The 72,089-nt window shown below is 38.1% G+C and overlaps 2 protein-coding genes across 2 annotated transcripts; both read right to left on the minus strand.

Moving 5' to 3' along the window:
- Positions 1-33,021: 33,021 nt before the first annotated feature.
- Positions 33,022-36,421, minus strand: LOC140835901 (uncharacterized). The gene is made up of 6 exons (XM_073201311.1): positions 36,201-36,421; positions 35,052-35,182; positions 34,604-34,741; positions 34,391-34,445; positions 33,987-34,210; positions 33,022-33,473 (listed from the first exon to the last, which is right to left on the minus strand). Exons 1-6 carry the CDS (start codon positions 36,419-36,421, stop codon positions 33,022-33,024), a joined length of 1,221 nt encoding a protein of 406 aa, XP_073057412.1.
- A 6,405-nt stretch (positions 36,422-42,826) lies between these two features.
- Positions 42,827-43,528, minus strand: LOC140835902 (uncharacterized). The gene is made up of 3 exons (XM_073201313.1): positions 43,460-43,528; positions 43,247-43,372; positions 42,827-43,102 (listed from the first exon to the last, which is right to left on the minus strand). The coding sequence occupies exons 1-3, from the start codon at positions 43,526-43,528 to the stop codon at positions 42,827-42,829; spliced, it is 471 nt and encodes a 156-aa protein (XP_073057414.1).
- Between the last annotated feature and the right edge of the window lie 28,561 nt (positions 43,529-72,089).

Genomic DNA, 72,089 nt, shown 5'->3' on the forward strand with positions numbered 1-72,089 from the left:
TAACTTAAAATTTATGCCTAAAATATGATCAAAAATGAAACACCACAAGCATGTGATCAAATTGTGGTCTGTCTGTACGTGGGTGTTGGTAACACCGTTAGGCAACACTCACTGTTTTGACTCAAAATTTCTTGAGAATGTTTACATCAGATATGGTAGCTCCCACTCTAGAAGAACGGTCTTCGTTGGACTCCTCTAGGTAGCTTTTTCCGTCTGTAGTTTGACTTAGAAGTGGTAGCTCCCACTCTAGAAGAACAGTCTTCATTGGACTCCTCTAGGTAGCTTTTTCCATTTTCTTCTAAACATTTAGTTTCATTTTTCTTCCCTTTTCTGTTTTTCACCTTCTTGCTCACCAAGTTTCCAAGTCATTTTCACATCAGTCATGACTATGTGATATGCGGGTAGCATAGTGACTTCGATTGAGCATACACCACACCTTAAAGGATTTTGTTAGAAAGTTTGATTCTCAACTGAGAGCACACCATTCAGTAACCGACACTTTGTACAGACTTCACACAAAACAGAATGAATGAAATATGCCTAGCATCCTAAAAATAAAATGCACATGCATGCTGGGTGTTGTCCATAGGTGTTGTAACACCCAGGACAACATCTGTGAGTGATCATTGTGTACACAAGCTGAGAGACTTCCTTAGATTGGAGAATCTCTCAAAATCCAATGGTTTTGTAAAGATATCAGCCAGTTGGTTCTCAGTTCCAACAAATTCCATTCGAATCATACCCTTCTCAACCAAATCTCGAATAAAATGATGTCTAATATCAATGTATTTCGTTCGAGAGTGTTGTACTGGATTTTTTGAAATGTTAATTGCACTAGAATTGTCACAGTATACAATTAAGGTGTCACTGCTGAATCCATAATCGTTAATCATTTGATTCATCCACAAAAGTTGTGAACAACAACTAGCAGCCGCAACATATTCAGATTCAGCAGTGGACAAAGACACACAATTTTGCTTTCTGCTATACCATGACACCAAATTGTTACCAAGATAAAAACACCCACCCGTGGTACTTTTCCTATCATCTAAGTTTCCAGCCCAGTCAGCATCACTAAATCCCACTAAATTGGTGTTTGTTTCTTTGGTGTACCATAGACCTAAGTCAACTGTTCCAGATATATATCTCAAAATTCTTTTGACAGCCTTTAGATGAGTGACTTTAGGATCAGCCTGGTATCTAGCACACAAACATACACTAAACATGATGTCGGGACGACTCGCACTTAAGTAAAGAAGACTGCCTATGATGCTGCGATACTGGGTGTTGTCAACACCTGCGGCAACATCATCTTTTGATAATTTTTCAGACGATCCCATTGGAGTTTTCATGTGTTTAGTGTTCTCAGCAACAAATTTCTTTACCACATTCTTGGCATACTTGGATTGACATAGAAAGATACCATCATGCATTTGTTTAATTTGTAGGCCAAGAAAGAAACTCAATTCCCCTACCATGCTCATTTCAAATGTGTTAACATACAATTAACAAACTCAGTAACATGCTTTTGAGAGGAAGCACCAAAAATTATGTCATCCACATAAATTTGACACACAAGTATATCTTGCTTTGACTTTTTAATAAAAAGGGTTTTATCAACCTCACCTCGTTTGAAGCCCAAGTCAAGCAAATATTCCGTAAGCTTACCATACCATGCCCGTGGAGCCTGTTTAAGCCCATACAGTGCCTTCTTCAACTTGTAGACATGGTTCGGGTGATGTGGATCTTCAAATCCTTTAGGTTGGTTTACATACGCTTCTTCTTTCAAAATGCCATTAAAAAATGCACTTTTCACATCCATTTGATATAATTTTATGTCCATGTGACACGCAATAGCAAGCAACAGCCGGACTGATTCAATTCGAGCAACAGGGGCAAATGTCTCATCAAAATCAATTCCTTCAATTTGAGTATACCCTTGAGCAACTAGCCTAGCTTTATTTCTTACAACAATTCCAGATTCATCAGTTTTGTTTTTAAAAATCCATTTTGTTCCAATAACATTCACATTTTCGGGTCTGGGGACCAAATCCCACACATCATTCCTAACAAATTGTTCAAGTTCCTCATGCATCGCATCAACCCAAAATTCATCTTTTAAGGCTTCACTTATATTTTTGGGTTCAACGAGTGAAACAAAACAAGAGTGGCTTACTTGAGAGTACACGGAAGTCATGCATACTAGTCCCATCAATTTCTGATAGTCTACCTTCTCCTTTCTTCTAGTTTGCATTCCTTCAAATGTTTCTCCAATGATCTGAGATGATGGATGATTTTTCTGAATCTTGGTGGGAATGTCAATCCCATCATCGGTTATAACATCATCATTTTCAGTATTCTCTTCTGGTTCATCATTTGATTCTGCCAATGCAGGTGTTGTCTCAGGTGTTACAACACCGGGTCCAACATCTGTGTTAGGCAGTGTCTCACTTGTATTCAGGAGCCCATCAACTTGATCCTCGATTGTTTTTCCTGTTAGATCTGCAAGATCGTCAAACACAACGTTAATAGATTCCATAGTCGTTCTTGTTCTCAGATTATACATGCGATATGCACGACTATTGGATGAATAACCAAGAAATAAACATTTGTCACTTTTAGAGTCAAATTTTGCAAGATGTTCTCGATCATTCAAAACATAACATACACACCCAAAGACATGAAAATACTTGAGGTTTGGCCTATTTCCCATGATGATTTCATAGGATGTCATAGTAGAACCACTCCTTAAGTACACACGATTTGAAATATGACATGCTGTGTTCAAGGCCTCGGCCCAAAATCTCTTTGAAATATTCTTAGAACTTAACATGACCCTAGCCATCTCTTGCAGTGTTCTATTCTTTCTTTCGGCTATTCCGTTCTGTTGAGGAGTCTTAGGGGCCGAAAATTCATGAGTTATCCCTCTCTTTTCACAAAATGATACAAAGTGTGAGTTTTCAAATTCTTTACCATGATCGGTCCTTATCTTACCAACCCTCAGATTATGTAGATTAGTAATCTTAGCATGTAATTTCTTGAAAGCATCAAATGTATCGGATTTTTCTCTAAGAAATCTTACCCAAGTAAAGCGAGAGAAATCATCCACACAAACACATGAATACTTCTTACCTCCAAGACTTTCCACTTCCATTGGACCCATAAGATCCATGTGCAAGAGCTCAACACACCGTGCTGTCCCAAAGTGTTGCAACACTTGGTGGGGAACACGTGTTTGCTTACCTTTTTGACATGCACCACAAACATACGGAATTCCAGAGGATAAATTAGGCATACCTCTCACAGCATCGTACTTACCAAGATTCTTTAATGTCTTGAAGTTTGCATGTCCTAATTTTTTATGCCACATGTTTAATTCGCTCACCTTTGAATGATTGCTCACTATGTCTTCTCCAAGTTGATAGCAATTATCAGCAGACCTAGTACCTGTCAAAATGCGAGTATTAGTCTTATCAAACACTTCACAATTGTCTTTATCAAACTTAACATGCAAACCGTCGTCACAAAGTTGGCTTATGCTTATTAAGTTTGAGTTAAGCCCTTCGACATAGAGCACATTGTGTAGATTAGGCAATCCATCAACATTCAAGGTTCCTTTCCCAGCAATTCTTCCTTTAGCACCACCACCATATGTCACATGACCACTCCTTAGTTCAACAAAGTCAATCAAGTGGTCTTTAGAACCTGTCATGTGGCGCGACCAGCCACTGTCAAAGTACCATATTCTTGCAATGTTAGTCTTTAATGAAGTATAAATAACAGAGCATTGAATATGTGCTTTTGGTACCCAAACCTTTTTTACCATCGGTTTTCTGTTGGCAGTGTTGCGCCGGGTGTTGTACAACACCTGTGACGACACCTGTTCAGATTCTCATCTCTTGTAATCCTCTCTCAGTTTAAAACAGTAGGGTTTGATGTGTCCAGGTCTGAAACAGTAGTGGCAGATAAAGTGGCGTTTTCTGGATTTAGACTTCTTGATAGACATTCGCACTTTTGATGGTGCACTCTTTTCAGTATGTGTGGTATTGGGGGTTTCAACACTTCCTTTCACAAAAACAGTTGGTTTTTCCTTTGCATTGGAAGATTCTCCAGTTTCGAACAGACTATTCGAATAACCAAGTCCAGCCTTATCATTTTGTCCAATCATCAAAAGTGAGTCAAGCTTGGATGAACTTGAATTCATCTTGGCAAGTACCTGAGTTGCTTCTCTCAGTTCTTCCTTGACTTTGCATAATTCCTGATCTTTCTTGCTCAGGATTACTTCAAGTCGTGATATTTGAGACTTCAGCTCAACGTTCTCTTTGGAGAGAATTGCATTTCCTTTTGTTCTTTTGATCCAGTCTTCATACAGTTCTTCGTACATTGACTGCACACTTTCTAGGGTGACTTCATCATTATCAACCTCTTGTGTTTCGGACTGACTTGACTCCCCAAGGACTGTCGAATTAAGGCATACAGGATTCGAAACGGTGTTGCGACCAGGTATTGCAACACCTGTGGCAACACCCAACGGATTGATTTGCATTGAGCGTTTCTCCTTGATCACAGTAGATAATGATGTGTGATTTTCAGATTCATTTGATCCTTGATCATCTTCAGATTCTTCATCACTCAGGGTGACAGTCATGCCTTTGTTTTTCCTAAGACGATTGGCACACTCATTGGCATAGTGTCCATATCCCGAACACTCTCTACATTGCACTGAGTCCAGGTTTCTGACATTAGATTGAACTTGCACTTCGGTTTTTGGTCGAACCTGTCCTTTCATAGGAGTAAACTTTTGAGCTTTTGTAAAAATGGTGTTATTGGGCAGCTCAGATTTTTGCCCAATTCTCTTCTTTTCTCTCATGGTCTTCAAGTAATCACCAAATTTCTTAGTAAACAGAGAGATCGATTCTTCACCTAAATCAGACTTATCCACTTCTTTGGATAGTTGAAGAATTTCATCATATGATTCGGTTGAGGCTTCAAGGGCTATTGTCTTCCCTTTATCCTTTTTCTGCAGATCAAGATTCATTTCAAAAGTTCTTAGAGAACTCATGAGTTCATCCAGGTTGATGTTTGAAGTGACTTTAGATTCCTCAATGGCGCAAACTTTGACATTGAATCTCTCAGGAAGAGATCTCAGAACCTTGTTTACCAATCTTTCGTTTGGTATGGGATCTCCTAGGCCATGTGATTCATTTGAGAGTTGTCTCAACCGGCAGTCATACTCAAGAATGGACTCCTTGTCCTCCATTCTCAAACTTTCGAACTTTGATGTCACCATTCTTAGCCTAGTTTTTCGCACACTTGCAGATCCTTCACAGTGTTTCTGGAGTATCTCCCAAGCATCTTTGGCGCATACACTGGTGGTGATTAAATTAAACATCCTTGTGTCAACAGATGAAAATATAGCATTGAGAGCCTTGGAATTGTAGTTTGAAGATTGTACTTCATCGACAGTCCATGCACTTTCAGGTTTGAGCCGTGTGTCTCCATCAGCATCCTCGAGTTTCGGTGGACTCCAACCATCAAGTACACGTTGCCAAGCTCTTTCATCAATGGATTTAATAAAAACCCTCATCTTAACTTTCCACAGTGCATAGTTTGATCCATCCAACACGGGAGGCCTAAAAACAGTATTTGTTGATCCTTCCATAATTCCTTTTCACTCTGAAAACAAAACAAAACAGGATCTCACTTAGTAACGTCAAGTGGAAGCTCTGATACCAATTGAAAGTTGAGTTTCCACAGTGTGAACGTGACGAGGGTGAATGTTGTGTGTATCAGAATGTAGGTGTTGTTCGTAGGTGTTGTAACACCGACGACAACATGCAGCGGAAATTATACTTTTAACACACTAACATGTAACTGGAACAATAGTAATACGAGAGACGAGTCAGTTAATTATGCACAAGTATAAAATACTTGTGCGGTGCCTTAGGGCAAAATAATTCACTAGAAAAACTTGTAAGTTTACAAAAACCAATACTAGTGAAAGAATAAAACAACTCCCTTAACAAGGTGAGTAACAAATTGCATCCTAAACCTCTAACAAACCGTATAATCAAAACAATATGAGATGCATCAACTGAGAAGTGAAAGATCTTCAAAACTCAACACTCTAATCAAAACAGTGATTAGGTGTTGTCTTCAGATGTTGTCAGCACTTCACAGCAACAAGCTTTCAACGACACGAGATTTGCTATTCTCGGAAACCGTCTCTGCGTATCAATTCGTCTCTGACTCCCAAAAATCACCAGCCCCGAGTTCAATATCGTCTCCTCTTATTTATACCCACTTCATCCTTTTTCCTATTAAACATGGAAAACCAATTTCATTAGGAAACAAACTCTATTGAAAATAAGCATAATATATCTTATAGATAATATCTTGAGTCTTTTGAATCCACACGAAATCATACTCCAGAAAGGCAAAAATACTACGGATATTATCAAAAGGAAAGTAATTGATAAGGAAAATATATCAAGGAATAAATCAAGGAATAAAATTCCTTTCAAGGGCAACTTTCATTTCCAAACACCTTATCACACAGTAGCTCCCAACTCTGATCATCATCTAAACATTTCATTTCAAAAGGCTCAAAAGAGCTTAAATGCCTAGCTACATTTACTAGCCTTGTGGTTATCAAAACTCGACTTCCATTACAATTATCCGGAAATAACATACGTATCTGATCCCAAGCCTCAATGCTCCACAAATCATCCATGACGATCAAATACCTCCTACCACATAAGCTTTTGTATAATTGTTCATTCAACTCATGAGCATCAGTTTCAACACATTCTTTTTTGCTTAAATTGATTTCTGACAGCAATGTTGAAATAATTCTATGCGCATTATAACTTTGAGATATTGTAACCCAAGCACGGACATGGAAGTAATACGCGACGTATGAATCCTCGTAAATTTTTTTAGCTAGAGCAGTCTTACCGATTCCTCCCATGCCTACAATTGCTAAGATTTGGCGATTGGATTGTTGTCTTGTAAGCATGTCCATTATTTGAATCAACTTCTCGTCACAAGCCACCAGAGTAGTTTGCTCATTCAGAGCTAACTTTGATGAAACAGCAGGCGAAAAGTCTACCAACGTCTGATCTCCCTCGAAGCTCCCAATATTCTCCTTAATCCTCATCACTTTGGTCTCGATGAAATCCTCCATTTCTTGTGTAAGTTTCTGGATGTATCCAGAGAAGCTGGTGGAGCTCTTCGCCTCGCTACCTGTGGATCGTGCTAGAACTTGATCCACTACATGGGACTCAAGGATATCCTCTGCTGCATAAGCGATGTCCGCAATCTGACTCTCCAATCCAGACATTTCCTCATGGCCCCTGTGTGAATATTCTTCGAGAAATTCTTGAAGGAAACGAGCCTTTTTTAGTAAAGTTTCAATCTGTTTTCTGTGCAAGCGAAGCCAATTCTGGGAAGGGTGCAGGATCAGCTCTGAAGTATGTATGAGTGATAGTAGAGCTGCATACTCCGCCATTACTGAAGAAACCTCCGATTTTTCAGCGAAGACTTTGATCAGCGGAGACGAGGAAAGCAACAAGAATTCGATGAAATTAACGTCGTTGCAAAAGTTTGCTGGCGGCTGGCAGCTCCTCGCCCACTGCTTTTTAATTATTATGCGGGTATCACAGTTCCTTTGCAAGTTGGAATCAATCAATTATCATATGTTACATTATTATATTATATATAATAAAAGCATGTGATACATATTTATATATATATCATTACAAACATGTGCTCGCAAAAAAATGTTAATTTGGATAAATAAGTGGTAGTTTCAAAAATCACATTAACAAAAGTTAAAAACTTTTAAAATATTTTTATTAAAAAAAAATAAACGGATTTTGATGTTTGAATAAATGTTAAAAAATAATTTTTTTTTTTTGTTAAATAATAATAGAAGAATAAACTTAGAAGCCAAAAATTCTAGCTTTTAAAAAAAGTTAATTAATCTTTTAATATACATCTTTTTAAAAAAAAATTGATAAAAAAATGTCTTTTAGTTTACTTCTGTTACCAAATACTCTTAATAATTTTTAATTACTTTTGTACCTTTTAAAATTACGTAATCTTGAGTTTTGTGCACCAGTGGTATTCAAAATATCCAGTGGTATTATTTGATTAATTATTTAATGTTTTATGAAATAGTAAAATAAAATTAAATATATTTATCTTGAAATTATGTGTAGATGAATAAATTTCTATTCAATTATTGAATTTTTGTGGACCCACTCGCGGGTGTTTACAAAAAGAGTGGGTCTCATGTGAGACCGTCTCACGGATCTTAATCTGTGATACGGGTCAACCCTATCCATATTCACAATAAAAAGTAATACTCTTAGTATAAAAAATAATATTTTTTCATGGGTGACCCAAATAAGAGATCCGTCTCACAAAGACAACCCGTGAGACCGTCTCACACAAGTTTTTGCCTAAAACGTAATACTTTGTATAAAAATAATAATTTTTTATAGATAATCTAAATAAGATATCCGTCTTACAAATACGACCTATGAGATCGTCTCACACAAATTTTTGTCTTACAAAAATTAGTTTTGACCCTTAAATTTAGATATTCAATCAAATTTTAGAACAGTACCCTCTCACAAATAAAGAATTGAATATTTGAAGTATATATTCCAGAGATTAAATAGTTATCTCCAATGCAAATACAAAACAAAAAAAAATTTAGTTATAATTATTTTTCAATTTAACTATCCGATTGCCATTTCATGAACTTTTGCAAACCATCTGAATCGATGGATTTGATAAAATGATTTAATTATTGTAAAATATTAATGAAAAATAATTTAAATAACAAAAGTTAAATTTCATCTCTTATTTATTTATTTATAACAATTTCAAATGATTTGAAATTTATTCTAATTTATAAATATAAATAAATAATAGACAAAATGCATCGATTTCGAATTGTCCAATCCAAAATCTCTCTCTTGTCTTGGCCAAAATTAGGGTTTTCTATGGGGGCTAATAATTGGACTTTTCTGTTTTTTTCCAAAAATTATTGGGCGTTCTGTTTTCTCAGTCGTCGCGTCGCTTTAATTGCTACGTTGTCCAAATTGGTCTAACCAATGCATATGGGAGTTGGACATAATCAGGCCTTCAGATATGTCAGAAATAATTTAACATTGTATTGAAGTTTTTTAATAAATCAATTTTGATCCCAAACAAAAAATAAATGAAGAGTTTGAAATGGGTTAATTTATTTAATAATATTTACATGAAATTACTTAGACGGTTACGACACCATTACATAAAATTACTTCACAAATTCGATGATTGTTCTCATTGTATAAATATAAGTTTTTCTAACGTATTCGTGTCCTTACTCACACGTAACTAGAAAATTTTAATTTTAGATTTTTCAAGTAACGAGCTTACGAAAAAAAGATGCATTTTGTTGATAAAAATAGTATGTATAAAATCTTTTATGTATCTTATTCTTCTATGAATCGTTTCATTCATGCACTCCGTTGTCCAGTCATTGGTATGGTTTCCACCTTTCAAATATTAACCTCCAATATTGCAGACCATGTACGACCCTAGAATTTGGCTTCGGGTGTCGCGACAAAATAAAAAAAATAAGTAATTTATAGAGAAGTTTGGTTATGACGTAGTTTTTCTAAGTGTTTCCTTCTTTTATGTTATAAAAGATTCACTATATGTTTTTTTTTTAATCTTATGTGATCACGGTAAACTACCAACACCTGGGACTCTTTTATTTACAACTGATGTTTGCATTATATTACAATTTTGTTTTACATCGTAACACTTATGTTTGACTCACTTATATATAGAGAGAGAAAATTAATAGAGATAACTCACATTATTCGATAAATATCTGGGTCAAAATTTTGTTTATTGTGTCTTATGAACTTACCCTCTGTTTTTACAATATTTGATTTGCAGGGTGTCAAATGAAAAATGCACCAATTTGTGTAAAAACAATTAAAATCTAACTTCTAAGAATCACGACGATTATGGACACTAAATTTCATCATTTGTTATAGTTTCTAAACAAATACAACGCTAACGAAAGAAAAGACAATAGAACTTGATGAAATAAACTCTCAATATGATTGTGTATCAACAAATCAGTAGGAAATTGCAAAAACATGAAAAATATAACAAAATATTGCTAGAATATGTACGGAGATGCTAAAATATGACTGGAAAGCATGAAAAAACTTGACTAAATCTATGAGCATTCTGCAAGTAATTGTCTGGAGTTTTTGCAATGTGTGTTGTGTGTGTCCTATCTATAGCTGGTGCCCCTTTTCTTCCTAGCAACTGCGCGATCCTTCTCCACTCCCCCACGATCTATGTTCTTCCGCTTTTCATCCCACGATCTCTCTCTTTTCTCCCACAATCTTCTCCTCTTTCAAGGCCTCGTGATCAGCTTAAATCGATAAGAATTGAACTTCTATATTTGATAGGCCTGTATAATTTAATTTGGTCAGTATAATTTAATTTTAGCCCAAAAAATTGCCTCCCGCAAGTATTAGCCCATTGGCCAAAATGCTGGTATATAAAGCCCATTTTGATTTTGTTAGATGGCCCATTTTGATTTTGTGATTTGGGCCATACTTGTATGGACCGAAGAGCCCATATACCCCCCAAATAATTTGAATCTACCACTCATTTAGTTTTCTTGAACTCCCTCACAGGCTGCCGTTGTGATTCTATTTCCTCCTTATTCTTTTTTTTTCTTTTTAAGAAAATCCCATATATATATATATATATATATATATATATATATATATATATATATATATATATATATATATATATATATATTATTTTTTTAAAAAAGCTAGAAAATTACAATTACATTTAACATAAAAATATTTATTTTCCAAAAGTTGCGCAGTTTAAAAATAACCAACGTCATCCAAAATCAACGTAAACATGTAAAAATCGTAATATCATCAATGTATAAACACTACAAGAATTTTCAGAATCAACAACACACATACGACAACGGTTTTAACTAAAACTGTTATTAAAAAACTTTTTAACAACGGTTTTAGCTAAAACCGTTGTCGTAGATAATTTTTTAACCAAACGACAACGGTTTTTATACAACCGTTGTCTTTTTGGGATCAAAGACAACGGTTTTTAGGTTCAATGACAACGGTTCTGTAAAACCGTTGTCTTTGAATGTTTATGACAACGGTTTCATGAACCGTTGTCTATTAGCGTGTTTTTTGGACAATCAACAACGGTTTTAGAAAAATCGTTGTCTTTTGGAGGTCAAAGACAACGGTTTTTAGGGTCAATGACAACGGTTACAGAACCGTTGTCTTTGAACGTTTATGACAACGGTTTCATAAACCGTTGTCTATTAGCATGTTTTTTGGACAATCGACAACGGTTTTAACCGTTGTCTTTTGGGGGTCAAAGACAACAGCTTTTAGGGTCAATAACAACGGTTACAGAACCGTTGTCTTTGAACGTTTATGACAACGGTTTATGAAACCGTTGTCTATTAGCGTGTTTTTTGGACAATCGACAACGGTTTTAGAAAAACCGTTGTCGATTGGCGTAGGTTAAAAATAGAACATTCTGGTATTTAGCGACGATTTACTACAAACCGTCGCTAATATTAGCGACGGTAATAGATAAACGTCGCTACATTTATATTTGCGACGGTTACATTACAACCGTCGCTAAAGTAAGCAACAGAATCAAGTGCACCCGTCGCTAATTTGAAATTAGCGACGGTTTACATTTAACCGTCGCAATTATTAGCGACGCAAAATAAATAACTGTCGCGAATATTAGCGACCGTTTAAGAAATACCGTCGCCAATTTCAAAAATTTAATCCCGCCCAATTTCCCCTCCATTTTCTTACACCTTCTCTATAAATACATGCAAATTCGCTTCATTTTCATCCCTTACACGATTTTACAACTTCACAAGGCTTAAAATTTTTATCTCTTACACGATTTTACCACTTCAAAACAATTAAAATTTTTATCTCTTACACGATTTTATCACTTCACGACACTTAAATTTTTTTATCTCTTACACGATTGTACCAATTAACAAAACAGATTTATTAAATTATTAATTTTTTTATTTTAACGATAATATTTCAAACGTCCTGATCTTTTTATTTCTTTAAAAGTACTAGAATTTTTTTTTAAAAACCTCACTTAGCATCGGCTGAACCATAAAATATTTTTGATATTATTTTAAAAATAAACATCGAACTGTCATTTAAAAATCCAAAGTAAAATATTTTCAAGCATAAAATCGTCAAACATTTTATCAACCTAAAAACATTATTTGAAAAATATAGCCCATACTATATTCTCTCAAGATCTCTCAAAAACATAAATAAAATGTCGTAAAGATCTTTAACTTAAAATCATAAACTTAAATACGGAAATAGAAGCGTTGGTCCTCGGGTTGTGTGCACCGACAGTCCAGCAAGTCATTCGTCAAGGCATCCAACATCATAATTATTAATATCACCTGCATCAACACACCTAGTGAGTCTAAAGACTCAACACGTCCTATCTTTGATAACAAGTAATACGTAATACAGTTAACATATAACAGTGAAAAATACTTGTACTTAAAATATCATTTTTATGAAGATGCATAAACCTAAACTTAAACATTTTCATAAACATTTTCATGATGCATAAAAACATTTTCATAAAAACATAAACATATTAATATTCATATTCGTATTCATATTCATATCGAATTCATGTTCATGTTCGTGTTTGTTGAATTCAGATCATGATTGTGACTCGTATTCTTAATCTTAATGGGCGATGGATCCATCTACATGTAACCACAGTACTGGGCGGCGGGGACACCAGCAACACTCTCACCGGTCAACTGGGCCTTGGCCTACGTATTAACATATTCGTATTCGTATCACGTATTCGTATTCGTATCCGTATCAAAGGAAATACGATCGTCGGGCTCCCACTGGGACCATAACCCTCACGATATCTCCAACATATCAGTAGTCACAATCCCTTCACATCCTTCAACATGTTATCATCACTTAATAAAAATCATGTATATACGTATCGTTTTATTTTTGAAACCAAGCATGCAACATATCTTTTAAATGTCAAAGATTAATCCATAAAAATCCATGAACATTTAAATAAATGGTTGAACATATAAAAATCATAAAAAAGCATAAACGTTTTCAAATAAACATTTTAACATATAAAAATCCGTAAACATTTAAAATAAACGTGTTAACATCTTAAAAATTCATAAACATTTAAAATTGACTTATTAACATATAAAAATTCATAAACATCCATAATCATTGAAAATAATCATATTAGCATATAAAACAGCATTCAGGACACTGCCATGACGTTTACTAATTTTTAGGTGTAAAAAGACCGTTTTACCCCTAGACGTAAAATTTCACGTTTTTGACATTTTCTTATTTTCATTGACTCTAACATGTCCCAAATAATTATTTAAGCCTACATGAATTTTCTCATATTTTTATTTAGCCTAAATCGAGGACTTTTAAATTAATCTTTAAATGTGACGTATTAATGCGTTTTATTCTCGAATTAAACCAAACCTTAATATAAAATTCCCAAATTGAAAACTTAGACTTCTAATAATTATTTAAGCTTAAATATAATTTTTCATAATTTTATAAAGCTTAAAACTAGGTGTTTCAATTAATTCGTTAATTAGCGTTTCGTGCAGCGATTAAATCTCGAATACATCCAAAACTCGTTATTTTGAATCTAAATTTTAAACATATCATTTTTAAGATTTATTCTACCCTTCCGAGTCATGAGCCACCCCCGTGGACCCTTGGATTAATTTTTAGTTCCTTAATTTCGAAATTGACACCCTAACGTACACACCGAGTCATCTCCTAATTTACCCGAGCCACTTCCAAGCCACCTTGAACCAAAACCTAGCAAACCCATATAGGGACCCTACTGTCCAAGCCCAATTCCAAAAACCACCCATGGCCCGCTCAAAAACATGCTGGACCGAAGACCCATTTGCATGTGCTGTGTGTGCGTGAGTTTCCTTGATGTATTAGGTTCCCTTGCCAACTAGGACACCTCCCAGCCTTAGCCACTTGACCCCTCACGACACTAACCCTCCCTGGACCATGCCCAGACCCTGCCCATACCAACCCAAGCCCCTGAACTCGCGCACAAAGCACAGCACCAGATGCTTACATGCTTGGCCGAGAAACCTTCTATGGCAGGACTATACGTTTTCCTGTCCAGCCGCTTAGCCAACGAGATGGCCCTTGAAACAGCCCCTTGTGACCCTTCTTAGGACCCTAAGGACCTAACCTAGCCCAGCCGCAAAGCCCCTGGCCGAGCCACAGACCCTGCACTAGCTGCTGAACCTATGCTGTTCTCTCCTTGCTAGGACTCCTTCCCGGCCTCTCGTCTCGAGTCGTAGCATGGCTAGGACTCTTCCCTTGACCCCTCACGACCTTAGCCAAGCCATGGTCCCAACCGAACCCAAACCAAGCCAACAATCCCATAGAACCGAGCCCCTTGATCTCTCAACATCAAATTTCTGTTCTAGCTTGTTTAATTCACGTGTGCAGCATTATGGTGATGTTCTAGGGCACTAAACTCATATAAAACAATGCTTGATCATAACCTATATCATGGCAGCCCCTTAACACATACAAAACATGATTTTTGAAATAAAAAACACAAGTTTAAAACACATATGCATGAAGTTACGAAAATTCAACGTGTGTGCCTTGTTTTTCCTCAAAAATTATGCATAAACAATTACTATGATGTGATGATGAGTAAAAGGAGAATATGGCGTGCCTTTGCGTAATTTACGCACGAAAATCCGTTGATGACGAAGAACGGAGGGACACCTTGGCTTGAACTTTTGCTTGAACCTTCGAAATTTCTTCTTCAAATTAGTGATGGTGTGTGCCGTGTGCTATATGGTGAGATTGGGAGAGAATTTCAGATTTTTCAAAATAGTGGGTGGCGTGAATTGTGATGCTAGGGTAGGTTAATTAACATATTATATCCTAATTAGTTTACTAACTAGGCTTTAGGCCTATTAAGCCATTAAATTAGGCCCATTAGTATAATTATGACATAAATAAAATTTAACCAAAGTTTTTGTTTAAATAAATTTGTGAATTTATTAGCCGGGTTGCCAAAACGTTTATATTTTTGTTGAAAATCCAAAACCGATAAAAATTTACGTCCCGACGTATTAAATTCACCTCACAACCCCTCATTCTCAAAAATACTAAAAAGCATCAATCATATTTTAAAAAAACAATTATTTATTAAAAACATTTTCTATTTTTCAGCCCTCGGTCTCCGTTCCTCGATCGCAACTCGAATAACCTTTTAAAAATACATTTTAATGCAACAATGTAGAAATATATTTTAAACATGCAATTATGTACAACATAATTAATTAATTCAATTAAAATATTTAATCAAAATACAAGAGAATTTAATAATTGCATGCATGTGGTTTACGTGGACCTTAAAATTTTCGGGGCGTTACAATCTTCCCCCCTTAAATTGAATTTCGTCATCGAAATTCGCTTATCCTTAATAACCCAAAAGTTTAGACTTAGTTCTAGTATCCCAATTAATTTTTCTTCTAAATCCTTATTTTATAAATCGCAACTTAAAAAGACCCATGTCGACTTAATGCTATACTATTAATCTCGAATTTCAGCTTTTCTTAAAATTTCCAATATAAAAATATGGATGACCATACTTATCTTATATTATTTTTCTTATTTTATACCCAAAATGTTCATCAACTTATCATATTTCAATCTTAAAATCCCAAATTAATCCGCTGACGCTTAGATTTTCAAGCCTAGTATTGATTCATCCTTAAAAATCCTTGATTAAAATTCTTTATAACATCATAACCCAAGATATCTCAATGTTCCAAATATTCTTAAAAGTCTAAATCCTCAAAATTCTTTTCATTTAAACCTTTTAATTATCGCTTATTGCTAAACTAGTCCCCAAATTCCTTAATAATGGCAAAATTATTTCTTAATTTCCTCAAAAATTATCCTAATTGGTCCTTAATTTCGAAAATCTTACGATTAACCCATAAGTTATTGGCATTCTTAATTTTCTTCTACAGGTTTCCCATAGCATAATTTCCAAAAAAAAATTAAAACTTATTTACCCAAAATCAATTTCTATAACCAATCTTACCTTTCATCAATACTTAAAATCCCAATTTATACATTTTCTTACTCCCAAGTAATTGCAAATCCTCGAATCATTATTTCTTATGAATAATTCCCAAAAATTAATTCAACTAATAACCATGAATCATAAATATTTTCTTAGAAAATCTACGTGTCCCGAAAGCATTCATAAAATTCACTATTAACTTATGGCCCAAACAGTAGAACGTCAATATATACTAAAACCCAAAAATCAACATAGTCCAATTCCACCACGAAACCAACATGCGTTGAAATCAAATAATTTCTTATTTCATATCGTATCACGTATAAAAATTCTAATGCATATAAAACATATATCCTCATAATGCTATTAGACATGTAACGTAAACATATAATTCATGTAATTATGCAGGTAACATTATAAAATCATATAAAGCATGTAAACTTACAAGTTTGAGGCTTGACGACTGAGCTTCCCGGCACTGATGGTGGCACAACCCTTTACAGAACCTGGCTTTGATACCAACTCAAACGTCCTGATCTTTTTATTTCTTTAAAAGTACTAGAATTTTTTTTTTTAAAACCTCACTTAGCATCGGCTGAACCATAAAATATTTTTGATATTATTTTAAAAATAAACATCGAACTGTCATTTAAAAATCCAAAGTAAAATATTTTCAAGCATAAAATCGTCAAACATTTTATCAACCTAAAAACATTATTTGAAAAATATAGCCCATACTATATTCTCTCAAGATCTCTCAAAAACATAAATAAAATGTCGTAAAGATCTTTAACTTAAAATCATAAACTTAAATGCGGAAATAGAAGCGCTGGTCCTCGGGTTGTGTGCACCTACAGTCCAGCAAGTCATTCGTCAAAGCATCCAACATCATAATTATTAATATCACCTGCATCAACACACCTAGTGAGTCTAAAGACTCAACACGTCCTATCTTTGATAACAAGTAATACGTAATACAGTTAACATATAACAGTGAAAAATACTTGTACTTAAAATATCATTTTTATGAAGATGCATAAACCTAAACTTAAACATTTTCATAAACATTTTCATGATGCATAAAAACATTTTCATAAAAACATAAACATATTCATATTCGTATTCATATTCATATTCGAATTCATGTTCATGTTCGTGTTTGTTGAATTCAGATCGTGATTGTGACTCGTATTCTTAATCTTAATGGGCGATGGATCCATCTACATGTAACCACAGTACTGGGCGGCGGGGACACCAGCAACACTCTCACCGGTCAACTGGGCCTTGGCCTACGTATTAACATATTCGTATTCGTATCACGTATTCGTATTCGTATCCGTATCAAAGGAAATACGATCGTCGGGCTCCCACTGGGACCATAACCCTCACGATATCTCCAACATATCAGTAGTCACAAACCCTTCACATCCTTCAACATGTTATCATCACTTAATAAAAATCATGTATATACGTATCGTTTTATTTTTGAAACCAAGCATGCAACATATCTTTTAAATGTCAAAGATTAATCCATAAAAATCCATGAACATTTAAATAAACGGTTGAACATATAAAAATCATAAAAAAGCATAAACGTTTTCAAATAAACATTTTAACATATAAAAATCCGTAAACATTTAAAATAAACGTGTTAACATCTTAAAAATTCATAAACATTTAAAATTGACTTATTAACATATAAAAATTCATAAACATCCATAATCATTGAAAATAATCATATTAGCATATAAAACAGCATTCAGGACACTGCCATGACGTTTACTAATTTATAGGTGTAAAAAGACCGTTTTACCCCTAGACGTAAAATTTCACGTTTTTGACATTTTCTTATTTTCATTGACTCTAACATGTCCCAAATAATTATTTAAGCCTACATGAATTTTCTCATATTTTTATTTAGCCTAAATCGAGGACTTTTAAATTAATCTTTAAATGTGACGTATTAATGCGTTTTATTCTCGAATTAAACCAAACCTTAATATAAAATTCCCAAATTGAAAACTTAGACTTCTAATAATTATTTAAGCTTAAATATAATTTTTCATAATTTTATAAAGCTTAAAACTAGGTGTTTCAATTAATTCGTTAATTAGCGTTTCGTGCAGCGATTAAATCTCGAATACATCCAAAACTCGTTATTTTGAATCTAAATTTTAAACATATCATTTTTAAGATTTATTCTACCCTTCCGAGTCATGAGCCACCCCCGTGGACCCTTGGATTAATTTTTAGTTCCTTAATTTCGAAATTGACACCCTAACGTACACACCGAGTCATCTCCTAATTTACCCGAGCCACTTCCAAGCCACCTTGAACCAAAACCTAGCAAACCCATATAGGGACCCTACTGTCCAAGCCCAATTCCAAAAACCACCCATGGCCCGCTCAAAAACATGCTGGACCGAAGACCCATTTGCATGTGCTGTGTGTGCGTGAGTTTCCTTGATGTATTAGGTTCCCTTGCCAACTAGGACACCTCCCAGCCTTAGCCACTTGACCCCTCACGACACTAACCCTCCCTGGACCATGCCCAGACCCTGCCCATACCAACCCAAGCCCCTGAACTCGCGCACAAAGCACAGCACCAGATGCTTACATGCTTGGCCGAGAAACCTTCTATGGCAGGACTCTACGTTTTCCTGTCCAGCCGCTTAGCCAACGAGATGGCCCTTGAAACAGCCCCTTGTGACCCTTCTTAGGACCCTAAGGACCTAACCTAGCCCAGCCGCAAAGCCCCTGGCCGAGCCACAGACCCTGCACTAGCTGCTGAACCTATGCTGTTCTCTCCTTGCTAGGACTCCTTCCCGGCCTCTCGTCTCGAGTCGTAGCATGGCTAGGACTCTTCCCTTGACCCCTCACGACCTTAGCCAAGCCATGGTCCCAACCGAACCCAAACCAAGCCAACAATCCCATAGAACCGAGCCCCTTGATCTCTCAACATCAAATTTCTGTTCCAGCTTGTTTAATTCACGTGTGCAGCATTATGGTGATGTTCTAGGGCACTAAACTCATATAAAACAATGCTTGATCATAACCTATATCATGGCAGCCCCTTAACACATACAAAACATGATTTTTGAAATAAAAAACACAAGTTTAAAACACATATGCATGAAGTTACGAAAATTCAACGTGTGTGCCTTGTTTTTCCTCAAAAATTATGCATAAACAATTACTATGATGTGATGATGAGTAAAAGGAGAATATGGCGTGCCTTTGCGTAATTTACGCACGAAAATCCGTTGATGACGAAGAACGGAGGGACACCTTGGCTTGAACTTTTGCTTGAACCTTCGAAATTTCTTCTTCAAATTAGTGATGGTGTGTGCCGTGTGCTATATGGTGAGATTGGGAGAGAATTTCAGATTTTTCAAAATAGTGGGTGGCGTGAATTGTGATGCTAGGGTAGGTTAATTAACATATTATATCCTAATTAGTTTACTAACTAGGCTTTAGGCCTATTAAGCCATTAAATTAGGCCCATTAGTATAATTATGACATAAATAAAATTTAACCAAAGTTTTTGTTTAAATAAATTTGTGAATTTATTAGCCGGGTTGCCAAAACGTTTATATTTTTGTTGAAAATCCAAAACCGATAAAAATTTACGTCCCGACGTATTAAATTCACCTCACAACCCCTCATTCTCAAAAATACTAAAAAGCATCAATCATATTTTAAAAAAACAATTATTTATTAAAAACATTTTCTATTTTTCAGCCCTCGGTCTCCGTTCCTCGATCGCAACTCGAATAACCTTTTAAAAATACATTTTAATGCAACAATGTAGAAAAATATATTTTAAACATGCAATTATGTACAACATAATTAATTAATTCAATTAAAATATTTAATCAAAATACAAGAGAATTTAATAATTGCATGCATGTGGTTTACGTGGACCTTAAAATTTTCGGGGCGTTACAATCTTCCCCCCTTAAATTGAATTTCGTCATCGAAATTCGCTTATCCTTAATAACCCAAAAGTTTAGACTTAGTTCTAGTATCCCAATTAATTTTTCTTCTAAATCCTTATTTTATAAATCGCAACTTAAAAAGACCCATGTCGACTTAATGCTATACTATTAATCTCGAATTTCAGCTTTTCTTAAAATTTCCAATATAAAAATATGGATGACCATACTTATCTTATATTATTTTTCTTATTTTATACCCAAAATGTTCATCAACTTATCATATTTCAATCTTAAAATCCCAAATTAATCCGCTGACGCTTAGATTTTCAAGCCTAGTATTGATTCATCCTTAAAAATCCTTGATTAAAATTCTTTATAACATCATAACCCAAGATATCTCAATGTTCCAAATATTCTTAAAAGTCTAAATCCTCAAAATTCTTTTCATTTAAACCATTTAATTATCGCTTATTGCTAAACTAGTCCCCAAATTCCTTAATAATGGCAAAATTATTTCTTAATTTCCTCAAAAATTATCCTAATTGGTCCTTAATTTCGAAAATCTTACGATTAACCCATAAGTTCTTGGCATTCTTAATTTTCTTCTACAGGTTTCCCATAGCATAATTTCCAAAAAAAAATTAAAACTTATTTACCCAAAATCAATTTCTATAACCAATCTTACCTTTCATCAATACTTAAAATCCCAATTTATACATTTTCTTACTCCCAAGTAATTGCAAATCCTCGAATCATTATTTCTTATGAATAATTCCCAAAAATTAATTCAACTAATAACCATGAATCATAAATATTTTCTTAGAAAATCTACGTGTCCCGAAAGCATTCATAAAATTCACTATTAACTTATGGCCCAAACAGTAGAACGTCAATATATACTAAAACCCAAAAATCAACATAGTCCAATTCCACCACGAAACCAACATGCGTTGAAATCAAATAATTTCTTATTTCATATCGTATCACGTATAAAAATTCTAATGCATATAAAACATATATCCTCATAATGCTATTAGACATGTAACGTAAACATATAATTCATGTAATTATGCAGGTAACATTATAAAATCATATAAAGCATGTAAACTTACAAGTTTGAGGCTTGACGACTGAGCTTCCCGGCACTGATGGTGGCACAACCCTTTACAGAACCTGGCTTTGATACCAACTCAAACGTCCTGATCTTTTTATTTCTTTAAAAGTACTAGAATTTTTTTTTTTAAAACCTCACTTAGCATCGGCTGAACCATAAAATATTTTTGATATTATTTTAAAAATAAACATCGAACTGTCATTTAAAAATCCAAAGTAAAATATTTTCAAGCATAAAATCGTCAAACATTTTATCAACCTAAAAACATTATTTGAAAAATATAGCCCATACTATATTCTCTCAAGATCTCTCAAAAACATAAATAAAATGTCGTAAAGATCTTTAACTTAAAATCATAAACTTAAATGCGGAAATAGAAGCGCTGGTCCTCGGGTTGTGTGCACCTACAGTCCAGCAAGTCATTCGTCAAAGCATCCAACATCATAATTATTAATATCACCTGCATCAACACACCTAGTGAGTCTAAAGACTCAACACGTCCTATCTTTGATAACAAGTAATACGTAATACAGTTAACATATAACAGTGAAAAATACTTGTACTTAAAATATCATTTTTATGAAGATGCATAAACCTAAACTTAAACATTTTCATAAACATTTTCATGATGCATAAAAACATTTTCATAAAAACATAAACATATTCATATTCGTATTCATATTCATATTCGAATTCATGTTCATGTTCGTGTTTATTGAATTCAGATCGTGATTGTGACTCGTATTCTTAATCTTAATGGGCGATGGATCCATCTACATGTAACCACAGTACTGGGCGGCGGGGACACCAGCAACACTCTCACCGGTCAACTGGGCCTTGGCCTACGTATTAACATATTCGTATTCGTATCACGTATTCGTATTCGTATCCGTATCAAAGGAAATACGATCGTCGGGCTCCCACTGGGACCATAACCCTCACGATATCTCCAACATATCAGTAGTCACAAACCCTTCACATCCTTCAACATGTTATCATCACTTAATAAAAATCATGTATATACGTATCGTTTTATTTTTGAAACCAATCATGCAACATATCTTTTAAATGTCAAAGATTAATCCATAAAAATCCATGAACATTTAAATAAACGGTTGAACATATAAAAATCATAAAAAAGCATAAACGTTTTCAAATAAACATTTTAACATATAAAAATCCGTAAACATTTAAAATAAACGTGTTAACATCTTAAAAATTCATAAACATTTAAAATTGACTTATTAACATATAAAAATTCATAAACATCCATAATCATTGAAAATAATCATATTAGCATATAAAACAGCATTCAGGACACTGCCATGACGTTTACTAATTTTTAGGTGTAAAAAGACCGTTTTACCCCTAGACGTAAAATTTCACGTTTTTGACATTTTCTTATTTTCATTGACTCTAACATGTCCCAAATAATTATTTAAGCCTACATGAATTTTCTCATATTTTTATTTAGCCTAAATCGAGGACTTTTAAATTAATCTTTAAATGTGACGTATTAATGCGTTTTATTCTCGAATTAAACCAAACCTTAATATAAAATTCCCAAATTGAAAACTTAGACTTCTAATAATTATTTAAGCTTAAATATAATTTTTCATAATTTTATAAAGCTTAAAACTAGGTGTTTCAATTAATTCGTTAATTAGCGTTTCGTGCAGCGATTAAATCTCGAATACATCCAAAACTCGTTATTTTGAATCTAAATTTTAAACATATCATTTTTAAGATTTATTCTACCCTTCCGAGTCATGAGCCACCCCCGTGGACCCTTGGATTAATTTTTAGTTCCTTAATTTCGAAATTGACACCCTAACGTACACACCGAGTCATCTCCTAATTTACCCGAGCCACTTCCAAGCCACCTTGAACCAAAACCTAGCAAACCCATATAGGGACCCTACTGTCCAAGCCCAATTCCAAAAACCACCCATGGCCCGCTCAAAAACATGCTGGACCGAAGACCCATTTGCATGTGCTGTGTGTGCGTGAGTTTCCTTGATGTATTAGGTTCCCTTGCCAACTAGGACACCTCCCAGCCTTAGCCACTTGACCCCTCACGACACTAACCCTCCCTGGACCATGCCCAGACCCTGCCCATACCAACCCAAGCCCCTGAACTCGCGCACAAAGCACAGCACCAGATGCTTACATGCTTGGCCGAGAAACCTTCTATGGCAGGACTCTACGTTTTCCTGTCCAGCCGCTTAGCCAACGAGATGGCCCTTGAAACAGCCCCTTGTGACCCTTCTTAGGACCCTAAGGACCTAACCTAGCCCAGCCGCAAAGCCCCTGGCCGAGCCACAGACCCTGCACTAGCTGCTGAACCTATGCTGTTCTCTCCTTGCTAGGACTCCTTCCCGGCCTCTCGTCTCGAGTCGTAGCATGGCTAGGACTCTTCCCTTGACCCCTCACGACCTTAGCCAAGCCATGGTCCCAACCGAACCCAAACCAAGCCAACAATCCCATAGAACCGAGCCCCTTGATCTCTCAACATCAAATTTCTGTTCCAGCTTGTTTAATTCACGTGTGCAGCATTATGGTGATGTTCTAGGGCACTAAACTCATATAAAACAATGCTTGATCATAACCTATATCATGGCAGCCCCTTAACACATACAAAACATGATTTTTGAAATAAAAAACACAAGTTTAAAACACATATGCATGAAGTTACGAAAATTCAACGTGTGTGCCTTGTTTTTCCTCAAAAATTATGCATAAACAATTACTATGATGTGATGATGAGTAAAAGGAGAATATGGCGTGCCTTTGCGTAATTTACGCACGAAAATCCGTTGATGACGAAGAACGGAGGGACACCTTGGCTTGAACTTTTGCTTGAACCTTCGAAATTTCTTCTTCAAATTAGTGATGGTGTGTGCCGTGTGCTATATGGTGAGATTGGGAGAGAATTTCAGATTTTTCAAAATAGTGGGTGGCGTGAATTGTGATGCTAGGGTAGGTTAATTAACATATTATATCCTAATTAGTTTACTAACTAGGCTTTAGGCCTATTAAGCCATTAAATTAGGCCCATTAGTATAATTATGACATAAATAAAATTTAACCAAAGTTTTTGTTTAAATAAATTTGTGAATTTATTAGCCGGGTTGCCAAAACGTTTATATTTTTGTTGAAAATCCAAAACCGATAAAAATTTACGTCCCGACGTATTAAATTCACCTCACAACCCCTCATTCTCAAAAATACTAAAAAGCATCAATCATATTTTAAAAAAACAATTATTTATTAAAAACATTTTCTATTTTTCAGCCCTCGGTCTCCGTTCCTCGATCGCAACTCGAATAACCTTTTAAAAATACATTTTAATGCAACAATGTAGAAAATATATTTTAAACATGCAATTATGTACAACATAATTAATTAATTCAATTAAAATATTTAATCAAAATACAAGAGAATTTAATAATTGCATGCATGTGGTTTACGTGGACCTTAAAATTTTCGGGGCGTTACAATCTTCTCCCCTTAAATTGAATTTCGTCATCGAAATTCGCTTATCCTTAATAACCCAAAAGTTTAGACTTAGTTCTAGTATCCCAATTAATTTTTCTTCTAAATCCTTATTTTATAAATCGCAACTTAAAAAGACCCATGTCGACTTAATGCTATACTATTAATCTCGAATTTCAGCTTTTCTTAAAATTTCCAATATAAAAATATGGATGACCATACTTATCTTATATTATTTTTCTTATTTTATACCCAAAATGTTCATCAACTTATCATATTTCAATCTTAAAATCCCAAATTAATCCGCTGACGCTTAGATTTTCAAGCCTAGTATTGATTCATCCTTAAAAATCCTTGATTAAAATTCTTTATAACATCATAACCCAAGATATCTCAATGTTCCAAATATTCTTAAAAGTCTAAATCCTCAAAATTCTTTTCATTTAAACCATTTAATTATCGCTTATTGCTAAACTAGTCCCCAAATTCCTTAATAATGGCAAAATTATTTCTTAATTTCCTCAAAAATTATCCTAATTGGTCCTTAATTTCGAAAATCTTACGATTAACCCATAAGTTATTGGCATTCTTAATTTTCTTCTACAGGTTTCCCATAGCATAATTTCCAAAAAAAAATTAAAACTTATTTACCCAAAATCAATTTCTATAACCAATCTTACCTTTCATCAATACTTAAAATCCCAATTTATACATTTTCTTACTCCCAAGTAATTGCAAATCCTCGAATCATTATTTCTTATGAATAATTCCCAAAAATTAATTCAACTAATAACCATGAATCATAAATATTTTCTTAGAAAATCTACGTGTCCCGAAAGCATTCATAAAATTCACTATTAACTTATGGCCCAAACAGTAGAACGTCAATATATACTAAAACCCAAAAATCAACATAGTCCAATTCCACCACGAAACCAACATGCGTTGAAATCAAATAATTTCTTATTTCATATCGTATCACGTATAAAAATTCTAATGCATATAAAACATATATCCTCATAATGCTATTAGACATGTAACGTAAACATATAATTCATGTAATTATGCAGGTAACATTATAAAATCATATAAAGCATGTAAACTTACAAGTTTGAGGCTTGACGACTGAGCTTCCCGGCACTGATGGTGGCACAACCCTTTACAGAACCTGGCTTTGATACCAACTCAAACGTCCTGATCTTTTTATTTCTTTAAAAGTACTAGAATTTTTTTTTTAAAACCTCACTTAGCATCGGCTGAACCATAAAATATTTTTGATATTATTTTAAAAATAAACATCGAACTGTCATTTAAAAATCCAAAGTAAAATATTTTCAAGCATAAAATCGTCAAACATTTTATCAACCTAAAAACATTATTTGAAAAATATAGCCCATACTATATTCTCTCAAGATCTCTCAAAAACATAAATAAAATGTCGTAAAGATCTTTAACTTAAAATCATAAACTTAAATGCGGAAATAGAAGCGCTGGTCCTCGGGTTGTGTGCACCTACAGTCCAGCAAGTCATTCGTCAAAGCATCCAACATCATAATTATTAATATCACCTGCATCAACACACCTAGTGAGTCTAAAGACTCAACACGTCCTATCTTTGATAACAAGTAATACGTAATACAGTTAACATATAACAGTGAAAAATACTTGTACTTAAAATATCATTTTTATGAAGATGCATAAACCTAAACTTAAACATTTTCATAAACATTTTCATGATGCATAAAAACATTTTCATAAAAACATAAACATATTCATATTCGTATTCATATTCATATTCGAATTCATGTTCATGTTCGTGTTTGTTGAATTCAGATCGTGATTGTGACTCGTATTCTTAATCTTAATGGGCGATGGATCCATCTACATGTAACCACAGTACTGGGCGGCGGGGACACCAGCAACACTCTCACCGGTCAACTGGGCCTTGGCCTACGTATTAACATATTCGTATTCGTATCACGTATTCGTATTCGTATCCGTATCAAAGGAAATACGATCGTCGGGCTCTCACTGGGACCATAACCCTCACGATATCTCCAACATATCAGTAGTCACAAACCCTTCACATCCTTCAACATGTTATCATCACTTAATAAAAATCATGTATATACGTATCGTTTTATTTTTGAAACCAAGCATGCAACATATCTTTTAAATGTCAAAGATTAATCCATAAAAATCCATGAACATTTAAATAAACGGTTGAACATATAAAAATCATAAAAAAGCATAAACGTTTTCAAATAAACATTTTAACATATAAAAATCCGTAAACATTTAAAATAAACGTGTTAACATCTTAAAAATTCATAAACATTTAAAATTGACTTATTAACATATAAAAATTCATAAACATCCATAATCATTGAAAATAATCATATTAGCATATAAAACAGCATTCAGGACACTGCCATGACGTTTACTAATTTTTAGGTGTAAAAAGACCGTTTTACCCCTAGACGTAAAATTTCACGTTTTTGACATTTTCTTATTTTCATTGACTCTAACATGTCCCAAATAATTATTTAAGCCTACATGAATTTTCTCATATTTTTATTTAGCCTAAATCGAGGACTTTTAAATTAATCTTTAAATGTGACGTATTAATGCGTTTTATTCTCGAATTAAACCAAACCTTAATATAAAATTCCCAAATTGAAAACTTAGACTTCTAATAATTATTTAAGCTTAAATATAATTTTTCATAATTTTATAAAGCTTAAAACTAGGTGTTTCAATTAACTCGTTAATTAGCGTTTCGTGCAGCGATTAAATCTCGAATACATCCAAAACTCGTTATTTTGAATCTAAATTTTAAACATATCATTTTTAAGATTTATTCTACCCTTCCGAGTCATGAGCCACCCCCGTGGACCCTTGGATTAATTTTTAGTTCCTTAATTTCGAAATTGACACCCTAACGTACACACCGAGTCATCTCCTAATTTACCCGAGCCACGTCCAAGCCACCTTGAACCAAAACCTAGCAAACCCATATAGGGACCCTACTGTCCAAGTCCAACCCCAAAAACCACCCATGGCCCGCTCAAAAACATGCTGGACCGAAGACCCATTTGCATGTGCTGTGTGTGCGTGAGTTTCCTTGATGTATTAGGTTCCCTTGCCAACTAGGACACCTCCCAGCCTTACCCACTTGACCCCTCACGACACTAACCCTCCCTGGACCATGCCCAGACCCTGCCCATACCAACCCAAGCCCCTGAACTCGCGCACAAAGCACAGCACCAGATGCTTACATGCTTGGCCGAGAAACCTTCTATGGCAGGACTCTACGTTTTCCTGTCCAGCCGCTTAGCCAACGAGATGGCCCTTGAAACAGCCCCTTGTGACCCTTCTTAGGACCCTAAGGACCTAACCTAGCCCAGCCGCAAAGCCCCTGGCCGAGCCACAGACCCTGCACTAGCTGCTGAACCTATGCTGTTCTCTCCTTGCTAGGACTCCTTCCCGGCCTCTCGTCTCGAGTCGTAGCATGGCTAGGACTCTTCCCTTGACCCCTCACGACCTTAGCCAAGCCATGGTCCCAACCGAACCCAAACCAAGCCAACAATCCCATAGAACCGAGCCCCTTGATCTCTCAACATCAAATTTCTGTTCCAGCTTGTTTAATTCACGTGTGCAGCATTATGGTGATGTTCTAGGGCACTAAACTCATATAAAACAATGCTTGATCATAACCTATATCATGGCAGCCCCTTAACACATACAAAACATGATTTTTGAAATAAAAAACACAAGTTTAAAACACATATGCATGAAGTTACGAAAATTCAACGTGTGTGCCTTGTTTTTCCTCAAAAATTATGCATAAACAATTACTATGATGTGATGATGAGTAAAAGGAGAATATGGCGTGCCTTTGCGTAATTTACGCACGAAAATCCGTTGATGACGAAGAACGGAGGGACACCTTGGCTTGAACTTTTGCTTGAACCTTCGAAATTTCTTCTTCAAATTAGTGATGGTGTGTGCCGTGTGCTATATGGTGAGATTGGGAGAGAATTTCAGATTTTTCAAAATAGTGGGTGGCGTGAATTGTGATGCTAGGGTAGGTTAATTAACATATTATATCCTAATTAGTTTACTAACTAGGCTTTAGGCCTATTAAGCCATTAAATTAGGCCCATTAGTATAATTATGACATAAATAAAATTTAACCAAAGTTTTTGTTTAAATAAATTTGTGAATTTATTAGCCGGGTTGCCAAAACGTTTATATTTTTGTTGAAAATCCAAAACCGATAAAAATTTACGTCCCGACGTATTAAATTCACCTCACAACCCCTCATTCTCAAAAATACTAAAAAGCATCAATCATATTTTAAAAAAACAATTATTTATTAAAAACATTTTCTATTTTTCAGCCCTCGGTCTCCGTTCCTCGATCGCAACTCGAATAACCTTTTAAAAATACATTTTAATGCAACAATGTAGAAAATATATTTTAAACATGCAATTATGTACAACATAATTAATTAATTCAATTAAAATATTTAATCAAAATACAAGAGAATTTAATAATTGCATGCATGTGGTTTACGTGGACCTTAAAATTTTCGGGGCGTTACAATATTAGTGACATAATGCATATGTCAACCGTCGCTAAGTAGCGACGGTATTTTTCATAAATACCGTCGCTAGGTGGCGACAGTTTTTAACATGAATACCGTCGCTATATTTAGCGACAATTAATGATAAACAGTCGCTGAAGTTAGCGACGGTTATTAATAATCGTCGCTAATTTTATCCACGGTGACAAACCGTCGCTAATTGCAACGGGTTTTTTTATGAAGTCTGTCGCAAATATCATTTTACAACGGTTTTTCACCGTTGTCGTTGATGTCTACTACAACGGTTTTCCACCGATGTCTTTGAGCACACCTTTTAACCACAGGGGCTTTAACAACGGTTTTTTAAGACATACGACAACGGTTTTTCACCGTTGTCTTTGAGCATCTTCGACAACGGTTTTTCACCGTTGTTTTTGAGCGTATCCTTTAACCACAGGGGCTTTAACAACGGTTTTTCAAGACATACCACAACGGTTTTCCACCGTTGTATTTGATGTCTACGACAACGGTTTTTCACCGTTGTCTTTGAGCGTACCCTTTAACAACAGGGGCTTTAGCAACGGTTTTTCAAGACATATAATAACGGTTTTTCACCGTTGTCTTTAGTCTTTTTTTTTGTAGTGAAAAACTGTTTAACTCCTCTCAAAACTCATCACACAATATGCGGAAAAACGTGCGGTCCTCGGGTTATGTCACCGCACCAGGGCTGCCTACTCAAAGTTCAATACCTCCTTTCTCCTGCTCAAAATTCTCACATGCATCACACACTCCTAGTGAGTCTAAACGCTCAACACACCTGTACCAGTAATAACAAGTACATTTACGTAGCACACAACAGTGAAAAATAGCATAATTAACATACATTTCATGTCTGAATTAAAATCGTATACGTAAACGTGTCCTATCAAAACGTGTTCAAAATCATAGCATGTAACATCATATCAACATATACGTGTTAAATTTCTTAATTTGAATTATGTTCATTAGCTGTGACTTTCGTATCATCATGTCAGTCGATGAATCCATCTATGTGTAATCATGGTACTGGCTAGGAGGATCATCAGCGACAGCATTACCCGCCCATTGAGTCCCGGCCTACATGTCATCGTGTCATCCTGTTAGTCACAACTAAATCACTTTCTTCAAAAACGTGTCATCATATTCATCACTTAAATAAAAGCATGCATATACATAATTTTTCCTTTAAACCATGCATGCACCGTATTTATCATAATTCCGTAAAAATCCTAAACTTGACGCATAAACATTTAGAATATCATGGATTTGTGCTCAGGGCGCTGCCATAACCAAAATCTCATCCCGGGTGCAAAACGATCATTTTGCCCTGAAAACTCAAAAATTACCATTTTACCCCTGGACCTCTAAAATTGACCCGAAGCTTACCAAACTCCTTAAAATGTCCCAAAAAATATTTAAAATCATTCCTAGACGTAAACTCAAGCCAAAAATCATAACTTAACCAATTCATTTTAAGACTTGGACCGGAGTCCCGGTTTTATCCCGAATCGACTCGAAACTTAACCAAAATTTTCCCAACTTTTTACCATATCTTAAAAAACAGTTAAAAGACCCTAAAAACCTCAAGATCACACTCCTATATTCCTCGGCCAAATGTAGAAGGTTGCTGGAAAAATTCAGACGTGCCCTACCCGAGGCCCTAGCTCAACACCTCTCCACCATTTCGCTCCTAGCTCACTACCACGCGAACCAGACCTTGGCTCACCTCTCCTAGACCAACCTAAGACTCTCCTGAACCTACTGTACCCACGCCATCAGCCCCATGCATCAGACGTAAAGCACCCGACCGCTACACTCCCCAAAACACCAATTTTACCCAACTCGCTCAAGACTCCCCTTCCGGCTTCTAGGATGAGACCAGCAGTGTTCGGTAATTTCTAAACCATGGTTCAGACCCACGAGAGTCTGTCCAAGATCTAGAGTCGCCTTTTCACCACCAGCCCTAGCCTATCAACCGATCTGAACCAAGAAAGAGTGAAACCCCCAACTGCTACACCTCTCGGCCAATCGCTCCAACCCTCCCGAACCTTACACAAGCCCCATGACACCACAAAGCTGCTCTGAACAGTCCCTTAGCATCAACATAACAGCAACCCCTTGCACAAAATTCAGAGAACATGAGCAACAATCGTGTTATGCATGAAAACACATGGAAATCCGAAGATCTATCATGTTAATGTTTGCATCAAGAGTTTTCATGAAAGAATACATCTATATCAGTAATATCAAAGTGATGTTGCACAAATGATGCTACAAGGCATGCCCGATGATGATCGATGACCAAAACAAGAAGAGGGAGACCCGGATGAATTTCTCCTTTGCAAGAAATGAAGTGACCGAAGGTTTTTTTCTTGAGCTGCTATTGAGAAAACCGAGAGGAAAGCTGAGGGAGAGGGGAGGTGCCGGCTAGATGCTTTAGGTTTAGGCTAATGAGTGATTTAGGTGGTTAATTATATAATAAACAACTAGTTAACGGGCCCTAATATGTTTAATTAAAAGCTAGGAAGAGTTTTAGGCCTAAAAAGCTTAAAATTAGGCTCATTAAATCCAAACACACTCACTTAGTTAAATGAAATCTTATGAAATCCCATCAAATATCGATCTCATTTTGAAATCTCATTTTACCGAACACTAAAATGGTTTTTGCAATTCAAATCCCATCTAATTCTGTGCTACCAAACACACTGTAAATATATATAAGAAACAAGAAAACATAAATTGGGAATTCATAAATCATAAGTGTTACACATGCTCCATTCTATAAAGTTCCCTTATGGCAAGCAGAAATAACAACAATGATGAGCAATCAAAAATTTGACAAATGATCTGTGTAGCGACACCTGCTACTCTTTCAACTAATATACACAACCTCCTTGCATCGTACTAATTAAATACTAAGTTGGCCAACCAAACCTCTCAATTTCAAAGAAGAGCCAAGTGATACTGCCAATAATCTTCAGGAGAACGGATATTTAAGTTAATAATCCTATTTGAACTAAAGTTAAGCACAAAATTTGAACTAGTTTAAAGATATTCATATCTCACAAACATCTTATCAAACATGCTCATTTAAGGTCAATGACCATTTAGGTTAGTGATTAGACACATTCAAAACCATAATTATTTTCCATTGCAGAAGTTACCATAGACAAATATATATGAATAATAAATGAGCACTCACTTATCCATGATTTTTCACAGATTAATATTACGCAGGGACTTCCATGTTTCATGCCATAATTGGGCAACACTGGGGCTGAAAATAAGGATTCTACTGACAAAAAAAGAAGAAGAAAAACAACTTAAAACATCTGTTCAGAAAAATAAAATGCATTTTCCAACTCGAGCATATCATTGTAGACGGTTCTTATGCATGAATTCTGTAAGAAATTTTAACAAAGAGAAGGTTTCATATGTTATAATCATTTTAAAAAAACGTTAAAATATGACTGCCCAAGAAAAGTATAGAGAAATGACACGATGGCGTTAAATCCTCCAGTAGTCCTCGGAAGCCCGGTCACGAAATACATTGTAATATTCTCCCATTTCCACTCGGGAGTAGGGAGAGGTCTCAGCTTCCCTGCAGATCTCTATTGCTCTGCCTTGACCTGCTGACTAGTCAAACACTCGGAGACAAACCGCAAAATATATCTCTTCATGCCCGGACACCAATAAAGAGTCTGTAAATCCTTATACATCTTCGTACTCCCTGGATGGATGGAGTACGGGGTGTTGTGGGCCTCATTCAAGATATCTGCTCCGAGGGAGTCACTGTCAGGAACCCAGAGACGGTACCTATATCTGACTATGTCGTCCACAACTATATACAGTCTCTGGCATTTAGCCTCGTCCCTCTGTCTCCACTTCTGTAACTGCTCATCAGAAATCTGCCCTGTCCAGATTCTGTCTCTCAGAGTCGGCTGTACTGTCTGAGTAGCAAGATTCAGGGCCTCGCCCCTGGCATAAACAACAAGCTCAAATCTCTGAATCTTATCCTGTAGCGGTCTTTGTACTGACAGATGAGCAATCACTTGTGTGCTTCCTGCTAAGAGCGTCTGCAACTACATTAGCCTTACTCAGATGATAGCTAATGTCACAATCATAGTCCTTCACCAACTCAAGCCATCTCCTCTGTTGCATGTTCAGTTCCTTATGTGTGAAAAAGTACTTCAAGCTCTTATGATATGTGAAAATCATGCACTTCTCTCAATGCAGATAGTGTCTCCAGATCTTCAGGGTAAATACCACTCTGGCTAGCTAGAGGTCATGAGTCAGATAATTCTTCTGGACCTTCAGCTTTCTGGACGCGTAGGCTATCACTATGTCCTACTGTATCAGAACAATGTCCAAACCAAGCTTATATGCATCTGTATAGACCACAAACTCTCCTTTCCCTGATGGCATAACTAGTACTGGTGTAGTGGTCAATGCTAGTTTTAGTCTGTCAAAGCTCTCCTGACACTCTGGTCCCCAAATAAACTTGGCGTTCTTCTTCGTCAAGGCGGTCATAGGCACCGCAATAAAGAGAAGCCCTGGATAAACTTCCTGTAATAACCTGCCAATCCCAAGAAACTGCGGATCTCTGTCACACTCTTCGGAACTGACCAATCTCTGACTGCCTTTACTTTGCTGGGGTCGACCTCTGTGCCATCTTGAGATACAATGTGGCCAAAGAATGCCACCTTGTCGAGCCAAAACTCACACTTACTGAACTTGGCATACAGTCGCCTATCCTGTAGAGTCTGTAACACTGTCCTCAGATGCTGACTGTGCTCCTCCCTGCTTTTCGAATAGATCAGAATATTGTCAATGAATACTACAATGAACTGATCTAAATACGTGATTCATGAGATCCATGAAGATCGCTGGCGCATTCGCCAAACCAAAGGGCATCACCAAGACCTCATAGTGTCCGTACCTCGTCCGGAAGGCTATCTTATGTACATCTGACTCTCTCACCCTCTACTGATGGTATCCGAAGGTATATCTTGGAGAACATCGAGGCTCTCTGAAGCTGATCAAATAAGTCATCGATCCTAGGCAATGGATACTTATTCTTAACTGGGACTCTATTCAGCTCTCTGTAGTCGATGAACAATCGCATGCTGCCATCTTTCTTCTTAACAAACAGCACTGGAGCGCCCCAAGGAGAAAAACTAGGGCGAATGAGACCCTTATCTAGAAGATCCTGAATCTGATCCTTGAGCTCTTTTATCTCTGAACACGCTAATCGATAAGGTGCCTTAGATATCGGCACTGTCCCTGGCATGAGCTCAATAGAGAAGTCCACTTCTCTGTCTGGTGGAATGCCTGAAACATCGTCAGGAAATACACTGGAGAACTCACTGACCACATCCACATCCTACAGCCTCTGACTGACTGGCTCTGTCACTGACACGATGCTGGATAAGAATGCCTGGCAGCCTCTCTTGATAAGCTTCCTCGCACACATGCAGGAAATGACGTGTGGGAACTGCTGATGTCTAGCTGCCAGAAATACAAACTGCTTCCCACTGGGAGGTCTGACAGACACTGACCTCTGTCGAAAATCTATGACTGCGCCGTGAGAATATTGCTAGTCCATACCCAAAATGATGTCAAACTCAGGTAGCGGTAGTACTATCAGGTCTGCGTGTACTCCCTTCTGCTGCAATCTGAGCTCCAATCCTCTCACTATCCGGGATGTGAACATCTGACCCCCAGATGGGATCGATACTATGAGCCCTGAATCCATCACTACTGGTATGATACCTAGTCACTTCACGAAAGATTCGAATATAAACGAATGCGTAGCCCCTGAATCTAGCAATGCATGTGTGGCTACACCTGCAATATATATCCTCCCTGCGACAAAACATATCATCAAATCTAATACTGTTGAACTTAAGGGATTCCTTATTAGCAGTTAACCCAAAATCCTCAAAAAATCACTGAATTAACCCAATTATCATTCCCCAAAATTCGAAGTTAAACCTCAGAAAAATCAAAAATTGCAAATTAGTCCCCTTAAAGTTCAAAATTGCACTTTGGTCCTTCAAATTTTCGTAAATTACAACATGACCCGGATCTTAATTTCGAATTTAACCCCAAAAATTTACAAAATTTCGAAAATGACACCAATAAATCCTCTAAATTACAGAAGTTATGAAAGTAGCTCCAACTAGGTAGAACATGCATCCTAATTCCTTCTATGTTATCGATCCCAATAGTCAATTCACACATTGATCATGCAATCAAAGCGATAAACACATAGACTTAAGCGTAAAAGTTACAAGTGATCAAAGTAGAATCAGGCTCCGCCTCAGCCTCCTCCGCATGCATCACATATACCCTGCCGGTAGTGGGACCCTTGTTCTAAGGGCAATCTGCAGCCTTGAGCCCCTCATGTTTGCATACGAAGCAACTGTAGGTGCCCCATATGTAGTTGCCATAATGATATTTGTTGATCTGCTGGCATGGTGGTCCCCCCTCCTGCCTAGGAGCCCCTAGTCCCTGGGGTGGTCTTTGCTGTCCTGGTCCCCTATGCTGCACCTGGGCTTCTGCTGCCCCTGCTGTCTTTGTGGCCCCGTGTACTGCCTGAGAACTGGACTGAGTGATGCCGCTACCGCTGCATCTCGAAGTCTATGTCCCGTAGAGCCTGCTCCGCCTGAAAAGAGCAGGCAGTGGCCTCATCATAACCTGCCAGCCTCATCAGCATGACGTCCCGACAAAGAATGTGTCTCAGTCCATCTAGGAAATGCCTCAGCTTCTGGGCGGCATCTCCTGCTACCATGGGCACGAAGTGGCAGCCCCTGTAAACTTGCGGATGAACTCCGCCACAGATAAATCCTCCTGCCGGAGGCTCATGAACTCTCTTGTCAGGCGGCCCTTGACGTCAGCTGGGAAATACTTCCCGAAAAACATCTCCCTAAATCTGGCCCACGTGAGAGTAGCCACATCCACTGCATGTGCGGCTTCCTTCCACCATAGGGACGCATCATCCCTCAGCATATTAATGGCGCACCTGGTCCGGTAACCATCCCTCATCTGCAGATAGTCAAAATGAAACTCCAGCGACCTAATCCATCTCTCTACAATGAATGGATCAGTAGTACCCCCGAAATCCTTCAGGTTGAGCCTACGGAACTGCTCAAAAACATCGGTCTGCTGTCTATGAACCTGCTAGCCTAGCTGGGCCTGCTCCATGAGTCTAGCTATCCCCTCAAGTACACGGTAGCTGGGTCCCCTAGCAGTGGTGGCAGAGGGCTCCTTCCACCCTTAGGGATATCATCCTGTCTATCCATCATGGGCTCGCGTCTAAGAGGCATATCTGTACACAGTCCAATTTAAAACGTGACCCCTCATGCAATTAATCTAGTTTTTAAAACAATAAATATTATAACGTAAAAGCAGTTAATCATGTATAATAAATCATGAAAGCATGCAGGTGATAACAGTAAATCGTTATAAACATTTAAATCGTAAAAGATTACAGACTTGAGGCTTTGAGGACTGAGCGGCAGAAGCTGGCGGTGAAATAACCCTATACAGGATCCTTGCACTGATACCAACTATAACGTCTACCGTTTTAAAAGTGCGGAAATATTTTTTTTTAAAGCTCGCAAATTACAATATTACATTTACCATAATCGTATTATTTGCCAATAAAAGTAGTGTAGTTTCAAAATAACCAACGTCATCCAAAATCAACGTAAACGTAAACGTGTAAAAATCATAATATCCTCAATGTATAAATTTTTTTTAACTCCTCTCAAAACGCATAACTCAATATGCTGAAAAACGTGCGGTCCTCGGGTTATTTCACCGCACTAGGGCTGCCTACTCAAAGTTCAGCACCTTCTGTCTCATTCTCAAAATGCTCATCTGCATCACACACATCTACTGAGTCTAAGACTCAACACACCTGTACCAGTAATATAAGAACATACATGCAGCACACAGCAGTGAAAAATAGCATAATCAACATATATTTCATGTCTGCAGTAAAATCATATATGTAAACGTGTCCTATCAAAACGTGGTCAAAATAATAGCATATAACATCATATCAGCATATACGTGTTAAATTTCTTAATTTGAATATCGTTCATTAGCTGTGATTTTCGTATCATCATGTCAGTCGATGGATCCATCTAAGTATAACCGTGGTACCCGGCGGCGAGGATCATCAGCGACAGTATTACCCGTCCACTGAGTCCCAGACTACATGTCATCTTGTAATCGTGTCATCGTGTTAGTCACAACTAAATCACTTCCTTCAAAAACGTGTCATCATATTCATCACTTAAATAAAAGCATGCATATACATAATTTTTCCTTTAAACAAAGCATGCACCGTATTTATCATAGTTCCATAAAAATCTTAGACTTGATGGATAAACATTTAGAATAACATGAATTTGTGCTCAGGGTGCTGATACGACCAAAATCTCGTCCCAGGTCCAAAATGACCATTTTGCTCCTGGAAACCTAAAAATTACAATTTTACCCCTGGACCTCTAAAATTGACCCGAATTTACCAAACTTCTTAAAATGACCCAAAACATATTTAAAATCATTCTTAGACGTAAATTCGAGCCAAAAATCAGAAATTAACCGATTCGTTTTAAGACTTGGATCGGAGTCCCGGTTTTAACCCAAATCGACTCGAAACTTAACCAAATTTTTCCAAACTTTTTACCATATCCTAAAACCACTTAAAAGACCCTAAAAACCTCAAGATCACACTTCTATACTCCTTGGCCATACGTAGAAGGCTTCTGGAAAAATTCAGACGTGCCTTACCCGATTCCCTATCTCAACACCTATCTACCATTTTGCTCCTAGCTCACCACCACGTGAATAAGCCCTTGGATCACCTCTCCTAGACCACCCTAGGACTCTGCTGAACCTACTGCACCCACGCCATCAGCCCCAAGAATCAGACGTAAAGCACCCTACTGCTACACTTACAAAAACACCAACCGAACCCAACTCGCTCAAGACTCCCCTTGCGGCTTCTAGGATGAGACCTGTAGTGTTTGGGTATTTTCAGACCATGGTTCAGACCCACCAGAGTCTTTCCAAGATCTAGAGTCGCCTTTGCACCACAAGCCCTAGCCTATCAACCGATCTGAACCAAGAGAGCGTGAAACCCCCAACTGTTACACCTCTCGGCCAATCGCTCCAACCCTCCCAAACCTTATACCAGCCCCAGGACACCACAAACTTGATCTGAAAAGTACCTTAGCATCAACATAATAACAACCCCTTGCACAAAATTCAGAGAACGTGAGCAACAATTGTGTTATGCATGAAAACACATAAAAATCCGAAGATCTATCGTGTTCATGTTTGGATCAAGATTTTTCATGAAAGAATACATCTATATCAGTAATATCAATGTGATGATGCACAAATGATGTTAGAAGGCATGCCTGATGATGATCGATGACCAAAACAAGAAGAGGGAGACCCGGATGAATTTCTCCTTTGCAAGAAATGAAAAGGTTTTTTTTCTTTGAGCTGCTGTTGAGAAAACCGAGAGGAAAGCTGAGGGAGAGGGGAGGTGTCGGCTAGATGCTTTAGGTTTAGGTTAAAGAGTGATTTAGGTGGTTAATTATATAATAAACAACTAGTTAATGGCCCCTAATATGTTTAATTAAAAGCCAGGAAGAGTTTTAGGCCCAAAAAGCTTAAAATTAGGCTCGTTAAATCCAAACAGACTTTCAAAAAATATTTCGTGTTTGTAAGTTCTTGAAAATATTGGCCGAACCCTCAAAAAGTATTCCGATTCGATAAAATTTTCGTATCGTTAAAATAAAATGCTGCTTGTAAAAATGCCAAATAAAATCCCATTTTTGAAAAATACCCTTAAAACACTTCATACTAATTAATAAAAATTAATCATGTAATAAAATAATTTTCCTGAAAATTCTCCGGTCTCTGTTCCTCGTTCGAGCGTGAAATGCATCTAAAAACCCTAATACATGATCTTTTAAAATTTCGTGAATTAAATCCTATCATACATGAATTATGTATACAATGCATAAAAATAATTAAACACATAATTAAAAATAAAAATCCTAAATTACATTCATTCAGGTTACGTGAATTAAATTCCTGGACCTTACAGCTTCGACCTTTGTGCAATATCTGGCTCAATCGGCCGCATACACAAATTCTACGCCTTTTACTTATATTGGTAAGGTAATCTTCTTCCCTTTTCTTGAATCATAATTTCTTGGCTCTTTGTTTATCTGAAAAATTGGTCGCCACTCTATTCGTATATATGCTCAAATTTCAGCATAAAAAATTACCTGATAATTGCTTGTTGCCAACCTTATTGCATTGATTGGAGTTTCATTTCATTCTTCCTTCTTTTTATGATTATTCTTGAGATGTGCGAAGTCTTGAGGTATCCAAGGAATGAGCGTGAATTCTTTTACACAGGGTCTTGTTTTGCCTTGACTTTTCTCCGAGAATTGTAAGATAGATGATTGTGTTTAGTTGTATGCCCGTTTGAGTTGTCCCTCTTTACTCATTTATGCGGTACTTTGGCAGGAGTTATGAATTTGGGGGTTGCTTGGCCATACACTAGCCTTTGTCTTGTGGGTATACTGGGGTTCCCATTTTCCACAGGCGTTGAAACGAATAGTTTTTTTTATACCACCGAAAGTTAAGGCTGATCATAGATGTTTAATTGCATCAAAATATATTTTAAATTTTTAAATCATGCTATTAATTCTAATTGGGTATCGGACTCCGTTGATCGTGTTATATATATTGCATTTTTTCAAGGTATCTTCAATCATCCTTATGGGATGGAAATTATCTATATAGATTTAAGGAAAAACGTGACAAAATATATTTTATATTTTTTGTTACTAGCCATTTAATTACGAGTTCCATCTGGTCTCTATGAGGCCCATTTACTCTAACGACAATTAATGATCAAACAATAATGGTTTGATTCAAAACTGCAGCGGGAAAAGATTTAAAATACTTTAAAACGGACCTCAGGGCTTAGAAAAATTTCGGCATGACCTCTCCGTAAGTAGGACATCCCGAAAACTCAAGCAGCATTTCGTATCAAAATATACTCCAACTAGAGTCATTAAAATAAAACCAAAGTCAACAACCTATAGCCGCACTGGCCAGGACTAAACAAAATTTAAAACTTACCAAATACTCCCCAGATCATTAAAATCACAGAGTCGCCTCAGAAAATAACCAAAACAACTAAATATCACTACAGATACACAAGGCATCTCCCCGGCAAATAAAATACAATACAAGACTGAAACAAACTCAAAACATACATATAGACTAACTGGGAGACTCCACTGAATAGAACCAAGCAATCCAACCTCAATCCCGAGCTCCACTTGCGGAACCTCGACCTGATGCTGCAAAACGACTAGGAAAATCTACCATGGTGCCCAATAGGAACCACATCAGCCCCCCAATAAACAACTGAGGTTAGGATTCTAGTATGAAACAGTTCAATAATAACAACAATAAACCTAAATCATGCATAATCATATAGTAAAATGTAATATGCAGTGCATGAAAGGCCCAACGAATAATCGGGATCACAGGAGCCAACAAACGGTACGATAACAACTGGAATAATGCTCGAGCAACAACACAGGGGAGCTACATCCTCATGCAGCTAAACCGCCCTGCCAAGTATGCGAGGTATGCCAAGGTGTGCTGAATAACACCCATGACTCGGCCTCCATACAACTGATACGCTATAACAGGATGGCACAACAGAATGAACTAGATGACACAATCCAAACGCTCACCTCAAAAGGATGCACTAACCATGGGATTGTTCAATCATATCTACGGTCTCATGTGTATAGGCATATCAGCCACACAATGATCCCGAGATAAACAATAGTGCCAGATAACAACGGATATCAACAATGGGCTAAAAAGAACGATAGAGCTCAACATGAATGTCATAACAGTATTCCCGATGCTAAATTCCAATAATATGTCATAAATATAAACATAGATCACAACGAAGGCATTTAACAATTTACAACATCCAACAAGTCATATACACGATCAATGTAACACAGAATGACAATTAAACATAACTTATGTTTTACCGTCGTACGTTAAACATACCTATACTAACTTGAAAATCCAATATCAACTTCTCTTCAAGACTCTCGGCCTAAACAAAACCACAATAAGCCGATCATGAAAACTACATTCCACACCAATGTCTGATTTGGCACAAAAGAGCATAAAATTCATATATCGCTCAAAATTAACTCAAATCAATATCCTCCAATTGGAAATGAAAGATAACGCAATTATCTAAGTTTATCCAGTTGAAAACATCTTCATAATCTCAGTAGATTATTCTCAGAATTTCAAAGAACACACTGCTACTTCCGAATTCGCTGACAGAATCTCATACACCGAGCAGTTCCAGAAAAACAAGCACAACTTGCTCAATTATTAATGGAATTTAACGAATCTTATATCATTACGAAGAAAACACATAGCTCTACTTATTCAAATCACAAGTCAAGAATCCGAGCGCATAATTGACGAAAACTCGAATTACAGTAGGTGTTCTGCACAGCACAGTTGCAGAATTCTATTTTTTGCACATTTGGTAGAAAAATCATAACAATTCCGTTTCTTATCGAAATTTTATGATTCTAGCATATATAAACAGAAAAATTAAACCACTAAAAAGTTTATTTAGGTCATTTCTACAAATTCAAACTACAAAAATCGCAGCAACCCAAAAACTCTCACCCAAAACTGGAAGAGTTTGCGCAGAAACAGAGCACCGGAGCAGCAGCTTTGATCTACCCGTATCATTGCTCAAAATTTGTGATTTCTATCTTGAATCGAAGCCTAGGATGTTAGGAAGACACCCCTTCAGACCGATTGAGATTTAGACGCCAGACGGAGGAGATATCGCAACTTTCTCGCACCTGCTCCAAGGGTTGCGAAAATTTGGGTTTGGGGAAGTTTCTTTCTTTTATTTTACCTTTACTTCCTTCTCTCTCATCAAGGTAAGTGGTGTATATGTATTATGTATATTTATATATTGCGTATTTGGTTACTAAAATAGTAACTCAAGCCCATCTATCTCGTTCTGTATTTATGTTGTTCTCGTGTGTTATTTAAACTCTATATTTATTTTATATCGTTAAATTCTCCGATATTCTAACATACATATTTTTAACACACTTCTTGAATTTATTTGGCATAAAATAATTATTTTAGTTTACAACTCAATAATTATTCTAATTATGCCAAATTACCGGATAATTAGTTACAGGGTCTTACACTTCTTCACCCCTTGCAACAAATTTCATACTCGAAATTTCTGTTTATACACATACATTTTACACACGATACGAAACCAACAAGACATTACTAAGAATCAAACAAATATGGATAAGATGCTCTCATCTTCTCTTCTGTTTCCCATGTTGATTCTTCTACATCATGCCTCGACCACTGAACACGTACAAGTGGTATAAATTTATTGCGTAAAACTTTATCTTTACGATCCAAGATACAAACAGGATACTCAGTATATGACAGAGACGGATCAAGTTTAACCTCATCAGGCTGAATCACATGAGACGGATCGGGCTCATACTTACGCAACATAGAAACATGAAAAACATCGTGGATGCCAGACAAAGACTGGGCAAATCCAAACGATAAGCGCAAGTCCCAATACGTCAACAATCTCGCAGGGTCCAACGAAACGAGGTGACAACTTACCTCTCATATCAAAATGAACAACACCTCTAAACAGAGAGATTATAGAAACACAAAATCTCCAACTTGAAATTCTAGAGGTCGACGACGTCTATTAGCATAACTAGCTTGCTGATCTTTGGCATCTTTCATTCTCTGACGAATCAACTGGACTTTATCATGCATTTCCTGAACAATATCAGGTCCAGTCAACTGCTTCTCACCAAATTCATTCCAACAAATAGGTGATCTACATCGTCTGCCGTACAAAGCTTCAAAAGGAGCCATACCAATAGTCACTTGGAAACTGTTGTTATATGAAAATTCTACTAGTGGTAAAGCTTCTTGCCAACTGTCATTAAAATCCATGACTACAGCTCGAAGCAGATTGTAACGGCCCTGAAAAATCGTGTTTGAATATTTGCGGAAAAATTAAAAATTTTCTCTATAAAGTAAGTAAAATGCCTCATTCATAAAATAGACCGTTAAATAAAGTTTAAATGTTAAAAATAGCAGCGGAAGAAATTATTTGTTTGAAAAAGAACAATCTAAGAATGATCCAACAACGGATGAACTGTTTGAGCATAAAAATGGAAAATGCTAAAATGAGGTCCTCGGGTTCCACTACTGCCGACCCAAGCTAACTCACTGGTCCCCGCCCTCGGTCCCGGCATCATCAGTACCTACAACAACCAAGTCTAGTGAGTCTAAAGACTCAACATGCATATATCGTAAATAACGAGTAAATATAGTAAAAATTTCATGGGAGTAAAAATATCATGTCATGAGGTACAATGTGAAAATAACATATCATGAGCGATTATAATACGTGCATAACTGAACTGAAAGTTATAGTGAAAATGTTTGCTCCTTGGAGCCCTGTACTGAAATAGCCTGTAATAAATTTTCTGTTGAGTTTATGGTCTATGCAAGTGGCCCCTGCACTGAAACTGACCGGTAACTAGGCGATCGGATAATAAAATGCTCCCATGACCGGTAACTGACGACCGGGTAAAATAATGAACGTCTGATCAGACTATGCCACAGTATACTGGGTGGTACAAACTGAACTGACCGGTAACTGGCGATCGGATTTAGCAAAAATCCCATGATAGTGAAATGGCCACAAGCAATATCGCATAATCTCAAAAATGAACATTTTATATTTTTATGCACGTAATATAATTAAATGGCACAATTAAATATCCTGTAATAATTTATTGCTTGGATTGGATCGCTCCCAGGCTCGCTGCAACCTAAATATGCCATGAAAAATATGCAATAGATTTATGGGACCAAACAATGCAATAACATTTGAAAATGTGACAATTACACCGAACGACTTCGTATTTAATCATGACTCCGAACCAACCCGAGCCAACACTCAAACATCATATAGTCTTGATTAAAATACGCTTAAAATGATGAATTAATGCTCCTAAAATGATGCAAGTCGAATTTTAGGTGAATGAAGGCCAAAACATGGAACGCTCTTTCGAGAGTCAATTTGGCACATCGCACCGTAAATTCTCGTACGACCTCAAAAATGATCCGAATGACAAAAGGTCAAAAACATGACCTTCCCAACTCAATAATGCACTATCTAGTCCAAGGCCATAGGCTAAAAGCCAACCGAGAACTCGAACGAGCCACCGAACCGACACAACAAGCTGTTGTCCAGAAATTACAGCAGCTGCGCTTGGGTTGCTTGTGTCGTTTGCGAGGCTAATGGCCATTGGGGCTTGAACCACCGACCAAAACCTCTTACCAACATCCGAAGGAATGATTTTAACCATGGCTAAGGGCCCTAGGCCAGCCACAATTCGCATCACACCATAACTCAACCGAACGTCACACCCGAGAGCACCCTTGCATGCGTGTGGTGTCTTACTTTGTTTGATATCACGTGTCGTTCCAGTGGCCATTTGATTGACCATGGCACGATCTAGACATCCATAGGTATGGTATGAACCGTGGCTAAGAGCCATAGGCCAACCAAGATCCACACCATTCCACCAAACCGAATGTTACACTTGCTGAATTCGAAAGGGGCGAAGGGGTTGTTCTTGTTGTTTAATTTAGAAACCGATTCACCATGGACCAAGCCACCAAAAGGGCGACTTATTCACGTCTTAGACATGCTAGGGAAGCGATCTAACCATGGCTATAGGCCCTTAGGGCAGCCAAGATCAGATCCTTTTCCCTTGACAGCAAAACCGAATTGTAATGCACATGGGCTGTTCCCGATTGGGCTTAAGTCCCCTCAAGGTTATCCCATTAGCCATTAATCATAGAACTTCTCCAGCCCAGGCACTGTAGTTTTTACCTCCCCAGGATTAGAACCCAAGACCTCCTGGACTTATATAGATCTTGGCAGCAATCCTGGTACCAGTTGATCTACTAGCTCAACTGGTATCAGGATTGCTGCCAAGATCTATATAAGTCCAGGAGATCTTGGGTTCTAATCCTGGGGAGGTAAAAACTCCAGTGCCTGGGCTGGAGAAGTTCTATTTGTAATGGGTAATGGGATAACCGTGAGGGGACTTAAGCCCAATCGGGAACAACCCATGTGCATTACAAAAAAAAGGACCGGTCAATTCAGTTGTTTCACCCAGTACTGTGGCAGTGGTCTGATCAGACGTACATTACTAAGTCCTGTCGCCAGTTATAGGCCCGGTCGCCAGTTACCGGTCAGTTCAGTTCAGGGACCACATGCGTAGACAATAATCTCACCAGAAAATTTTTACAGGCTACTTCAGTACAGGGCTCCAAGGAGCAAACATTTTCATTATAATTTTCAGTACAGTTATGCACGTATTATAATTAATCATGCCATGACATTTTTACGATATGCGTCATGACATGATATTTTCACTTGCATGAAACTTTACTATTTATTTACTTGTTATTTACGATATATGCATGTTGAGTCTTTAGACTCACTAGCCTTGATTGTGGTAGGTGCTGATGATGTCGGGACCGAGGGCGGGGACCAATGAGCAGGCTCGAGTCGGCAGTAGTAGGACCCGAGGACCTCATTTTTCAGCATTTATTATTTTATGATCAAATATTTTTATCTGTCGTTGGATTATTTTTTTTACGGTTATTTTGCAAACATTAAATACTTCCGCTGCCATTTTGAACCTTTAACTTTATTTACCAATTTAATTATGAATGAGGCCTGTTATTTATTTAAAGAGAAAATTTTCAAATTTTTCCGCAAATTTTCAAACATGAAATTTCGGGCCGTTATAGCAAAAAAAGGCGGCTTTTTTTTTTAAAATAAACACTGAAAATTTAAAATCTGAACGGAAAAACATTTCATGAAAACATGCTGATAAAATAATTCATACTTTAAATAAAATGCATAAATGTAAAACTTACAGACCGAAGACGTGACTTCATGAGCTTCTCGTGGTCAGTAGTAGTACAACCCTATACAGAATCATTGCTCTGATACCAGCTGCTCAACTAGTACCAGGATTGCTGCCAAAATCTATATAAGTCCAGGAGGTCTTGGGTTCTAATCCTGGGAAGGCAAAAGCTCCAGTGCCTGGGTTGGAGAAGTTCTATGAGTAATGGGTAATGGGATAACCGTGAGGGGACTCAAGCCCAATCGGGAACAACCCATGTGCATTACATCGACCACGACCTCGACCTCGAGTTAGTGGAATCTCATCAAAAGGTATTTCTCCACCTCTCTCCATTCTATTCGATAAAACATCAAAACAATTAGAATAGAAGCAAACAAATCATATATTTACATAAACATGCTGTCAAGTAGCATACACAGGCGCAACAACCATTTTAGTGCCAAGACTCGAGTGTCCTAAACTCTAGTTCGAGCGTATCCCAGTTTACGCTCTGATATAAGATGTGAGGCTCATTTACTCTAACGACAATTAATGATCAAACAATAATGGTTTGATTCAAAACTGCAGCGGAAAAAGGTTTAAAATACTTTAAAACGGACCTCAGGGCCTAGAAAAATTTCGGCATGACCTCCCCGTAAGTAGGACATCCTGAAAACTCAAGCAGCATTTCGTATCAAAATATACTCCGACTAGTGTCATAAAACCAAAGTCAACAACCTATAGCTGCAATGGCCAGGACTAAATAGAATTTAAAACTTACCAAATACTCGCCAGATCATTAAAATCACAGAGTCGCCTCAAAAAATAACCAGAACAACCAAATATCACTACAGTTACACAGGGCATCTCCCCGGCAAATAAAATACAATACATGTGGGGACCCGGACGCTAATCATCTTCTTAATGGTTCTTTGGGAATAATTGGATCAATTATAATAAACAGGGTCTAATTTTTTTTTTTAAAAAATACAATTGTCAAGTGCGGAACCTAATGGAATTCATTTTGATATACATATCAAAAGTAAAGTACAAGTCTTGTACCATATACAATCATTTACCACTAAGGTTCAACAACTACATATCAAGTGTTCAAACCCTATTTATAAAAAAAGTCTGTGGTCTCCACTCTAAACACGATCTCTCTTCATCTCCTCGACCCTGATCCTGTCCCACCTGTTGCCATGCACACATACAAACACGAAAACAGCCGAATAACTCCGGTGAGAAATACATCCCAGTATAAATCAACGAAACATGTAATCATATAATCAATATAAAGCATGAAACACATATCAGTAACATGTATCAAAATCTGAAAACATAATCCATATAACACTGTAAATGAACTCGTGATTCCACGTTTCAGACTAGACTCATTCCTAGTCCAGGGATCCCAATTTCCAGACGTTGGCATACTATATATATCGAATCTCAGTAATAGAAGTAAATCCACTCTCAAACATCTATATAAGCCAAACATCCAGTGTCTTGACCTATCCGTCAAAGACTTTGGCACCTCCGCCAATCACTATTCTGTGACAATGTGCAATGGGCCAGTGATGATTCCATCACCATCTGACCCTTCTGTCACAAGACCAATCATCTAATACATGCTTCCTATAAATCAATAGAACAAGCATATCAATCCAAATCAATGCACACAATAACAATAAGTATGTGGTTTAGGGAAACTCAAGTATTTCACACTCGAGTCATTCTCCCGGTTCGACATTGACTTGTACCCTTCGTTCTGTCATTCTTGTTCTGTTTAAGTCTCTGATTCAAATTTGTCAATATTCAATCTGGCAATGACAATACCAAGGAGTACAGTATCAATATACTGCTCAAATCAATACTGGATATAATCAGAATTAATCAAATTCTGTTTTAACGGTATAACGGCACAATCTCAATATACCCAGCAATACAATATCAATCAGCTATCAATTCTCAACATCTCATAATCAATAACAGTACAAATCTGATATCAAATCTCAATCAAATCCATTCTGAAAATCATAACAATTTCATACGATAAACGTTCTTCAATCCAGGTTTCAATTATACGATGTCTAATATATCAATAACACCATATTTTAATCATATCCGATTCTTTCAATATCATATTTCCAAATCATATCAGAACATAACAAAACTTACGTCTATTTGAAGTTCTCGTCGATAGAAACACGGTGTTGAACTCGGATTCAGGATCGGACGGGCGGATTTTGCGTGATCTTTAAATTCTTGTTCGAAGGACTTAAGCTTTCTCCCCGGAGATTTTCGTTCTTGCTCTCTCAATTTCCAAGGAATGAAAAGGATTTACATATTATATTTCATGTGAAGGCCAAGTGGTTAAGTCTAGGTGTTGCACGTCTCGCGCATATGCGCGACCCTCCTCCGCGCATATGCGCGAGACCTACTGGTCTCCACATTTTTCTTCTCGGCAGCTCGCGCATATGCGCGCCCCATCGCCGCGCATATGCGCGAGGTTCTCTGGACTCGGCATTTTTCCTTGCACACGCTCGCGCATATGCGCGCACACACTCCATGCATATGCACGAGGTCCTTTGCCCACTTCGCGCATATGCGCGCATCAGTGCAGTGCATATGCGCATATGCGCGAGGGGTACTATTCCTCGCACACATTTCATGTAGTTTCTCGTCTTTCCCGATCCGATCCTTTCCGTCCATAATTACAGCAAATTATAATCAATAATCGCATCTTATCAAATAAAAATCCCGAGCATTACAATATAAGACTGAAACAAACTCAAAACATACATATAGACTAACTGGGAGACTCCATTGAAGAGAACCAAGCAATCCAACCTCAATCCCGAGCTCCACTGGCGAAACCTCGGCCTGATGCTGCAAAACGACTCGGGAGATCTACCATGGTGCCCAATAGCAACCACAACATCCCCCTCAGTAAACAACTGAGGTTAAGATTCTGGTATGAAACAGTTCAATAATAACAACAATAAACATAAATCATGCATAATCATATAGTAAAATGTAATATGCAGTGCATGAAAGGCCCAACGAATAATCGGGATCACAAGAGCCAACAAACGGTACGATAACAACTGGAATAATGCTCGACGACCAACACAGGGGAGCTACATCGTCATGCAGCTAAACCGTCTTGCCAAGTATGCGAGGTATGCCAATGTGTGCTAAATAACACCCCTGACTCGGCCTCCATATAGCTGATACGCTATAACAAGATGGCACAACAGAACGAACTAGATGACACAATCCCAGCGCTAACCTCAAAAGGCTGCACTAACCATGGGATTGTTCAATCACATCTACGGTCTCATTTGTATAGGCCTATCAGCCACACAATGATCCCGAGATAAACAAGAATGCCAGATAACTACGGATATCAACAATGGGCTAACAAGAACGATAGGGCTCAACATGAATGTCATAACAGTATGCCCGATGCTAAATGCCAATAATATGTCATAAATATAAACATAGATCACAACGAAGACATTTAACAATTTACAACATCCAACAAGTCATATACACGATCAATGTTACACAGAATGGCAATTAAACATAATTTATGTTTTACCGTCGTATGTTACTGAGCTGTAACATACCCATACCAACTCGACAATCCAATATCAACTTCTCTTCAGGACTCTCGGCCTAAACAAAACCACAATAAGCCAATCATGAAAACTACATTCCACACCAATGTCCGATTTGGCACAAAAGAGCATAAAATTCATATCTCGCTCAAATTTAACTCAAATAAATATCTGCCAACTAGAAATGAAAGATAACTCAATTATCAAAGTTTATCCAGTTGAAACCATCTTCAGAATCGCAGTAGATTGTTCTCAGAATTTTCAAGAACACACTTCTACTTCAGAATTCGCGGACAGAATCTCATGCACCGAGCAGTTCCAGAAAAACAAGCATAACTTGCTCAATTCTTAATGGAATTTAACGAATATTATATCATTACGAAGACAACACATAGCTCTACAACTCTTATTTGAATAACAAGTCCATAATCCGAGCGCACAATTGACGAAAACTCGAATTACAGTAGGTGTCCTGCACAACACAGTTGCAGAATTCGATTGTTTGCACATTTGGTAGAAAAATCATAACAATTCCGTTTCTTATCGAAATTTGATGATTCTAGCGGCTATAAACAGAAAACTTAAACCACTACAAAGTTTATTTAGGTCATTTCTACAAATTCAAACTACAAATGTAGAATCCGTAAATTAGACTACGTATAAGCCATGCATAATTTCTAGTATTTTAAATTAAAATGATTTTTTTTATCATTATTTGCAATTCTTTTCTTTAAATTTATTTATTTTATTCAGTAGTTTAAGTATTACCTTTTCAGTTAATTAAGTGAGGCCGGACTGGAGTTGGAGTTTTGAGATAAAATTTAATATTAAGAAAACATTCCAAGAATTTATTTTAGCTAACTAATAAGTTAATTTAAGTTAAAAGGAGGTTTAAGGAATTATTTAAGTAACTTGAGGTAAGTAGGAAATGAGTTCATTTAGGTTCCATAATTAGTGTGTTAATTCACTAAATTATTTAAAGGATAGGTAAGGCTCTAAAGATTTAAAATACACTAACTAAGAAATATTTCCCCTCCATTTTTATTTCAATTTTCGGCCACCCCCCTTAAGTAATTAAACAATTATTTGCCAACTCACCACCTTTGACCCTTTCTTGTCATTTCTTAGCATGTTAATCCTTTCATTTATTAATCACCATTAATTAATATTAGATAATTATCCTAGCCTTGGTGGACTTGAAGAATCGGCCATACTCCATTATCCCTTCAACAATATTTTGATATCAAACCATTTCAAATTCCAAGAGAGAAGACTTGGTCTTGCCATCCCTCCTATATTGCAACTCCCTTCATTCTCCTAACCATCTCCCCCTCTCCCATACACCGAAAATCGGAGAACAATTCAGAGTAAAATCGTGAGCCTCATAGCAAGATTAAGAGAGAAAAATCGAGTAGAAGCTAGAACAAGAAGATCACTCCGTCTCCTCCGCGCCGCGTCGTCGTTTCATTCGTTTTTCTTTCAAAACGAACCAAGGCATGTATATATTTTATTTTCTCTTCAATCAAGCCATATAGATATTTTTAAACATCACTTGTACATGATTTTAATACTAGAAAACCGAAATGTCAACATATTTTCAGAAAATGCACATGCAGAATTTTTCGGTCTTCCTTTGCTACCTCACGGGTTGGCTTGTTTTCATTGTTTCAGGTATTGGTTCGACCCTAGGCTCCCAAGGCTGCATCTAGACATGTACTAGTACATGTTAGGATCATATTGGTCCAATAGTTCAAGCCCTTGCATGCAGGAAATCGAAAAATGACAGCAACTCCACCTTCATGCCATTTGAGTCTCGATTTCTGTCATGTTGCTGTCAAGGGGGGGGGGGGGGGGGGGGGGGGGGGGGTGAGTTGCTTATCTTGGCTGCCCTTGGGCCCTATATCCATGGTTAGAACACATCCTTATCATTTATAAGATGTGACCAAGTCGCCTTTTTGAGGCATGGTCCATGGTGAATCGGTTTTCAAATCAAAAGAAACAAGAACAGCCCACGGCCCCTTCCCCTTATTGCATGTGTTGTTCGGTTTTTAGGGAGTGATGTGGATCTTGGTTGGTCTCTGGCCCTTAGCCACGGTTCATACCATACCCCTTGATGTCTAGTTCATGCCATGATCAATCAAATGACCACTGGAATGATCCATGAGAGCAAAACGATAGCATTACCCCACGCGTGCAGCTTGTTGCTCTCGGCTGGGAGTATGGTCACTTTTCTGGTGTGGTTCGAGTTGTGGCTGCCCTAGGGCCCTTAGCCATGGTTCAAATCATTCCTTAGGATGTTGGTAAGAGGTTCTGGTCGGTGGTTCAAGCCCCAATGGCCGGTAGCCTCGAAAACGATGCAAGGAATTGAGGGCGCTGATGCTGTATTTTGACAGCAAGCGGTGTCGCGGTTCAGAGGTGAATTTCGGGTCCTTGGTTGGCTTTTAGCCTATGGCCTTGGACTGGACAGTGCCTCATCAAGTTAGGAAGGTCATGTTTTTTGCCGTTGTGATTCGGATCATTTTAGAGGTCGTTCGAGAAATTACGGTGCGATGTGCCAAATTGACTCTCGAAAGAGTGTTTCATGTTTTGGCATCCATTCACCAAAATTTCGGCCCTTACCATTTTAGGAGCATTATTTCATCATTTTAAGTGTATTTTAATCATGACTAAATTATGGTTTGGTGTTGGTTCGGGATGGCACGGAGTCATGATTAAATACGAAGTCGTTGGGCGTAATTGCCTCGTTTTTGGTATTCAATTACAAAGTTTGGTCAAGAAAATCATTTGCATATTTTTCATGATAAATTTAGGTTGCAGCGAGCCTGGGAACGATCCAATCCATGTGATAAAATAATATAGGATATTTAATTATGTCATTTAATTATATTACGTGCATAAAATATAAATATTAATTTTTTGAGATTTATGCGATATTGCTTGTGGCCATTTCACTATCATGGGATCATTGTATCAACCGGTCGTCAGTTACCGGTCAGTTCAGTTCGCTACCATCCAGTATACTGTGGCATTAGTCTAATCAGATGTTCATTACTTCACTCGGTGGTCACTTATCGGTCAGTTCAGTTCAGTGCAGGGGCCACTTGCGTAGAACATAATCTCAACAAAAAATTATTATATGCTATTTCATTACAGGGCTCCAAGGAGCAAACATTTCACTTATGATTTTCAGTCAGTTATGCACGTATTATAATTGCTCATGATAAGTTATTTTCACGTTATGCCTCATGACATGATATTTTTATCCCATGCAATTTTACTATATTATTTACTCGTTATTTATAATATATGCATGTTGAGTCTTTAGACTCACTAGACTTGATTGTTGTAGGTACTGATGAGTTCAGGACCGAGGGCTGGGACCAGTGAGCTAGCTTGGGTCGGCAGTAGTGGAACCCGATGACCTTATTTACAGCATTTGCCATTTTTATGCTCCAATATTTTTATCAGTTGTTGGATTACCTTAACTTGTTATTTTGTGAACAATAATTTCTTCTGCTGCAATTTTGAACATTAAAATTGATTTATCAGTTTATTTTGTGAATGAGGCATTTTAATTATTTTAAAAAGAAAATTTTAAATTTTTCCGCAAATTTTCAAGCGCAATTTTCGGGCCATTATAGCTGGTATCAAAGCAATGATTCTGTAAAGAGTTGTAATACTACTGACCACGAGAAGCTCATGAAGTCACGTCTTCGGTCTGTAAGTTTTACATTTACGCATTTTATTTAAAGCATGAATTATTTGACAACATGTTTTCATGAAATATTTTATGTCCAGATTTTTTATTGTTCGGTATTTAAATTTAAATAAATTATAGAGATTATGCATGTTGGTTACGTATGGGTTATGTATGGAACAGTATGCCCCCTAGACGCATCCTCGAGCGCACTAGAGAGGATGAGCCTCGCCATGAGGACGGCATGAACCAGAGGCAGGAGAGGGACTTACCACCTCCACCACCCCCTCCACCTGACATGAATGCCCAGATGCTAGCTGGGATAACTCAGTTCTTCGCACAGTTTGCGGGGAACCAGGCTGTGACAGCCAGGCTGACAGGGCCTGAGGCTACTTATGAGCGTTTCATGAGGATGAGGCCGAAGGAGTTTTCAGGGACGTCTGATCCCATGATTGCCGAGGGCTGGATCAAGTCCCTCGAGGTTATCTTCGAGTTGATGAGCTTGGAGATACAGACATAGTTCGTTGTGCCACCTATTTATTCGGAGAAGATGCCCGCTTATGGTGGGAAGGAGCGTCAGTAGCCCTGAACTTGGCTACGCTGAGCTGGACACACTTCACGGAGCTATTCTACTCCAAATATTTCACTGAGGAGGTGCGCGCCAAGTTGACCACGGAATTCATGAGCCTGAGAAAGGGAGATCTGACTATTACAGAGTTCATCTGTAAGTTTGAGAGGGGTTGTCATTTTGTGCCCCTGATCGCGAAAGATGCTAAAGCCAAGTTAATGCATTTCCTGGTGGGTCTACGGCCGATCTTGCGCCGTGATGTTAGGGTGGCTGACCCTACTACTTATGAGGTCGCTGTCTTCAGAGCTCTAGCTGGAGAGCATGACCAGCTGACATTTAGATGGATCGTCAGGGCAAGCGCTCAATCCAGGTACCGCACCGCCCTCCTCCTCAGCAGCAGCATCAGAACAAGAGGCCTTTTCACGGCCCGCCTAGAAACAGAGGTCAGCAGCAGCAGCGGGGACGGCCAGCCCCGAGGACGTTTGAGCATCCAGTTTGTCCTAGATGCACACGCCGCCATGCTGGAGCGTGTATGTATGGCTCAGGGAAATGTTACAAGTGTGGCATTCCAGACCACATGCTGCCGCAGTGCCCTCAGAGGAATCTGTCCACCCAAGGCAGAGTGTTTGCTCTCCATGCTACGGAGACGAACCCGGAGACCATGCTTATTGTGGGGACCCGGACGCTAATCATCTTCTTAATCACCGTTGGGATTTAATTATCAGTTCTGATAAACAGGGTCTAAAAATTTTTCTTTTTAAAATAAAGTGCGGAAGGTAATGGCATCTACATGATATACATATCTGTATAAAACTACATTTCAGTATAAAGATACAATAATGTACAACAGTCTTTTTAATTAATCTAAGGTTCAACTACTGCAGTTCAAGTAGTAAAATCCAATCTACTGTAAGTCCGGAATCGCCACGCTAAACTCGTCTTCTCTCGTCATCTTCTCGACCCTGATCCAGCCCCACCTGTTGTCATGCACACATACAAAACACGACAACAGCCGGATAACTCCGGTGAGAATAAATCCCAGTATAAAACATGGTAAGCATGTATATAAACAAACTAATTCGTAAAACATGCGATTATGTATAAACATAATATCTTTCATAATCTATGAAATTAAGCATGCAACTCAAATCAGATAAACATGCATATCAACAATCTAAATCATAAAACATGCTAGCACAACTGAAAGCAATAACGATGGGTCCCATGATCTAGGAGCCACATCCATATAAGCATGAAGTCCTAATCAAATCATGTCTAGACTTGACTCGATCTATAACTCTAGGGATCCCGGGGTGAATGAGACGGCACTGTCTGTCACCTACCCTCCCAATCGGGGTGCTGTCCGTCTTATTCCTAGACTTCGGCCTGATCTGTATCCACGTCTACAAAGGGGCGGTGATCTTCCCCTAAGCTGAGATATCGCCGAACATCTAGAAGTCTGGATGATCTCGCAGACTTTCCTATCTTAATGCATGAATACACAATCTGTAAACAAGCATAATCATCTTAATGCAATGTAACATGATCTGTAAACAAAGCATAGCAAGATTTGAATACAAGTTCTATAAACAAATATATAAACAATAACATAGTATGTGATTTATTGGGCAACTCAAATGGTGATCTCAATTGAGTTGTTTCTTCCCGAATATCACATGAATTATACCTTTGTCGTCCCCGTCTGAGGAAGACGAAGTCTTGAAGTCCAGTCTGTCCATATCCGATCTGAAATGACAATATAAATACATTGTATCAATGTGTAACTCAATTCACAATCTGTTCTGATCAATACTCAATTCAGTATACAATCTGATCAATGTCTGAACAAGATACAATCTGAGTCATATCAATAATATCACGATCTAATCAAAATCATATCTGAATCTGATCAATCTGTTTCCAGCATATGAATATCTAACAAATACATCTTCAGAGATGCTGAAATACGGTATTCTTTCTTCGATCTGACTTCACATATCTACTGAATAATCTATCCAGACATACAAGAATAATCATCTCTCTATTCTTCAATCAAGAACAATACAAATCTAGTGTTTAATCTCAATCAATATCTCCTGAAAATCATAACAATTGTATAACCAATCTATTATTCAATCTGTCTTCGATTATACAATGATTACTACAGCAGAAACACCATATCTGAATCATATTTATTTCTGACAACATCCTAATTTCAAAACATCGCAAAACGTAACGAAACTTACGTCCTTGTGTAGCTCGTGTCGCGAGGAGCTCAAAACTGAAGTCGGATTTGAATTCTGATAGACGGATCTTCCACAATCGCAACTCAAAAGGCGTAAGGATTTTTCTCTCAAAATCTCGGCCCTTTTCTGAATTTCTGCAGAAATAACGTGTCAAACATCTATATATAAATTGCATGCGAAGTCTGAAACGTGGCATCATTTTTCATGTTGCACGTCGCACCGCGGGTGCGGTCATACATGCACCGCGGGTGCGGTCCCGTTTCGTCGATTCTATCCAGATTTCCCGAAGCTTGACCGCGGGTACGCTGCCTACAAGACCGCGGGTGCGGTGTCACAGCGCGGGTGCGCTCCATCTAATACCGCGGGTGCGGTGTGGCTACGGGATTTGCACTCCATTTTCTGCACATGCACCGCGGGTGCGGTGATGTCTAGCACCGCGGGTGCGGTGCTGCATTCTCAAGAATTTCTTATTTTTCCATCCTGGCAACACTTCATAATCTTGTCTTATCATTTCTCATAATTTCTGGGCATTACATTTCTCCCCCTCTTAGATTTGAGTTCGTCCCTGAACTCATAAGACATCAATTCAGATATACGAGAAGAAATGTATACTAGAGTTTAAATCAAAACTCAAATCCCTGATCCCCATCTGGAATACGAATTCATGAAGTATCCTGTCACAATACTTCTCACAATCCTTCTGACTGAATTCATCTCATCATATTGGTTATACAACATCCGTATATACCAACCTGTAAGTTATAACAAAACAATACTACCTGTAGCTGTTATCACATTTGCTTATCCCAATCCAGGACATATTCAGTCTTTATCTTCAAATCCCAATCGTCATCATCTGCCCTTGGTGTCTTAAATCTATTCATGCTGAACTATCTCAATAACTATTGTCATACAGTAAGTCACACATTGACAATAATCTATTTCCAGTACTAATGCTCTACAAATATCTGTCAATATCTAGTAACCACGCCCTGACTATCTGTCAATCTGTAAATAATCTGCACAAGAGAGCTTATGATATACTCTATCACAAGTACAATTCCATCAAAATCACAATCTGATATTATCTTATTCAATATTCTAATCTATCTGATTATTTCTTTGACATCGATCTATGTCATCTAGTTCTGTTTGTACGTAATCTGGTACAAACTGATAGATATAGATTGAGTAATCTGTCAATCATAATCATATCACATCATAATCTAAAGAAAATGGCGGTAATTTCATTACGAAAACCATAGAAATGTACTCCCATTTCTATTCAGAACTATACAAAATCTGTAATAATCTTCTGATTTCTATCTTTTTGTCTTCTTCTGTTAGCAATTCAGACTTATCAGTACAATTTCCGCCAACATTTCTGTACACATTCTGTTATAACCGATCTAATCTGTTTATATCCCGACTGTCTGTTCGAATATCATACATTCTCAACTATCTGAATGAAAACTGAATCCACTACTATGCGATTCTGACACTATCTGTGAGTTCAGATTCGAACTATCCTGTATAAACAAATCAGTGAATAACATAAATTACGTAAGAAATACCTACCTGGTATTCGGCTCTGACTATCAATATCAAAATTTGTAACCAATTCTGAAACATTCTGATATCATAACATAATCAGTCCCATATAACACAAAATCAAATATCTATTATTCTGACTGATGCTCTGTTCTGATTATTACAAACAAATTCTGAACATTCTGATCACATGTCTGACTGTTTACACTAATCGGTATCAAACACTGATTCACAATAACAGGAATATTACATCAGATTCAGAATAGCAAAAACCTATACAGATCTAGTACTCATAAAACAACGATTGCGGCAACACTGATGATTCTGACTACTGATCAATCTTCACAGTGCCTAAATCATCTGTCATATCTCATCTGCAAATAGAATATGCTCTCAACAATATCAGATGTATCAAATACTGATTTAGAGCAAGCACAATACGGAAGCAGATATAATATAATAAGGAGATCAGAGAATAAGAAAATCTGTAAAACTCAGCGATTCTGACTTTCTGACATTTCTGCTAATTCTGATATATCTGTTACCTGTGTCGGTTACAATCACTGATTTCTGTCTCAACTGTACAAATAAATCGATATACAAACTGCAGATATCACATATTCTGAATACAATCTGTTTCAACCAAAATACATATCTGAACAATTTCTGTATACAAGAATCATAATTCTCAGAATATTTAGTATGATCTTTCAAATATTCCTTCAATTCATTTTGTATCATTCTGTATAGTCAATACCATTCTGTACTAAATCTACTATACAAAAAATGCCAGATCTCAATTCAATTCTGAACTCTATCTTTCTGATATAACACAATCCTGAAATCTGATCTAGGCAAACATCAGCCAACTTGTATAATATTGACCAATCTGTCAATACTAAACTCGATTTCAGTGGATCTGCTGAATACATAAGGATGCAATCTGCTCCTTTCTGTACTAATCGAGTCATATACAATCTAAATATTACAGGAATTCTAACTCTAGAATCCTTATTATGAAATCTGCACGCATCAGCCATATCTGGTCTAAATCTTATACTCGAGTTCTGTACTTGTTTAGCATATACATGTCAATACTGCAATCAGAATCATATAACACAAGTACATCACAATCTAGTTCAATCTCAGTCTTATCTAATCGTGGTATATCATGTCACAGAAATCTCTGATATCAACATATTCCTCAACAACCAAGGAATCAATACTATAGTAACCATTAATCCAACAGATATAGCATATCTCCATGCTATTCAATCACAGGTATTCATAAATAATGCATTAGTACATATCAATACCTATGCATATAATCATACAAGCAACAGTACCTGTGGGAATTCTGAGTCTGTTCTTCAGTCATTACCACCAATGACCCTGCTCTTTAAGATCTTCGAAAATGCCTCTGAGGACAAACTTTAGCAAAGTGTCCCGTCTGCTTACAAATATTGCACTTACCAAGCACTCCTTGACATTGTTCTGTAGAATGTCGCCCTCCACACGTCCTGCAATACACTCCGGTATAGCTCGGACTACGACTGCTAGAACTAGAGGAATCACTTCCTAACTTCTTGAACTGTTTCTTTTGAATCTTCAATGGTTCTTTCCTCCTATCACTGCTGCTGCCAATCTCAACTCTAGAAGGCAGTTGCTGTGGATTTGATGTTGGAAGATCATACGAGACTCCCTGTTGTCCTATCAGAACCATTTCTGCTCTTTTGGCCCTATTCAAGGTATCAGCAAAACTACTCGATTGCTTCACATTCACCAATGTACGTATTTCTGGATTTAATCCCTGAATGAACTGACTAGATATAGCATGATCAGTTCTAGCTATAAGAGGGGCAAAACGTAACAAGGTGAAGAACTGTGCTAAGTATTCATCAATACTCATCTGACCCTGTTTTAGGTTTGCAAATTCTGCACTTCTGTCCTCCCTATATGACACGGGGAAGAATCTTTGGTAGAACTCAACCTTAAAAATCTTCCATGAAATCACTGAACGACTCTGCTCTAAAGCTCCTTTGGTGAGTAACCACCATCTTCTGGCAGCTTCGTGCAACTGGTTCTCAATAAGCCTAATTCTACACTCATCTGTGAAATCTAGGAATTCAAATAACATTTCTATTTCTTCAAGCCACTTTTCCCAATCTGCTGACGTCTCATTTCCCTTCAGAACCGGCGGCTGAAACGACTGGAACCTCTGTAACTGTGTTTCCATCTGAATTTCTGACCTACCTGTCTGATCATATGAAGTACTGCCTCTTTCTGGAATTCTTCTGGGCGGTACATCTGATTACCAAACACATTAGTAATCTCGCACTACAAATCTGTACCAATCTTTCTCTGATTATGATCATCTTACTGCTGATCATGAATCTGATCTGATTCATACTTAAGAATACATAATACCACTTCCAATCACATAATCAGGTAAACATGTATCTTAAAGCAGTAACACATAGTCTCATGCTAGCACATAATGTCAATCCACATTAAATCAATCTCATGCTAGCACACACATGCAAGGAAAGAAAATTCATCTACCCCGCACATTCTCTTCTATCTCAGTCAAAAGGATCTATCAGTTCTGACTATCTCAATCTAAAGGATCTATCACTAAAGGATCTATCACTCTGATACCACCTGTTGTGGGGACCCGGACGCTAATCATCTTCTTAATCACCGTTGGGATTTAATTATCAGTTCTGATAAACAGGGTCTAAAAATTTTTCTTTTTAAAATAAAGTGCGGAAGGTAATGGCATCTACATGATATACATATCTGTATAAAACTACATTTCAGTATAAAGATACAATAATGTACAACAGTCTTTTTAATTAATCTAAGGTTCAACTACTACAGTTCAAGTAGTAAAATCCAATCTACTGTAAGTCTGGAATCGCCACGCTAAACTCGTCTTCTCTCGTCATCTTCTCGACCCTGATCCAGCCCCACCTGTTGTCATGCACACATACAAAACACGACAACAGTCGGATAACTCCGGTGAGAATAAATCCCAGTATAAAACATGGTAAGCATGTATATAAACAAACTAATTCATAAAACATGCGATTATGTATAAACATAATATCTTTCATAATCTATGAAATTAAGCATGCAACTCAAATCAGATAAACATGCATATCAACAATCTAAATCATAAAACATGCTAGCACAACTGAAAGCAATAACGATGGGTCCCATGATCTAGGAGCCACATCCATATAAGCATGAAGTCCTAATCAAATCATGTCTAGACTTGACTCGATCTATAACTCTAGGGATCCCGGGGTGAATGAGACGGCACTGTCTGTCACCTACCCTCCCAATCGGGGTGCTGTCCGTCTTATTCCTAGACTTCGGCCTGATCTGTATCCACGTCTACAAAGGGGCGGTGATCTTCCCCTAAGCTGAGATATCGCCGAACATCTAGAAGTCTGGATGATCTCGCAGACTTTCCTATCTTAATGCATGAATACACAATCTGTAAACAAGCATAATCATCTTAATGCAATGTAACATGATCTGTAAACAAAGCATAGCAAGATTTGAATACAAGTTCTATAAACAAATATATAAACAAGAACATAGTATGTGATTTATTGTGCAACTCAAATGGTGATCTCAATTGAGTTGTTTCTTCCCGAATATCACATGAATTATACCTTTGTCGTCCCCGTCTGAGGAAGACGAAGTCTTGCAGTCCAGTCTGTCCATATCCGATCTGAAATGACAATATAAATACACTGTATCAATGTGTAACTCAATTCACAATCTGTTCTGATCAATACTCAATTCAGTATACAATCTGATCAATGTCTGAACAAGATACAATCTGAGTCATATCAATAATATCACGATCTAATCAAAATCATATCTGAATCTGATCAATCTGTTTCCAGCATATGAATATCTAACAAATACATCTTCAGAGATGCTGAAATACAGTATTCTTTCTTCGATCTGACTTCACATATCTACTGAATAATCTATCCAGACATACAAGAATAATCATCTCTCTATTCTTCAATCAAGAACAATACAAATCTAGTGTTTAATCTCAATCAATATCTCCTGAAAATCATAACAATTGTATAACCAATCTATTATTCAATCTGTCTTCGATTATACAATGATTACTACAGCAGAAACACCATATCTGAATCATATTTAGTTCTGACAACATCCTAATTTCAAAACATCGCAAAACGTAACGAAACTTACGTCCTTGTGTAGCTCGTGTCGCGAGGAGCTCAAAACTGAAGTCGGATTTGAATTCTGATAGACGGATCTTCCACAATCGCAACTCAAAAGGCGTAAGGATTTTTCTCTCAAAATCTCGGCCCTTTTCTGAATTTCTGCAGAAATAACGTGTCAAACATCTATATATAAATTGCATGCGAAGTCTGAAACGTGGCATCATTTTTCATGTTGCACGTCGCACCGCGGGTGCGGTCATACATGCACCGCGGGTGCGGTCCCGTTTCGTCGATTCTATCCAGATTTCCCGAAGCTTGACCGCGGGTGCGCTGCCTACAAGACCGCGGGTGCGGTGTCACAGCGCGGGTGCTCTCCATCTAATACCGTGGGTGCGGTGTGGCTACGGGATTTGCACTCCATTTTCTGCACATGCACCGCGGGTGCGGTGATGTCTACCACCGCGGGTGCGGTGCTGCATTCTCAAGAATTTCTTATTTTTCCATCCTGGCAACACTTTATAATCTTGTCTTATCATTTCTCATAATTTCTGGGCATTACACTTATGAAAGGTACCTTTAAGATTTAAGTTTACATTTGGGATTTAATGTTTTGGGTTAAAATTTTTGAACCTAGAATTGCAGTAGGATTGCATGCTTACTTTGTGTTATTTTGGGAATTTAAGTTAGAAGAACTTTGACCTTTGCATGTCTATAAGTTAGTTCTTATAACTATTGGGTTCAACTTAGAGTTCCGATCTTTCAGGGAGAATTTTTATATCTGGTTCCGCTACGAAAGCCTTGATAGATTCAGGGACTACTCACTCATTTATTCCGGAGGTCTTTGCCAATTTCCTTAAGTTCAAGACCGTTGGGCTAGATGTAGCCTATTCAGTAGTATTGCCTTCTTGTGAGCAGATGGCAGCTACCAATGTGATCCGAGACATAGATCTTGAGCTCCATGGCAATCTTGTTTATGCGGATCTTGTCGTGTTGCCGATGCCCGAGTTTGACATCATACTAGGGATGGATTGGCTATTACGGAACCGAGTTTTGATCGACTTCCAGCGGAGATCTGTTCTAGTCCGACCGCCGGGGATGGCGCAGTTCTTATTTGAGCCAGAAATGTACTTTCCTCTACTGCGAATTATTCCTTATGTCCAGGCTAGGAAGCTCATGCATAGAGGGTGTCGGGCGTTTTTAGCAACTTTTATATCTGTCCCCGAGGCGCCCAGTCAGTCAGCCGCAGATGTTCCTATTGTTAGAGATTTCCCAGACGTTTTTCCTGAGGACGTCTCTGGTATACAACCCGAGCGAGAAGTGGAGTTTTCTATTGAGCTCATGCCAGGTACGGCTCCGATCTCCAAAGCACCGTACCGACTAGCACCGACAGAGATGATAGAGCTTAAGAAGCAGATTCAGGAACTTCTAGACAAGGAGTTCATTCGCCCGAGTTTTTCACCATGGGGCGCGCCAGTCTTGTTTGTAAAGAAGAAGGATGGCACGAAGAGACTTTGCATTGATTACCGGGAATTGAGCAGGGTTACAGTGAAGAACAAATACCCACTTCGGAGGATTGAGGATTTGTTTGACCAGTTGCAGGGAGCTTCGATATTCTCCAAGATAGATCTGCGTTCCGGTTATCACCAATTAAGGGTGAAGGATGCTGATGTTTCCAAGACTGCTTTTAGGACTCGTTATGGCCACTACGAGTTCCTTGTGATGTCGTTCGGTCTGACGAATGCACCATCGATCTTAATGGATCTCATGAATCGCGTATTTCAGCCGTATCTTGACCAGTTTGTGATAGTATTCATAGACGACATTCTCGTCTACTCCAAGAATCAGGAGGATCACAGCAAACATCTGACCACAGTGCTGCAGACGTTGCAGAAGCACAAGTTATTCGCAAAGTTCAGTAAGTGCGAATTATGGTTAGAGAAGGTGGCGTTCTTAGGCCAGATTGTTTCTAGCAGTGGTATTGAGGTAGACCCAGCAAAAGTTGCAGCAGTCAAAGATTGGGTTGTGCCCCATAATGCATCAGAGATCCGTAGTTTTCTTGGGCTAGCAGGATATTATCGGAAGTTCATTAAGGGATTCTCCTATATTGCCGTTCCACTCACATCATTGACCAAGAAGAATGCTAAATTTGTGTGGAGCGAGGAGTGTCAGAAGAGCTTCGATACTTTGAAGCAAGCTCTTATCTCAGCACCAGTTTTGGCCATGCCGTCAGAGCCCGAAGATTTTGTATTGTATACCGATGCTTCGAAGCTCGGTTTGGGCGCAGTACTGATGCAGCATGGGAAGGTGATAGCGTATGCTTCTCGTCAGCTAAAAATCCATGAGAAGAATTACCCTACCCATGATCTAGAGTTGGCAGCCGTAGTTTTTGCCTTGAAGATTTGGAGGCATTATCTGTGACACCCTGACCCGTTACAATTAAAATACAGCGGAATTTAAAATTTTCTTTCAAATGGAAGGAGTTTCAAAATACATTTCATAAAAATGTTTACAAAATAGCAATACATGATCATTTAAATGACATAACAAAACACAAAATATCATTCCTATGATCATGCCAAAATCTTCCTTCCAACGGTGCATGCATATGACCCCTATCCACAGTCAACGTCCAGGGCCTCCACTCTGATCTGCATCACATGAATAAACTGAAATGAGAATAAATCTCAGCAAGTGGAACTCTAACATAGCAATGATACATAGTATACTCTGTAAAACATGGCTTTTAAATCATAAATACCATCAACTCTGAAACGTAAATACTGTAGCAATAACTGTAGCAATAGCATATCAATAAGATAGCAATAAGATGGTATTCTCTTTTCTCTGATTGAATTGATATCAATAGTATCTCTGCTCTAGTGCTAATATCCCTATCGATATAAACCGATAACTCTGAGGGATAAAAGCCTATGGTCGATGATCATCTAATTGCATGCAATGCTCTGACTATGATTAATCAATCCAATAAAACATTTGAACTCTGAATAGCATTTAAGGCCGTCGTTTCGCAATCTCTATCTTTTCTCTTGTATTCCCTTTTAACAATAGTGAGATATATAATACCTCCAATAGATAATCAATGAAATCAATACATAACAATGGATCAATGGAAGGGAATAACACTTTGAAACCTTTAAAACACAATACATATAATATCATGTGAGCACAAAGGATGAAATTCCACTTACAAACCAATCGAACACCTCCAAACTAACTCTTGTTACACCACCTACAACAATAATCCATAAACAACACCAATATCAACTCTGTATCCACAAATACAAGTCAAATAATCCATTAAATCAACAATAACAACACCCTATAACAACTCATCTCCAAAAACCATGATAGAATCGCACCAAAAACTTACCTAAGCTTCCTTATACCACGGAGAACGTCGATCTCAAGTCGGAAATCCAAATAAACCCAAGAATCAAAGGTAGGAAGCAATAGAAAATGGAGAAAACCCTTGGAGAATAGAGAGAAAATCGGAAATGAAGGGGAAGATGAGGATAAGGTATGGCCAACAACTCCAAAAAGTAACTTAAAAACTCGCCCATACCTTCACCGCGGGTGCGCTACCACAAGCACCGCGGGTGCGCTATGCCTTCGGCCAACCCAAATAATTCCCATGCACGATGACCGCGGGTGCGGTGCTACAATTACCGCGGGTGCGGTGCACACCGCGGGTGCGGTCCTTGCACTGCCGCGGGTGCGGTGATGCCACGGCCTTCCAAATCCAAAATGATGAACAGTACACCGCGGGGGCACTCCTCTAAGAGCGCGGGTGCACTCAAGCTACGGCAATGAACAGTACCAATGCAACTAAAATCAATCCGAAATACTGAAACGAACAATCAACACCAACTAATACCTCAAAACAATAATAACCAATAATACTATGGCCCAAAACACAACTCTAAACATCTAATCACATAACCCAAATAAACAAGTAAAGCTTAAACCGTACCGTACACCGGGCTCGGCTATTACAATCTCCCCTCCTTAGAGGAATTTCGTCCGCGAAATTGACGTCACTGCACGAACAACTCAGGATACTTCTCTCTCATCTCATCCTCTGGTTCCTACGTAGCTTCCTCTATCAAATGGTTCCTCCAAAGGACTTTAACGATGCCGATCTCTTTGCTCCGCAGAACCCTAACTGAGCGATCCAAAATCTGGACCGGAATCTCTAGGTACGTCAAATTCGGCGTCAAGTCCAATGGCTCGTGGCGAAGAACATGGGAAGGATCTGCAATATACTTCTTGAGCATCGAAACATGAAACACATTATGGACTCTGTCAAGATCGGGCGGTAGGGCTAATCTGTAGGCTCGGTCACCAACTCTGTCCAAGATCTCAAAAGGGCCAATAAACCTCGGACTCAGCTTACCCTTCTTACCAAATCGCATCACACCCTTGAGAGGTGCTATCTTCAAAAATACATGATCGCCAACCTCGAACTGCAAAGGTCTGCGACGAACATCTGCATAGCTCTTCTGTCTGGACTGAGCAGTCTTCATCCTCTCTCTGATCACTGCAACAACATCGGCAGTCTGCTGGACCAACTCGGGGCCCAACATCTTCCTCTCACCAACCTCATCCCAAAACAAAGGCGATCTGCACTTCCTGCCATAAAGTGCCTCATAAGGTGCCATCCCAATCGACGCCTGGTAGCTATTGTTGTACGTGAACTCCACAAGTGGCAATTTAGAATCCCAGCTACCAGAATAGTCAATAGTACAAGCTCTGAGCATATCCTCAAGAATCTGAATGACTCTCTCTGACTGACCGTCGCTCTGGGGATGATAAGCTGTACTGAACGCTAACCGCGAACCCATAGCTCTGTGCAGACTCTTCCAAAACTCGGAGGTAAATCTAGGGTCACGATCAGACACGATCGACACAGGGACACCGTGAAGTCTAACAATCTCTGCAATGTAGTCCTCGGCGTACTGATTCATGGAGTACGTCGTCTTGACTGGGAGAAAGTGCGCTGACTTGGTCAATCGATCAACGATGACCCAAATGGAATTATAACCTCTCTGAACTCTGGGAAGACCAGTCACGAAATCCATCGTAATATGCTCCCACTTCCACTGAGGAATCGGCAAAGAAAGCAATGTCCCAGCAGGTCTCTGATGCTCAATCTTCACCTGCTGACAAGTAAGGCACTGAGAAATGAACAAAGCAACATCTTTCTTCATACCTGGCCACCAATAGAGTCGACGAAGATCCTGATACATCTTCGTACTGCCTGGATGAATCGAATAAGGTGCGGTATGAGCCTCTGTCAGAATGTCTCGTCGAATATCATCGCCAACAGGAACACAAATACGGCCTCTGAAAGTCACCAAACCATCACCATTCGAACCTAACTCTGAGTTCCCTCTCTCCTCTGCTCTAGCTCTCAACTCTGTCAACAGAACATCAGTCGACTGCTCTCTACGGATCCTGTCCGTCAAAGTAGATCGAATAACCAACGCTGAAAGATGAGCAATGGTACCTGGAATAACCAGATCTATCTCCTCTCTCTGTAAATCCATCAACAATGGCCTCTGAATCAAAGAACTCAATGAAGAACTCGACTTGCGACTCAACGCATCTGCCACAACGTTCGCCTTCCCTGGGTGGTAACTGATAGTCACATCGAAGCACTCGACTTGCGACTCAACGCATCTGCCACAACGTTCGCCTTCCCTGGGTGGTAACTGATAGTCACATCATAATCCTTGACAAGCTCTAACCACCTCCTCTGCCGCATGTTGAGCTCTTTCTGCGAAAACAGATACTTCAAACTCTTGTGGTCTGTGAAGATCTCACACTTTTCGCCATACAGATAATGTCTCCAAATCTTCAGGGCGAAAACCACAGCTGCTAGCTCCAAATCATGCGTCGGATAATTCTTCTCATAATCTTTCAACTGGCGAGAAGCATAGGCAATAACCTTACCTCGCTGCATCAGCACTGCACCAAGGCCTCTCTTCGACGCATCAGTATAGACAACGAAATCCTCAGAACCACTAGGCAAAGAAAGAACAGGAGCTGTCGTCAATCTATCCTTCAGCTCTTGGAATGCACTCTGGCAATCGATGGACCACTCGAACTTCACAGTCTTCCTCGTCAGATTGGACAATGGCAGGGCAATCTTGGAAAAATCTGAAATGAAACGACGATAGTAACCCGCCAAACCAAGGAAACTGCGTACCTCTGAAACAGAAGTAGGAATAGGCCAATTCTGAATCGCCTCTATCTTCAATGGATCAACAGCAATGCCATCTCTCGAAACGACATGGCCTAGAAAAGAAATCTGATCCAGCCAAAACTCACACTTCTTCAACTTGGCAAACAACCTCTTCTCTCTCAACAACTGAAGAACCACTCTGAGATGCTCTGCATGAAGCTCTCTGGTCTTGGAATAGATAAGAATATCGTCGATGAAAACAATGACGAAGCTATCCAAGAACGGCTTGAACACACGGTTCATCAAATCCATAAAGACTGAAGGGGCATTGGTCAAACCAAACGACATCACGAGAAACTCAAAATGACCATACCTGGTCCTGAAAGCCGTCTTAGGGACATCAGACTCCCTAACCTTCAACTGATAGTAGCCAGACCGAAGATCAATCTTCGAAAACACAGTGGCACCATGGAGCTGATCAAACAAATCATCTATCCGTGGCAACGGATACTTGTTCTTGACAGTCACTTTGTTGAGCTCCCTGTAGTCGATACACAGCCGCAAGGAACCATCTTTCTTCTTAACGAAAAGAACTGGAGCTCCCCAAGGCGAAGAACTCGGACGAATGAAACCCTTATCTAGAAGATCCTGCAACTGCGCCTTCAACTCCTTCATCTCAGTAGGAGCCATCCGGTACGGAGCCTTAGAGATAGGAACCGTACCAGGAGCTAGATCGATAACGAACTCAACATCTCTGTCCGGTGGCAAACCCGGAACATCATCCTCAAACACATCAGCAAACTCCCTCACAACATCAATATCATCAATATTCAACTTAATCAGTCTATCAACATCCACAATAGAAGCAAGAAACCCATCGCAACCTCTACACAGCAATCTCTCAGCCTCAAGACAAGAAATAAAAGGAAGGACCAGCGAAGTACCTGAGCTGGCGATAACTCCTCCCTGGCCATCATCTGCAAAAGTCACCTTCTTAGCAACACAATCGATAACTGCACGGTAAGTCGAAAGCCAATCCATGCCAAGAATAACATCGAAGGCAACCATAGGGATAACAATCAAATCAGCGAAGACAACTCGCTCCTCAATACGAACAGGGCACGCAAAGACAATCGATGTCGGGCACAAGACATCTCCCGAAGGCAAAACAACACTAAGCTGAAGGGGAAGAACAGAAGGAACTATACCCAAAGATCTCAAAAACAATTCAGACATAAAAGAATGAGTAGCACCAGTATCAATCAAAGTAGTAGCTACTCTGCCTGAAATCAAAATAGTACTAGAGATCAATGAAGAATCATGATTAATACCTTCCTTGGTCATCGAAAAGATACGACCCTGCACCTTCCCTTGGCTAGCTCCTTGAGGACAATTCCTGGCAACGTGGCCTGCCGTGCCACAACGATAACAAGTATGAGTGCCAAATCTGCACTCTCCACGGTGATGCTTGCCACACTTTGGACACAGCGGCTTCTCGGGATCAAATGGAACTGGCGGAGGTCTAGGACTCGGCTCCATCTTGCCCTTGCCCTTGAAACGATCCCTGCCCCTCTGATTAGAACCCTGGCCTCTCTGAGCAACAGCTTGATGCCTCTCCTGCCTCTCCCTGGCGATATCCTTCTCATCCTGCTCGGCCAACAAAGCTTTGGACACGATCTCCTTGAAAGTAACAGCCTTGGACATGTTGATATCACGGCGAATCTCAGCTCTAAGGCCTCGAATGAAATGAGCGCCTTTGTCCTTGTCGTTCGAAGCAATATACGGAGCAAATAGGCAACCCTCCTCAAACTTCAGGATATACTGACCAACATCCAAGCTCCCCTGTCGAAGCTCCAAGAACTCCGTAACCTTCCTCGCTCGAAGTGCATCAGGGAAATACTTGTCATAGAACAGGTCAGTGAACTCTGACCACTTCAGTGTCGCAACAGTCACACCAACCTTCGTCGCATTCCACCAAATGCGGGCAGCCTTAACCAACATGAACACTGCACAGCTGATCCTGTCTTTGTCCTCATACTGGAGATGATCGAAGATAGCTTCAAGCGCCTTGACCCACTCGACAGCAACTAAAGGATCGGTGCTACCTGCGAATTCCGGTGGATCCATTCTCTTGAAAGCAGAAAAGACGGCATCAGTGCCAACAGTCTGAGCAACCTGACCTCTCACTTGGCCTCGACCCTGCCCTGCTCCTTGCAATCGGAGCAACTGCTGAATCTGATCGCTATGCACCTTAGCCTGCTCCTTAAGCAACTTGCCGAACTCGTCGACAACTCTCGAGGAAGAACTATCCTCACCCTCTGCCGCCTTACGCTTAGGAGGCATACTCTACAATTGCTCACAAGACACCAATCAATATATATAACAATGGATAGATGCAAGAAAACATACCCGGACAGTTGAAAGTAGACGAAGTCATATGCATTGGTCCGAAGAACACCGCTCTGATACCACTAAATGTGACACCCTGACCCGTTACAATTAAAATACAGCGGAATTTAAAATTTTCTTTCAAATGGAAGGAGTTTCAAAATACATTTCATAAAAATGTTTACAAAATAGCAATACATGATCATTTAAATGACATAACAAAACACAAAATATCATTCCTATGATCATGCCAAAATCTTCCTTCCAACGGTGCATGCATATGACCCCTATCCACAGTCAACGTCCAGGGCCTCCACTCTGATCTGCATCACATGAATAAACTGAAATGAGAATAAATCTCAGCAAGTGGAACTCTAACATAGCAATGATACATAGTATACTCTGTAAAACATGGCTTTTAAATCATAAATACCATCAACTCTGAAACGTAAATACTGTAGCAATAACTGTAGCAATAGCATATCAATAAGATAGCAATAAGATGGTATTCTCTTTTCTCTGATTGAATTGATATCAATAGTATCTCTGCTCTAGTGCTAATATCCCTATCGATATAAACCGATAACTCTGAGGGATAAAAGCCTATGGTCGATGATCATCTAATTGCATGCAATGCTCTGACTATGATTAATCAATCCAATAAACATTTGAACTCTGAATAGCATTTAAGGCCGTCGTTTCGCAATCTCTATCTTTTCTCTTGTATTCCCTTTTAACAATAGTGAGATATATAATACCTCCAATAGATAATCAATGAAATCAATACATAACAATGGATCAATGGAAGGGAATAACACTTTGAAACCTTTAAAACACAATACATATAATATCATGTGAGCACAAAGGATGAAATTCCACTTACAAACCAATCGAACACCTCCAAACTAACTCTTGTTACACCACCTACAACAATAATCCATAAACAACACCAATATCAACTCTGTATCCACAAATACAAGTCAAATAATCCATTAAATCAACAATAACAACACCCTATAACAACTCATATCCAAAAACCATGATAGAATCGCACCAAAAACTTACCTAAGCTTCCTTAT

Source organism: Primulina eburnea, chromosome 7 (genome assembly GCF_022965805.1).
Source record: "Primulina eburnea isolate SZY01 chromosome 7, ASM2296580v1, whole genome shotgun sequence".
NCBI lineage: Eukaryota > Viridiplantae > Streptophyta > Magnoliopsida > Lamiales > Gesneriaceae > Primulina > Primulina eburnea.

Bases quoted from the DNA above. Each gene is read 5' to 3' on its own strand.
- LOC140835901 (XM_073201311.1), bottom strand. From the start codon at position 36,421: ATGCTGAGGGATGATGCGTCCCTATGGTGGAAGGAAGCCGCACATGCA. The intron at 34,742-35,051 runs GTACTACCGCTA...ACGATGTTTCAG, and splicing joins GAGTACACGCAGACCTGATA to GCATTCCACCAGACAGAGAA. The intron at 34,446-34,603 runs GTCTCATTCGCC...TTATTTGATCAG, and splicing joins TCAGGATCTTCTAGATAAGG to CTTCAGAGAGCCTCGATGTT.
- LOC140835902 (XM_073201313.1), bottom strand. From the start codon at position 43,528: ATGGATTTTAATGACAGTTGGCAAGAAGCTTTACCACTAGTAGAATTT. The intron at 43,373-43,459 runs GTGACTATTGGT...GGTGAGAAGCAG, and splicing joins CATATAACAACAGTTTCCAA to TTGACTGGACCTGATATTGT. The intron at 43,103-43,246 runs GTTGGAGATTTT...GGATTTGCCCAG, and splicing joins GTCGACCTCTAGAATTTCAA to TCTTTGTCTGGCATCCACGA.